Raw genomic sequence first — 72,089 nt, forward strand, 5'->3', positions numbered from 1 at the left:
GCCTTAATTGATTCAGGAAGCATGCTAAATTTTATTAGCGAGAAAGCCTCCCAACTGTTGGGTACACAGCGCCGTCCGGCCACTATTAATGTCGCCGGCCTTTCTCAAACCTCTGCTCACACACGCGGATTTTTAACTCTGGGCGTGGAAACTCTTGCTGGCCACCCAGTTGCCGCCCCGCACTCGTTCCACATATTGCCACAAATCACTGTAGATCTCCCACGAGTGCAAATATCTCAGGAGGTCATGAATAAGGTTAAAAATATTACACTGGCTGATCCAACCTTCCACCTCCCTGGTGGCATTGACGTGCTTATTGGTGGAGCGCTATTTCCACATATGCTTACTCACGAGACCTACTCTCTTGGTCTCAATTTACCTCACGCCCTGGGCACCTGTTTTGGTTTCGTGCTGATGGGGACGGCTCCCTGCACACCACTGACGCAGTCTGTCTCTACTATGGCTGTCTCTCTTCTCTCGACTGCTGAGGTGGACCTCCACGCCTCTCTGCAGCGTTTCTGGACACAAGAGGAACTGCCTGCTCCCAGTAAAAGGTCTGCAGAGGAAACTCAATGCGATGAATATTTTTCTACCACGCACTCCAGGGACCGTGAGGGTCGATATATGGTCCGCCTCCCTTTCAAGAACACCAGTACTCATCTGGGAAATTCCAAAGTTCATGCTGAAAGTAGACTCTATTCACTCGAGCGCAAGCTCCACGCTCCCACTAATGTGGAGTATTATAATTTATATTCTGATTTTATACATGAATATCTCTCTCTAGGCCATATGCAGGGCTGCCCTACTCCTGACTTAAGCACTCCCCACTACTTTCTGCCACACCACGGTGTTTTCAAGCCACAAAGTAGCACCACCAAACTACGCGTCGTTTTTGACGCCAGTGCCAAAACCAGTTCCGGACTCTCTCTCAACGACACTCTGTTGACCGGACCTAAACTGCAAAATAATATTTGTGACATTCTTCTGCGCTTCCGCCTTCAGAACGTAGTGTTCTCTTGTGACATCAGACAGATGTACCGCCAAATCAAGGTGCATCCTGACGATCAACATTTCCAACTGATCTTATGGCGTGATCACCCCACCGACTTGATGTCCACGTTCAAGCTCACGACAGTTACCTACGGCCTGAACTGTTCACCCTACTTGGCCATCAAAACGCTACATCAATTGGCAGAAGACGAAGGTCACCGCTACTGCTGCCCCATGCTGCTGAGAATCTCAAGCACCAGAGCTACGTCGACGACCTGATCTGCGGAGCTGAGACTGAAGAACTCGCCGCTGAACTTCAAGATCAACTCATCAAACTCCTTCGGCTCGGTGGCTTTGAGCTCCGGAAATGGGTCTCGAACTCTCCGAGACTTCTGCAACACCTTCCTGAAGATCATCGGGAAATCCCAGTTTTTCTGCAACCCTCTCAGGAGCCTCATTTCTCTATTTTGGGCCTTAAATGGACCCCTCTGACTGACACGTTTACGTTTAATTTTAATTTTTCTTGTGAAAACCCCACTAAGCGTAAAGTGTTAAGTCTCATTTCTCAAGTCTATGACCCCTGTGGTTTTTTGGCGCCTTGCATAATGCTCGCAAAAAATATCATGCAACTCGTATGGATTTCTGGCATAGATTGGGATGATCCGCTCCCTCCAGAAATATACCAAAAATGGCACGCCTTTTTATTTGAACTTAAGCACGTTGCTACTATTACAATTCCTCGTGCTATCCCCTACTCTGCTGCTACTCACTGGGACTTGCACGGTTTCTCTGACGCCTCAGAACTAGGCTATGCTGCTGTAGTCTACATCCGCTCTACCTCCAATGACACGGTGCACGTAAGCCAAGTTATGGCTAAAACTCGCGTCGCTCCTCTCAAAAGAGTGACGCTGCCCCGACTGGAGCTATGCGCAGCTCATCTCCTGGCCCAACTTGTGAAATATTGTGTTACTCAATTGGCTCCCACCCGCAAGTTTGGTTCTATTGTTTGCTGGTGCGACTCTACTGTGACCCTCGCGTGGATCAAAACACCTTCTTATCGCCTCAAAACCTATGTGGCTAATCGTGTGGCACAAACTCAAGAGCTTGTGGCTGTGGAGTGCTGGCGCTACATACCCAGTGCTTCCAATCCTGCTGACTGCGCCTCCCGTGGGATCCTTCCCTCTCAATTGGTGGATCATCCCCTTTGGTGGCATGGACCCGACTGGTTGTGTCTCCCCTCCTCGGCCTGGCCAAATACTGATTCCAGCCTGGACTTGGTCTCTCTGGAGGAGCTAGGGGAGCTGAAGCATTCCACTCCTGTCATTGCCGTGGCCACAGCACCGCCTACGTGGGACCTCCTCATCCAGTACTCTTCCTGGAGGAAATTGTTGCACGTGATGGCCTACGTATTGCGTTTTATCCACAACTGTCGCTCACCAAACCGCCACGTCGGACCTCTCTCCAAGACAGAACGGGACTCCGCCCAGCTGCGAATTTTCAAGACCGTGCAGGAGGAAGCTTTCACTGAAGATCTGGCTCTACTGCGGGACCGAAAGACGTGTTCTACCAGACTTCAACGCCTCGCCCCATTCCAGGGTCCGGATGGACTTCTCCGCGTCGGCGGCAGACTGCGCCACGCTGACCTCCCGCCGAACGTGTCTCACCCGTGCATCCTGCCCAAGAAGCACCCTGTCGTGGACCTCCTCATTAACCATGTCCATGTCAAACATCTCCACGCTGGCGCGCAGCTTACTCTCTCTCTGCTCTCCCAGCAAGTCTGGATCCTCTCTGCACGCAGCGTGGTGAGATCTCGCATTTTTAGATGCCTCACATGTTTTAAGAATCGGCCTAAAAATAACGCCCCTCTCATGGGCGACCTCCCCAAAGCTCGCATTACTCCAGCCCGAGCTTTTCTCTCCACCGGCATGGACTATGGTGGCCCCTTTTCGCTCAAGGTCCATAATTTACGCTCTGTCCGCATTATTAAGGCCTATATTTGTATTTTTGTTTGTATGGTTACGAAGGCCGTTCACATTGAGGTGGTGACGGACCTGTCCACCGAAGCTTTCCTTGGTGCTCTCACTCGCTTCGTTTCTCGTCGTGGCCTGTGCACAGACCTTTATAGTGACTGTGGCACGAACTTCGTAGTTGCTAAAAATGCCCTACACAAAATCCTCACGGCTGGCCAGCGCAAAGTCCAAGACTTTGCTGCTGACCGTTCAATTCGATTCCACTTCAACCCTCCTGCTGCTCCCCATCAAGGTGGAATTTGGGAAAGTGCCATCAAGAGTGCTAAACACCATCTAAAACGTGTCATGGGACTCCACATACTAACTTTGTCTCAATTCATGACGCTCACAAGTCAGGTTGAAGCGATGCTCAACTCTCGCCCGCTCACCGCTCTTTCCAGTGATCCCAACGACCTTCTCCCACTGACGCCTGGACACTTCTTGATCGGCTCTCCTCTGGTTTCCGTGCCTGAAGAGAACTTGATGGACATACCCACGAACCGCTTTTCTCACTGGCATCTGGTTCAAGCGCTGCACCAACGTATCTGGAAGCGTTGGCAGCGAGAATATCTCCAGACTCTTCAGCAGCGCCTCAAGTGGAGCACTCCTTCCCGCAACCTCCAACCTGGAGACCTCGTCCTGGTGCATCAGGATACTCCCGCTCTCTCATGGCCCCTTGCACGGGTCACTGATGTCACTCCAGGACAAGATGGTACAGTTCGAGTGGTACATCTCAAGACCTCAAGTGGAACTCTCACTCGTCCAGCAGTGAAGGTGTTTCTCTTACCTCACCTCTACAATTAATTAACTGTCTCTCTACCACCGCCTATAAACTTTGTAATTTGAGCCTATATTGCTCTTTCTCTCATTGAATCCCAAGGTGATTCAAGGCGGCCGGTATGTTAAGTATTATTGCATTAAATAACTTGTTTTTTATTGCCTAATATGAAAAGGCTACTTTTATTGAATAATAATTATGTATATATTTTTTGGGCAATTTATACTCTATATTTGAATTTGTTTACTAAACTGTATATACTACATTAATCCTATATCTCTTTCTGCGGCCTAGTGCCTACAATACCATTCCTTACTGGATTAAAATATTCACGTACAGTGACAGACCAATGAACCATTGTTCCCCGAATCAGCTGTTTACTGTACACTGACCAACCAATCACAACGGTTGACTTATCAATTGCCCACCTTGCAAGCGTAGGCACGCTTGCTCATTATACTCTCGATCCCGCCTGGGGCACTTATGTACTCTCTAGCCACTGCTTACCATACTTACTCTCTCCCCCATGTGTTACTCTCTCATTTAAATATTAGTTTATTCTATTTGTTGTACATTTACATTAACATTAAAGTCAGTGCTCTGGATTGGCAATCTCTACCAGAACGTCTCTTCTCCCGGACACCCGCGTCTACCGTGCTCTACAGGACTGGCCACAGTGTTATGAACTATTCGTTTGCGGTCGTATTGTGCGTGAGTGAATCCGTGAAGGACATCTTCCGTCTTCACGCCTGCCTACAAGACAGCAGCCTATTTCCAACACTTACTGATCACAACCTGGCCCTCAACAACAGCAGACTACGGTTAGGTACCTCTCATGAAAATAAAGGTAACTGTTTATTTTATACACTTTATTTGAATATGCACTGTTCATAAACTCATTATGTGTAACCTAGTGAACTCTTGTTAAAATCAGTGTGTTTGGCGTCTTCACTGCCTAGTGTGAAGTGGTCCTTCTTAGTCGAGCCTCTAAAATATTATTTCACGGTTCTGTAACCAAAATCCATTCTTTTCAATGTGTGAAAAAAAACCAATAATTAGGCCTATGTATAATTTTCATTTTAGACTTAGACATTGTATATTTATTCAGTGTTATGAATGAAGAATAAAGTATAAGAACTACGTATTTTTATTCAGTAATAATAAGAAGTACCGGTACATAACATTGAATAAGATAAGTTAAACACTAAACCTAACCTACAAAGGATTCTGTTTTCTTACCTTTGTTTCTTAGCTTTATTTCTTTTCCATTCTTCTTTATTCGGCCTTTTCTTTCTTCCTTTACCCAGTGGAGCTTCCAGAACTTGAAGTGGATTCATATTGTTAAAAACTATTATCAAAAGGTCGAAAATTTCTTCATAAATGCACTTACACACAGTTTACACAAAGCTTCGTTTACGAACAATGTGGGAGAACGACAGCTCTCAAGAAGACTAGACAAAATCAGTGCTGCCAACACGATGTAACCCAAACGCTAAAATGTCTCAGAATGTATTAAAAACTGCGTACAGCGAAGAATTGTGTAAACAGAATCATACATATTCCAGAATGGACATAACGAATTTTGCAACAGTTTAATTATTGGTAATCCAGTTTGTTATGGGACATTACGAGTTTTGGAACAGTTTTATTATGATAGACACAACGAGTCTTGCTGCATTATGAAAATGGACATAACGTGTTTTGCAGCATTTGCTGATTTTCTAATACATTTTTAACAGGTTTATAACGACTTGCGAAACATGACATATTTGTTTTTGGATGCAGGAGAAAAAACTCTACAAAATGGCGGTCTCATCTCAATTTCGAAAAAAATGGACATAACGAGTTTTGCAACTTGTCGACTCAACTGGTAAATGCGGTAAAGGTGTACGTTCTTGTTTTGCAAATTACTTTGTTTGTAAAGACGATGAAGTGCCCTGGCAATTAGGAAAAATCTATATTGTATAAAAGAAACTAAAGAAACTTTGTGAATAATACATGAAGCAAGATTGTATCAAATTTTTTGTATACATATTGCAGTATGTACATGATTGTGCTTTAACCCTCCGAGCGTCCATCATATTTTATGAAATGCACACCTGTTTTATGAGGTTTTGCAGGCTCGTCTTGTAAAATCTATAATAAATCTAAATATTAACTTAAATGTGAAGTGTTATACAGGGTGGAAAAAAAGTATGGAAACGCTTTCACTAATTTTGTATGGCTTCACTTATACAAATTACATTTTGTACATCACCACTTGTATTAAGAACCTAGTTTTTGAGACCAGTGGGGACATTTTATCTTTTCAGGGGGACGGCCCGTGAGGAGTCGGACGAAAATCTTAAGGGGACTGTTACCGCCATCTTAGTCCATATAAACTTAATGCAGGTTTCTAAAATAATGAGTCATGATAGAGCTTTGATTTTTTTTTTCTTTTAAAGCACACCTTTTTATAGTTCGTGACCAACCAAAATTACAATTTATCATCTTTTAGTATTAAAAAACTAATTTAAAAAAATCCACCTTTTTAAAACTAAAAAAATCAGAAAATATATTTTATTTCTAAGATAATACTTTTTATTTTGTAAAACCCTTTGGTCAGGACCTAGATTATAGTACAAAGTACAAGTGGTAAAAATTTGAGAGGTCTAAGTTCATAAATGGCTGAGAAAACTTGCATCTAAATAGAAAAAAACCAACTTACGGGAATCGAAGAAAATGTCTTTAACTACAATAGCCTAGTAGTTTCCTGAGCTGTAGGATGGATTATCTGGGTTTTCACTTTGTGTAAACATGTCTTCAAGGCGTTTTCTTTTCAAAGCTCTCTTGTTCCTTATGTTCTTTTCTAGTTCTTGAACTTTCTTGTCCGCTTCCTTCACTCGCACTATTTCTAGGCGCTGCATCGCTTTTACAAAATTTTTCCCTGGACGTAGGTTTAATGTTTCAAAAACTTGTAATTTACTAGAAAAGCCGTCATTAAAGCTACAAACTGCGGAGTAAACACCAAATTTAAGGGTAGGCAGAGTTACAAAAGTTCTTTTTGGTATTAGGGACCAAATGACACTATTCAATGACTCATTTTGGTTTTGAGTTTTCCCTTTCAAACATCGCTCCAACAGTTTGGTTTCTGAAAGGTCTTTGAATATGGGTTTTATAAAACTCATAACACACTCAGGGATGTGAAAATGTTTATCATGGTCATACATTTCATTGGTCAGTAAACTCAGGTTATATTTACACCATGTCTCACTGTCTTTAGGGCATAGCTGATGAGTAGGTTTATCATTTGATGACATCGTGTGAAAGTACACTGCCCATATTGCATTTCTCATATCTTCAACACTCCGCACATTTCGCCTTATGGCCAGGCTATAATAGGTCTGCAGTTTTTGAATATTAGGCTCACTTAGCCTACCCACCTAATCCCTTACCATCCTCAAGTTTTACTTTACCCGAGACAGATTTTAATTTTAAAAGCCGCTTTCCCATCCTCTTTTGACAGTAGTAACAATAATAGTAACCTAAAATAAAGATGCTAGACAGTATAGCCAACATAAAAAGTTAAATACAGCAAAACAATGAAATATATGAAAGTGTTAGCTAGTGGAACATGACTGATGTTCAGTTAGTGTCGAAAAATGACATGCAAGGGTTTCAATAATATTTTTTTTACCAACTTATATTAATCATAGGAAAAAACAAATTACTGCAATGAAATCAGTACATTCCAAAGAAAAACAAGGAAAAATTAAAAAAAAATATTTTATTTATTTTTTGGGTAACATTCCCCTTAAATGTAAGCATAGGCCGAGTTTGGTATCAAATTAAAGGTCTAGTAAAGAGAAACTCATTACCGCAAACGGCACTTAAAAAGGTTGACCCTATCCAGAGTACGGGCCGTATGAATTTCATGACAAAGAAATTTAGTAATTTTGTCTTGTGAAGTAACTAATTTACTTTCAGTAGTATGTTTTATGTCGGTTATGTAAATTTGAAAAACAATTTCCAATAAAAAATTATTTTTTTTACCTCTACATTTGTTGGATAACAGTAAATAGGGGTTTTCCTGTCTTGTCTTCAAGAAACTGAGAGTATTCAATAATACCACCGTAACTCCTTATCAACATGAGGTCAAGGTCCAGTCCCTCCAGCCCTTTTATCTCAGGCAAACATAAACTGGTTTAGGCAATACAAACAGTACTGTCACAGCAAAACGCCACAGTTCTGTATTTTTAATATCAGCTTGGTTTTTAGTCTACGTTATAATTTCGTCCACGTAAGATAAAGTTGAAAGTCTTCACTAGAAGGTACTGCGATAGTTATAAATTTTTTTACTTACGTGTTTAAATTTTATTCTACTAGTTTTAAAAGCATTGTCACTTAGTGAGTTTGAGAGAATCACGCTGCTTATGATGCGTGGGTATGGATGTCTAGTTCGTCCCTATGAAGAAACAGCGCATTTGTTCAATGAAACTTTTCTTGATAGACCCCCAATTAGTAAGTCAACAGTGTTTAAGACAGTAAAAAAATTTGAAGAAACTAGAACAGTCAAAGATCGCGAAAGAAGTGGCAGGCCTAAATTGGCAACAAATGAACAAAAATCTTTGGATGTACTCCAAACATTTGTTAAAATCCCAGCACCTCGGCCAGAGTGGCTGCAGAAGATCTTGATATGAGCCATACCTCAGTGTGGAATGTTTTACACAAAAACAAGTATCACCCTTTTACAGTAACCCTAACCCAAGAACTTGCAGAGGATGATTTTGATCGAAGGACTGAATTTTGCGAAATAATGATGAGAAAGTGTGACGAAATTAAAAATTTTTAAGTTCGATATTGTTTTCAGATGAAGCTACATTCTTTGTTAATGGACAAGTTAATAGGCATAATTGCCGTTACTGGGCCGACCATAATCCACACTGGATGATAGAAGGCCACACACAAAGGCCTCAGAAAGTGAATATGTGGGCTGGAATAATAAACAATAACATTGTAGGACCGTTTGTGATAGATGGAAATCTAACAGGCGAAATTTATTTCAATACATTGACAAATAACATTTTGCCAGCAGTGCGTGCTCTTCTTGGGGCAATTTTTAATGCAGTATGGTTTCAGCAAGATGGAGCACCGCCCCATTACTATTTGCGGGTGCGCAATCTGTTAGATGAAGTGTTTCCTAACCGTTGGATTGGTCGCAGGGGTACCGTTGAGTGGCCGGCTAGGTCACCGGATCTTAATCCACTAGATTTCTTTTTGTGGGGCTTCTTAAAAGATAATGTGTATAAAACTAAACCAGCCAACATTGAGGAGCTGACAAATCGTTTATTAGAAGAAGCAAGAAGAATTACACCCGAGATGCTTCAAAATGTGACTGCAGTAGGTTTTTATAATAGACTAGCTCATTGCCAACAAGTGTTCGGAGAGCAGTTTAAGCACCTCATTCAAAAGGTATGGTTATTTTTGTAATACATAGATAATTTTTAATTTAATTCTTTTGGATAATTGTGTTTCATAAAGTGTCATTTTCAGTCAGAACAGTTTACTTGAGACTGAGAAATTGCGGATAAATAATAATTAATCAAACGTTACTTATGAAATTCAAACGGCCCTTACTCTGGATAGGGTCAACCTTTTTAAGTGCGGTTTGCGGTAATGAGTTTCTCTTTACTAGACCTTTAATTTGATACCAAACTGGGCCTAGGCTTACATTTAAGATTTTCGTCCGACTCCTCACGGGCCGTCCCCCTGAAAAGATAAAATGTCCCCACTGGTCGCAAAAACTAGGTTCTTAATACAAGTGGTGATGTACAAAATTTAATTTGTACGAGTGAAGCCATACAAAATTAGTGAAAGCGTTTCCATACTTTTTTTCCACCCTGTATACCATTTCTTATGCAAAGAACTGAGCTTTCAGACTGTGTAACTATAAAGTTAGAAAAATAATTATCTTATCTTAGAAGTAAATAAATTAAGATAACAAAAATAAAAAACTTATCAAAAAAGTATGGACATGTATTTGAAATATTACATATATTGAAAATTAAGAATAGCCAAATTATGGGAAATTTTGTCCTGAAGACAGAAATGTATAATGTTAAACAGTTTTATATATATATATATATATATATATATATATATATATATATATAGTTTTTATTTTATACATATTTTAATGAAAAAGCGCACATTTGACAATTTTCCTAATTGCAGTAGTTATATTGATATAACAATGTTCTTAGTATTTTACTATCAAATGTTATATATTTTTCACATACAAATCAGAGAATCCAAGTTTATTACTATCTAATTATTTATATATATATATGAGACAGCTTCTAAAAGTATACTTTGAAGAAAATAAACAGAACATTTTTACAAAAAATATTATAAGATATTGAAATATAGCACAAATATACATTGCTGTAAGATTATTTAGTAATTAATAATATTTATATATTTATTTAAATCGCAAATTTGTGAATATCTTTTACAAAAAACATAAACAATTTTTACATGCAATAATATGAGTTTCTTACCTTTCTTTTGAACAGGCATTGTAGAAATATCAGATGTGTATCCAAGAAACAAGTCACAATACAACACACACAAAAATACTATTTACACCATTTACTATTTACACAAAAAATACTATTTACACTATGTACACGACAACTATTAGTTTTCATTCCGAGTCGTTGGATTCTCCAGCTGGGTGTTGCCTCTTGACTCCTTTCAGAGACCTCCTGCAGTACGTCAGCTGATGGAAGCACTTGGGTTGCACACCACAGTTACATCCAACAACACCATAAAGAGCTTCGTTTGGTACAAATAGGACATACCCTAACCTGGCTTCCTGGTAAGTGCTCGAGTTTGTGTTCTGCACGCGGTTCAGCAGGAGGCGGGAGCTGCTGTGGGAGAATTTCTTCAGTTGGTTGCTTTGTCAATTCTTCAATTAATATCATGACAAATTTTCGCCTGGGCAAGGGTTTATCTGTATTTTTGGAATACAATATATATGCATCAAATATGGCCATGTCGAGAAGATTATAAAAAATCTTTTTCCAGTAACGGGTAGTTGTGCGAGTGCAGGAAATGTGGTAGAGTCACTTGTCCTTCATGTCTACTCCACCCATGTACTGGTTGTACTGCTGTATCATATAAGGTTTGATAGCCTCCTTTTGATCTTTCTTACTACGAACCACTTGGTCTTGGGCGTGGCAGGCGGTTGATAATAAATACACAGGTTTCCGAGATTTTGTTTGTTTGTATCCCACAGCCAAAATGGGACCCCTCCTAAAATATGCACTCTCTTGCTCTCCCAATTCCGTTGCCAATATACTTTTAGACAGATCCTTCGTCCTTTTGTTAACAGTACCTGTGAGATATGTGTCCTTCTCAAACAAAGCCTCAGCCAGTGGTAACTTAGTGTAGTATTTGTCCGTAAATAAGTGGTAGAATTTTTTTAGGAGCCTGGCTTTTGTCATCAGTTCAAGTACTACTTTTTGTGTGAATGGGTCATTACCATCTTCAAGAAAGTCCTTGCCACTATATAGAGCTGTGTGTAAGACATACCCACTTTCGCTGTCGCAAACCTCAAAGCGTCCTGGGTATGACGTTAAACTGCCCACACCCACCTAACCATTTCCTTCATTCCTACCCAATCCCCCTCCAGGGTCTCATTAGTACCCGCTCTGTTCGACCGTTCCGGTACATGGCTCGCTGGGAGTGCTTAAGCCGGCACTAGGTGCCCTATCTGGTGTCGGTGAGAGCTGATGTGAGCTTGTCTCTGCCGAGGCGTAAGTCATGTACTGGTTCAGAAGCCAGCCACTTCGATGTCCTTGCTCAGGAAGTGTGTATTGAGCAGGAGTGTCGGAGCTCCTGCTGCAACGTGCGAACCCAGGCCGTGCGAGCATACCCAGCCTGGTTAAACGAGTCAACACCGGGCCCCGGGGATCTGGGGTTGATTAACCTGGGCTCCCACAGGACCCAGTTTTATCGAGGGCGTGCCCGTTCCCGGTGTATCTCGGCCTGCACCCTTACACACGATGCGCTGGTTAAAATACTTATGGAAACCGAAACCACCCCAAAACTAGGGCAAAGTGTTGTAAAAAGAGATCAAAGTGATCTGGAGAAGAAACGGCAGTTGTCTGACTCAGAATGTGAGCTCGATCTAAACAAGCAAAGAAAAATGGAAAAAGAACAAACCAACGATGAGAGAAATATTCCTACACCTTTATTTCTTGTGCTAAGTCATAAGGAAGATGGAAAAACGTTGACTAAGGTGAGCCCGTTCCTTAACCACAAATCTTTAGTAGCCTGTGGAGGGCAACCTAAATCTATAAGGAAGCTGAGGAATGAAACTATCCTGTTGGAGGCTGCAAATTGCATCCAATCCAAGAAGTTCCTTAAAATGACGAGCTTTTTGTCCGAAAAGGTAGTTTTTGTCTAAAAAAATACAACTTTCGGAAAACGACAGATGAAAATAGGTACGTAAAGTATACAATCAAAATGCTTACTTTAATGCATTCCTGCTCCATATGATGGGTTGTCTGGATCTTCTTCCATCTCATACTGGTCTTCTAGTCTCTTTTTCAGCATTGACCTCTTTTGGCGGCACTTTTTTCGCTTTGTCTGCTTTTTGAACCCGTAACTCATCAATGCGTTTCATTTGTTTTGCACAGTTTGCCCCCGGACGAATACCCAACCTATCAAGCACTTGGCATCTAACAATATTTCCCTCATTATAGGTACCTATAGCATCAAACACTCCTAACTGCAATTCATTTCTCAAGACAAATGTTGACTTAGGCAGACGAGACCATATAACACTGTTCAAAGATTCACTCGCATTTTGGGTACTGCCATGCAAACATTTTAGACAATTGATGAATAATGAGTGTAGTTGTCAAGGTCATAATTTTCATTGTTGGATTTAGCCCTTTGATACTTGCACCAGCTATCTATACCCTTAGGACACAGTTCATGCATCGGTGAGTCATTAGAGGATGAAAGGTGAAAATACTCGGCCCAGACTGCAGCTTTCATGGATTCCAAGCTATGCACATTCCTCCTAATAGCAAGTCCATAGTAATTTTGGATTTCATTGATTGCAGCATGTGTAAGTCGACCACGGCCACCCAAAGATTTTCCATCTTCTAATTTATTTTTACCGAGACTCTGTTTCAATTTGCGAAGGCGTGTACCCATACGCTTTTGTATGTGTCCTACACATTCTAGCTTTTCAATAGTGAAATCCTCTCCATAAGGCTTAGCTTGTACAACTGTGGGATATGCCGAACTGTCTCCGTCATCAAGAAAATACTTATATCTTATATCGTAGGTCGACTCAGATTGTTGGAACATGTCGAGGATGCCCTTTGATTCCATCCCGCCACTGGTACCGGAATAATTGGCAATACAGCTAGTGTCGTGATCATTATTTAATCTCCCAGTACACCTACAGTATTGACTAAAGATCCTCACATCAATTACCTTGCCATTTATGTCACTTATTGCACTAACTATGCCATTCTGTGAATCGTGACCTCGGCGTTACCATGACCCATCAAATATAGCCGTAATATCTCTGCATCCACTTTCATTTAGGCCTACACACTCCTCAACAGCTCTCTTCATACTTTCAGTAGCTATATCCTTAGTTGCTTGTGATAGGATCTTGTTATAGTGTTTGAACTCTGGGGGGTTGGGTAAGTTTATAATTGCACAAAAATTACGGGCTGCCTCCTCCCCTTTTCCGATGCATCGAAAAGCATAGGCTAGGCGTACATTGATTGATGACTTTGTGTTTACTGTTGGACTGTTCTTTTCTGAGATCTGATAATTACAGTCATTACATTTTAAATTTAGTTTGAAACTTAGGCCTGACCTATTTGAAGGGTAGAGTGAAAGTGCGCCTTGGCACACACCGCGATCTGTGACATCAAATTCTGCAATAATTGTACGCTAACCAAATTATAGCAATCATATATTTTCTCACAATCTTCATAAGCACTGTATGCATCAAAATTACTACTTATTTTACTACTAGAAGAACTAATTCTAGTTGGTTCAACATTACATACTTCACTGCCAACACTAGTAGAGCTAGAGCTAGGCCTAGATTGTAATTCTTCTAGGTTATCTACAACTTCACTCACTACTTCACTTTTACTATGTACATGCCAACCAGTAAACACCCTTTTACATTTTATAAACACATTCAAATTTGATTTAGGCATTGTAAATTTACACAATAACTTCAAAGATTCAAGAAACCTACTGCAAATCAAACACCAAAATAAAGCACAAACATAAACAACAAGAAACCACTGTTATGCCAAATATTAGACAGTCTGTTTCAAAAGCAGATGACAAATAACACTATTGCCGACACAACAAAACAAAATAAAGGTATAAGTGGAGTGCAATATGCAATATAACAAAAGTGAAATACTCTGGCACGTTTAACACGAGAAAATAACAAGTACAAGGGTTATTTCAAAAATTCACAAGTCAAAAACTATTGCTCGGATTGAAATAATTTTGTTACCATGTTAAACAGAAAAAGACAATTAATTATAAAAAAATAAAACTGAAAATCCATATTTTTGTCAATTTTGGTCACCTGACTCCCCTCAAAGCACTCTTCCGGATGAAGCCCTGGATGTGAAACACAGGTCTTGCACACAATTGTCTCTTTCCTTAAACCTTTCTTTAAACACACAACACATCTGGATCTTCCACCATTAGGTTTCCTTGCCATGAAATGTTTTCCATGAAGTCTTTGTTCAGGTGGCCCTTGCGCGGGAGTAGTAGTAAAATGTAGCTTCTGGGACAGGACCTTTGACCCCTGTTATCTCTCTGCGGGGGGTCCTTATCAGTGATAACCTTTGACATTTCCGCATATTTTAAGATAAGCACGTGCCAGATAACCTTGACCCCAATTAAAAAGCAATTGACCTCAATTAAATAACAATTAGATAAGCCCGCGAGGTCGCTACTATTGTTTACGTTTCGTTATCGGCACGCGCCGGTTCGTATCGCGAATTCTTCACCTCTAGGTCATTGAAGTTGATATTATTGTTTACTTTCATCCCACTTTTGGAGGAGAAAAAAACATTAAAATGTCAGAAGAACAAAGAAAAGCTTACAATTTAAGAGTTTTGAGAAATAGGTATCAAATATTCTACGAGAGACGTGAAGGTGAACGAATTCAGAGCTCTTTCGTTTCATCTTCGACTTGGACGTGGGGTGATTCAAAATATTACAAAGCACAGGTTTCACGTCCAACGGATACAAACAACTGCGTACAAGACTCTCAAGTTTCAAGTAGTGGCAGCTAGCTCTAAGGATGAAGATTTGAGACCGGTTACAACTTTTCATAAAACTTATAATTGAGAGTAATAAAAATATTTACTAGTAAAAAAATAATTTTATAATTTTGTTTTGATGTCTTAATAAAGTTAGAAGAGAGTTTCAGAAGATGATTGGTACAATTCATTCGTAAACTTCAAATTGCAGAGAAAGAAAAAAAGATTGTTGAAGATTTACTAGTTAAACAATTTTATGTATATATATATATATATATGTTTAATATAAATATAACTTTTTACTGAGGTATTAATTTTTATTTGTGTTAACATCCCAATAAAGATAGAAGTGTGAAAGATTCAACAGCTCAGAAGATGATTGGTATAATATTCATTATACTAAGCTTTGATATCAATTGACCTGACCTCTGATAAATGTTTTATCTAACAACCAATTTAATTTTAAAGTAAGCGGTATTGTTTGATCCACCGCTAACAGTGATTATGCACCGAAACATGCTTGCAACGTCTGCTCTCCTGATAATATTTTGAGAATGTTATTTGCTGCGGATGCGGATGGCAGTCAGACAGCACCAGACTAACTATTAGACATTTAAATTTCGTTCATAAAATCAACAATCCAGATTGTGACCTGAGTAAATTTATAAAGGAGGATTATAACAACTATTGCAAGTACAAAAGGTCTGTTGCTGAAACTGAGAAGGTTATGAAAGAGACTTTTATGATGTGGCCTAAATCATATCCTGCAATAGAAGAAATGGTGAGCACCGGGTTTTACTACATTGGAACTGGTGATTCGACTACCTGCGTTAGCTGCGGTGTTACTTTGGATCAGTGGAGTCCAGAAGACAATCCGCAAGAAGAACACAAGAGAGCATCACCTTTCTGTGAACTTGTCAAATAAAATACTATATCATGATATATTGTTGTTTTTATTTTTCACTACCAGAGTATAACTCATGATGAATACATTAGCTGTTAGAGCTGGTATTGCAAGAGAATTGCATAAACAAGCACGTAGGAATTTTCATACTCGTCATGTTGAACTTAAGGGTATTAATGATCTATATCAAGCAGATTTAGTGGAAATGATTCCATTTCAAAAAGAAAATAAGGGTTTTAAATATATAATGACAATTATTAATTGTTTCAGTAAATTTGCAATTGCTATACCGTTGAAGTCTAAAAGTGGGCTTGAAATTGAGAAAGTTCTAAAACCAATATTATTAAAATATCCTATGAAACATTTTCAGACTGACCAGGGAACTGAATGGTTCAATTCTAGAGTTAAATCGTTACTAAATAAGTACAATATAAATCATTATCATACATTCTCAGATAAAAAAGCGGTAATCGTTGAAAGGTTTAACCGCACACTGAAAAGTAAAATGTGGAGAGCGTTTAGTGAACAAGGTAGTTACCGCTGGCTCGGTTTATTACCAAAGCTTGTAAACGTATATAACAATACTGTTCACAGAACTATAGGAGTCAAACCTGTTGATGTAACAAATCTAAATGAGAGAGATATTTTATTAAGGATTGTTAAAACCCGTAAAACTCCTCAGTTAAAACAAAGATTCAAAGTTGGTGATCCAGTTAGAGTAAGCAAAAAATCTAAAGTGTTTACTAAAGGTTATTTTCCTCAATGGAGCAATGAAATATATACTGTATATAAAGTACAGTTAACGAAACCTATTACATATATATTAAGAGATGATAAAGGAAATGTCATTAAAGGAGGATTCTATCAAGAGGAACTAAGCAAAACCAATTACAAAGACACGTATTTAGTAGAAAAGATTGTTAGGCTACTTGCCGCTGCTTTAGCAGCCCCACTTACGTGCTAACTCGACGGACCTCCCGCCCGTCAGCCAGCCCGCAAAATTTTCAGCTACAGTTACGAAGCTAACGTATTAATATAAATATATAAATTAATAAAATTAATCCAGAATAAATAAAAAAAAAATATACGACGTCATTATACATACGTCATAGATTAGTGACGTCATCACGTCACAGCGTATGACGTCAAAAGACCATGACGTCACCGATTACCATCTATACGTCATATGGTCAATACGTTAGCTTCGTGGGTACCCTTACCCCGTTAGCTTCGTAACTTCCGCTGAAAATGCGCCTCGAGTCGTTCCGTCGAGTTAGCACGTAAGTGGGGCTGCTAAAGCAGCGGCAAGTAGCCAGACGATGCCCTCCACACGGCGCCACTATAATCACGTGGTATAGTGGCGCCGTTGTTGTTTACCTCCGTCTGGGTATTTGTGCACACGGCACTATTGCACACGGCACTAAAATAACACTTGTAGTAAACATGTTTACCATCTGTTATCTGTATATAAGATAGAGCGGTAAAGTCAGTGTTCAGTTGAATTGGTAAATGGTTAGACGTGAGTGTAAGTTACGGAGGAAGTCCCATAGAAATATTGCGGTACCTCAGTGCGACAAGTCGGTTCAATCAACTTTCACACCTTTTAAAGTTAATAATCAGATTTATTGGAGATACAATAAACCTGGTGCAGTATTTAATTGTGAATCTATTGGATATAATATGAATAAGTTCGCTAGTAGTGTGTTTGACAAGGACGTTGTATCTATTGAAGAACAAGTAGTTGAAGAGGTCATTGAATGTGGAGAATCTACGAAGCAGTTGCCAGATCCAGAGACGGACAGCGAAGTAGAGGAAGCGGACACAGTTGTTCCTCAAGCGACTCAGACACAGAGGACAAACCAACAGGAATACATCGCTACTCCGAAGGTCCAATTGAAACAACACACCAAGAGGAAGAAGGAACATCAGATGATGGAGAAACCAGTGAAGCGTCAGAGAAAGCAGAAAACAGTGACAAACACAGTGCAAGTGACAGTAGCAGACATTCTACTGTATCATCTTCCTCTTCTGCCAGTTCTGTCATTTCAGACCTGCAAGGAAACATTGATGACATTGATGAGGACAGACACAATCACTCAGGTAATGCCGGAAATACAATTATATCACCAATCCCTGAAATCACACAAGACTTATACTTTGGCCCTACGCAGTATATTGAGTCTTTGGGCAAAGGCTTTCATAGACAGATTACCATCAGTGAACTCACTACAAGATTATATTATAACACCCAAAGGGAGGGAAGATCCCTCGTGTATACAAGTTATAGAGGAGGAGATAGAGACACCTTTGAGCGAATTATTCAAACTGTTACTTCAGATCACAGAAGGAACTCGATCCCACTCAGACACAGGAATGACAGATTCATTGCGCTCTCCTACCACCCATCGCCAGGCTGGGAACACTTCCACTCCTTACACTTGTGTCAATGGATCGGGTCAAGCTGCCGCTGTGGAGTATTCAATGCCATCAGAGAATTTCGACTTCCAGGAACAGGATGGAGCAGACCTCTCTCATCTATATCACTTGAAGCATTCCAAACAATTGCGGAGTATCACCTCACGCGTGGGAAATCGCCTGTGTACTGCGAGGTGGGAGGGGAACAGTGGAGAATATGTTGTGAAAATGGAGAGATACAAGTGGGAAGATGTGAAGAACCTTCCTGCGAAGGACTGGTGGAGATATGCACTCCATCGATCCCAAGTTATCGGTTCTCCACACGAACAACACATGCAGCTTGCGATCCAACGAGAAGTAATACTCCGTCATCTATGGGTGGACGAGAAGGCAGGGAAGGTGAGACACCCAGGAGTGGAACTGACTTCGGAAATGTACATGGGGAACAAGCAATGACTCAGGACACACTACAGCTCTATGGACGACCAACTGGTGGAAAACGTCGTAAGAAGAATCCTACAGACGCCTTCTTCAGCCTCATGTGCAGCCGTCCACACACTCCCATCGAACGTCTCAATGATACACCGGATATCGAGCAGGACGCCGATACGCGCAACCTTCGGTGTGAGGGGTCTAATTGGGATATCGCCTTACGACGATACTACTTGCGAGTTAACGGAGCTGATTTGTCAAAACTGTTTCAAATGCAATATGCAAAAGATGTTATACCTGTTTATTCTGCTTGGGGTAGTACTAACGTAGATTCATATTATGAGGGTTTGTGTGATAGTGTTTACAATTTATGTTACTTGTTAATGCACCAGTGTAATTATGATATAAGTCTTTTGCAGAAATTTTTAGATATATTGATTAGTGTTCTAGAAAAGAAATCCGGTAAAAAGAATTGCATATTGATTAAAGGACCACCAAATAGTGGTAAAAATTACTTTTTTGATGCACTTTGTGACTTTATGTTAAATCCTGGCAAGATGGAAAACCCACATAGAGGTAATCAATTCCCTTTCCAATCATGTATTAACAGAAGAATAATTAACATTATACATACGTCATAGATTAGTGACGTCATCACGTCACAGCGTATGACGTCAAAAGACCATGACGTCACCGATTACCATCTATACGTCATATGGTCAATACGTTAGCTTCGTGGGTACCCTTACCCCGTTAGCTTCGTAACTTCCGCTGAAAATGCGCCTCGAGTCGTTCCGTCGAGTTAGCACGTAAGTGGGGCTGCTAAAGCAGCGGCAAGTAGCCAGACGATGCCCTCCACACGGCGCCACTATAATCACGTGGTATAGTGGCGCCAGACGCCAGTCTGTGTACAGATTATGCCTAATCAGGTTGTTACTCGGAGTTTCGCGAGTATTAGCGTACCTTGGTCGGTGTATTTGAAGTTATTATTTATCTTAAGTATTCACTCGTTTATAACATCAAAATTAGTTACCCAAGCATTATTGTGGTTCGTATTATTTATAACAAATAAACTATTTGAAAACAAATGTCCGGTAGAAATACAGCAACACCACTTATGTCCTCTGAACAAGATGACGGAGGACAGGGATCTTCTAGAAAAAGACGGGCTGTGAATATGGACCCTGAAGATGAATTAATGGACGGAGATCAACAAACTAATGGAGACCAACAAACTGCTGGAAATATATTATCAGCATCTACAAAATGGCAAAAAGGACGCATGTCATTTACACATCACAGATTATTGACCACATTTGGTTATCAATTTAAAATTTTAAAATCTGCTGCTGATAATGATGTAAAAGACACTTATACATTTAGTCAAGTTACTCCATATGCTTGTGTGCCAGTCCATACTATACCTTTGAGTTACTAACACCAAACCAATGTTATATGGACAAATTCAGTTTTTACTTACCAAGATGTATAAAATTAAAGGATTATACAAGAAGACAGGATTTAAAATACGACAGTGTAATAGAGATAAAGATATATATTTTATTTATAAATAAATGGTTACAATATATTTTCTGTACTATATTTATTTAAAACCTTATACAAACATTCTGATACTAAGCTTAGATTGTAATTATTATTTTTCATACCCCACATCAAGATTGAACCAGCTGCTAGTGGATATGCCTGTTTTTCAATATCTTTTAAGAAAGGTGCTTTTTGCCAATTAAATTCAAAGTATCTACAGTTAAATCTTTCCTGATTTGGAAAAGGATTTGTATTACAAAGTATTACAATGGGTGTTCTGGTAAGTGATTGGTGTCGTTTGAACTTTACATTTACTGCTTTAACTTTACCTTGCATTAAATCAAGAACATCTTCATGAAAGGCAATATCCAAAAACGGTTCGTCCCATTTAATTATTCTTCTGTTAATACATGATTGGAAAGGGAATTGATTACCTCTATGTGGGTTTTCCATCTTGCCAGGATTTAACATAAAGTCACAAAGTGCATCAAAAAAGTAATTTTTACCACTATTTGGTGGTCCTTTAATCAATATGCAATTCTTTTTACCGGATTTCTTTTCTAGAACACTAATCAATATATCTAAAAATTTCTGCAAAAGACTTATATCATAATTACACTGGTGCATTAACAAGTAACATAAATTGTAAACACTATCACACAAACCCTCATAATATGAATCTACGTTAGTACTACCCCAAGCAGAATAAACAGGTATAACATCTTTTGCATATTGCATTTGAAACAGTTTTGACAAATCAGCTCCGTTAACTCGCAAGTAGTATCGTCGTAAGGCGATATCCCAATTAGACCCCTCACACCGAAGGTTGCGCGTATCGGCGTCCTGCTCGATATCCGGTGTATCATTGAGACGTTCGATGGGAGTGTGTGGACGGCTGCACATGAGGCTGAAGAAGGCGTCTGTAGGATTCTTCTTACGACGTTTTCCACCAGTTGGTCGTCCATAGAGCTGTAGTGTGTCCTGAGTCATTGCTTGTTCCCCATGTACATTTCCGAAGTCAGTTCCACTCCTGGGTGTCTCACCTTCCCTGCCTTCTCGTCCACCCATAGATGACGGAGTATTACTTCTCGTTGGATCGCAAGCTGCATGTGTTGTTCGTGTGGAGAACCGATAACTTGGGATCGATGGAGTGCATGTCTCCACCAGTCCTTCGCAGGAAGGTTCTTCACATCTTCCCACTTGTATCTCTCCATTTTCACAACATATTCTCCACTGTTCCCCTCCCACCTCGCAGTACACAGGCGATTTCCCACGCGTGAGGTGATACTCCGCAATTGTTTGGAATGCTTCAAGTGATATAGATGAGAGAGGTCTGCTCCATCCTGTTCCTGGAAGTCGAAATTCTCTGATGGCATTGAATACTCCACAGCGGCAGCTTGACCCGATCCATTGACACAAGTGTAAGGAGTGGAAGTGTTCCCAGCCTGGCGATGGGTGGTAGGAGAGCGCAATGAATCTGTCATTCCTGTGTCTGAGTGGGATCGAATTCCTTCTGTGATCTGAAGTAACAGTTTGAATAATTCGCTCAAAGGTGTCTCTATCTCCTCCTCTATAACTTGTATACACGAGGGATCTTCCCTCCCTTTGGGTGTTATAATATAATCTTGTAGTGAGTTCACTGATGGTAATCTGTCTATGAAAGCCTTTGCCCAAAGACTCAATATACTGCGTAGGGCCAAAGTATAAGTCTTGTGTGATTTCAGGGATTGGTGATATAATTGTATTTCCGGCATTACCTGAGTGATTGTGTCTGTCCTCATCAATGTCATCAATGTTTCCTTGCAGGTCTGAAATGACAGAACTGGCAGAAGAGGAAGATGATACAGTAGAATGTCTGCTACTGTCACTTGCACTGTGTTTGTCACTGTTTTCTGCTTTCTCTGACGCTTCACTGGTTTCTCCATCATCTGATGTTCCTTCTTCCTCTTGGTGTGTTGTTTCAATTGGACCTTCGGAGTAGCGATGTATTCCTGTTGGTTTGTCCTCTGTGTCTGAGTCGCTTGAGGAACAACTGTGTCCGCTTCCTCTACTTCGCTGTCCGTCTCTGGATCTGGCAACTGCTTCGTAGATTCTCCACATTCAATGACCTCTTCAACTACTTGTTCTTCAATAGATACAACGTCCTTGTCAAACACACTACTAGCGAACTTATTCATATTATATCCAATAGATTCACAATTAAATACTGCACCAGGTTTATTGTATCTCCAATAAATCTGATTATTAACTTTAAAAGGTGTGAAAGTTGATTGAACCGACTTGTCGCACTGAGGTACCGCAATATTTCTATGGGACTTCCTCCGTAACTTACACTCACGTCTAACCATTTACCAATTCAACTGAACACTGACTTTACCGCTCTATCTTATATACAGATAACAGATGGTAAACATGTTTACTACAAGTGTTATTTTAGTGCCGTGTGCAATAGTGCCGTGTGCACAAATACCCAGACGGAGGTAAACAACAACGGCGCCACTATACCACGTGATTATAGTGGCGCCGTGTGGAGGGCATCGTCTGGCTACTTGCCGCTGCTTTAGCAGCCCCACTTACGTGCTAACTCGACGGAACGACTCGAGGCGCATTTTCAGCGGAAGTTACGAAGCTAACGGGGTAAGGGTACCCACGAAGCTAACGTATTGACCATATGACGTATAGATGGTAATCGGTGACGTCATGGTCTTTTGACGTCATACGCTGTGACGTGATGACGTCACTAATCTATGACGTATGTATAATGACGTCGTATATTTTTTTTTTATTTATTCTGGATTAATTTTATTAATTTATATATTTATATTAATACGTTAGCTTCGTAACTGTAGCTGAAAATTTTGCGGGCTGGCTGACGGGCGGGAGGTCCGTCGAGTTAGCACGTAAGTGGGGCTGCTAAAGCAGCGGCAAGTAGCCTAACAATCTTTTCTACTAAATACGTGTCTTTGTAATTGGTTTTGCTTAGTTCCTCTTGATAGAATCCTCCTTTAATGACATTTCCTTTATCATCTCTTAATATATATGTAATAGGTTTCGTTAACTGTACTTTATATACAGTATATATTTCATTGCTCCATTGAGGAAAATAACCTTTAGTAAACACTTTAGATTTTTTGCTTACTCTAACTGGATCACCAACTTTGAATCTTTGTTTTAACTGAGGAGTTTTACGGGTTTTAACAATCCTTAATAAAATATCTCTCTCATTTAGATTTGTTACATCAACAGGTTTGACTCCTATAGTTCTGTGAACAGTATTGTTATATACGTTTACAAGCTTTGGTAATAAACCGAGCCAGCGGTAACTACCTTGTTCACTAAACGCTCTCCACATTTTACTTTTCAGTGTGCGGTTAAACCTTTCAACGATTACCGCTTTTTTATCTGAGAATGTATGATAATGATTTATATTGTACTTATTTAGTAACGATTTAACTCTAGAATTGAACCATTCAGTTCCCTGGTCAGTCTGAAAATGTTTCATAGGATATTTTAATAATATTGGTTTTAGAACTTTCTCAATTTCAAGCCCACTTTTAGACTTCAACGGTATAGCAATTGCAAATTTACTGAAACAATTAATAATTGTCATTATATATTTAAAACCCTTATTTTCTTTTTGAAATGGAATCATTTCCACTAAATCTGCTTGATATAGATCATTAATACCCTTAAGTTCAACATGACGAGTATGAAAATTCCTACGTGCTTGTTTATGCAATTCTCTTGCAATACCAGCTCTAACAGCTAATGTATTCATCATGAGTTATACTCTGGTAGTGAAAAATAAAAACAACAATATATCATGATATAGTATTTTATTTGACAAGTTCACAGAAAGGTGATGCTCTCTTGTGTTCTTCTTGCGGATTGTCTTCTGGACTCCACTGATCCAAAGTAACACCGCAGCTAACGCAGGTAGTCGAATCACCAGTTCCAATGTAGTAAAACCCGGTGCTCACCATTTCTTCTATTGCAGGATATGATTTAGGCCACATCATAAAAGTCTCTTTCATAACCTTCTCAGTTTCAGCAACAGACCTTTTGTACTTGCAATAGTTGTTATAATCCTCCTTTATAAATTTACTCAGGTCACAATCTGGATTGTTGATTTTATGAACGAAATTTAAATGTCTAATAGTTAGTCTGGTGCTGTCTGACTGCCATCCGCATCCGCAGCAAATAACATTCTCAAAATATTATCAGGAGAGCAGACGTTGCAAGCATGTTTCGGTGCATAATCACTGTTAGCGGTGGATCAAACAATACCGCTTACTTTAAAATTAAATTGGTTGTTAGATAAAACATTTATCAGAGGTCAGGTCAATTGATATCAAAGCTTAGTATAATGAATATTATACCAATCATCTTCTGAGCTGTTGAATCTTTCACACTTCTATCTTTATTGGGATGTTAACACAAATAAAAATTAATACCTCAGTAAAAAGTTATATTTATATTAAACATATATATATATATATATATACATAAAATTGTTTAACTAGTAAATCTTCAACAATCTTTTTTTCTTTCTCTGCAATTTGAAGTTTACGAATGAATTGTACCAATCATCTTCTGAAACTCTCTTCTAACTTTATTAAGACATCAAAACAAAATTATAAAATTATTTTTTTACTAGTAAATATTTTTATTACTCTCAATTATAAGTTTTATGAAAAGTTGTAACCGGTCTCAAATCTTCATCCTTAGAGCTAGCTGCCACTACTTGAAACTTGAGAGTCTTGTACGCAGTTGTTTGTATCCGTTGGACGTGAAACCTGTGCTTTGTAATATTTTGAATCACCCCACGTCCAAGTCGAAGATGAAACGAAAGAGCTCTGAATTCGTTCACCTTCACGTCTCTCGTAGAATATTTGATACCTATTTCTCAAAACTCTTAAATTGTAAGCTTTTCTTTGTTCTTCTGACATTTTAATGTTTTTTTTCTCCTCCAAAAGTGGGATGAAAGTAAACAATAATATCAACTTCAATGACCTAGAGGTGAAGAATTCGCGATACGAACCGGCGCGTGCCGATAACGAAACGTAAACAATAGTAGCGACCTCGCGGGCTTATCTAATTGTTATTTAATTGAGGTCAATTGCTTTTTAATTGGGGTCAAGGTTATCTGGCACGTGCTTATCTTAAAATATGCGGAAATGTCAAAGGTTATCACTGATAAGGACCCCCCGCAGAGAGATAACAGGGGTCAAAGGTCCTGTCCCAGAAGCTACATTTTACTACTACTCGCGGGTCGTCCCCTCTTGCTTGGTGTAGGTCGCGTTGAAACTTTTTCAGCAACCAGTGCAGCTACTAGACTTTTGCGAAACTTCATTGGGCTCATTGGCTTTTTTTGATGTTGAAGTTGGACGGTTTGATACAAGATGTAAGGATTTATTATGCCGACCTCTAGAAGCGAGAAGAACATTTTTCTATACCATTTACGTGTTCTTCGCATAAATTGATAACTCGAGATAAAATGGTCACTTCTGTCTACTGCCCCCATGTGTTTGGTGTAGTTTATAACCACATATGGTTTTAGAGTTGGTGGTTTATTCGGTCATTTACTAGGAACCTCGGTCATAAACGTCTTACTTCCTTTGCTGAAAGTACTGAGAAGAGTGACTACTCTTTTGTCCTTCCAGCTGACCACTAGCATGTTATGTTTTCTTTTGGACATAATCTGACCTTTTCTCAAAGTTTTAGTACCAGCTTATAGGTTTGCTGGCATGCCTGTTCTAGTTGGGTTGTTTTTAGCAAGGTGGAATTCGGTATTATATGCCCTTTACCGTAGTATGGAATCAAATTACGGTAAAACCCTTTACCGTACCCCCTTTACGGTCACCCTTTATATATATAAAGTCGGGCAACTTACCGAGGTCTTCGTCCGATTTACGGACCTCATAATCGTCCATCAGAGTCGGGTATTCGAGCTTTCGTTAATCGTTTTCGTAATACCCACACTCTTGTTGACAAGCATCGGCAGAGACGTCGCACAGTAAGGACCGAAGAGGCTGTTGATGCTGTTGCTCATAGTGTTGAAGAGGATTCAAGTGTGTCGATTCGTCATCGTGCGCAGCAATTAGCGATCTGCTACTCAACTCTATGGAATATTTTACGGAAGGATCTACGCCTATATCCATACAGGATTCAGTTGGTGCAAGAACTGAAACGATTAGACTATCGCAAGCGTCTTGATTTCGTTGAATGGGCTCAACATAAGATAACACGTGACCCAGCTTTCGCAGGCAAGTTTTTCAGTGATGAGGCTCATTTCTGGTTATGCGGCTTTCTCAACAAACAGAATTGTCGGATTTGGAGTGATGAAAACCCACAAGAATTTGTTGGTATGCCCCTTCATCCACAAAAACTTACCGTTTGGTGCGCCATTTGGGCAGGTGGTGTTATTGGCCCTTATTTTTTTAAAGACAATGCTGGCCAGACTGTTACGGTAAATGGTCAACGCTATCGGGCAATGTTACGGGACTTTTTCTTTCCTCAGCTAAACGAACTTGAAGTGGATTTAGAAAATGTCTGGTTCCAACAAGACGGCGCGACGTGCCACACGGCAAACGACACAATTGGCCTCTTGGCAGAAACATTTGGTGAACGTATCATGTCATTTAGAGGTAGTGTCAACTGGCCCCCACGGTCGTGTGATATCACGCCAACAGACTACTTTCTGTGGGGATATGTTAAGTCTCAAGTATACGCTGACAAGCCACAAACTTTAAATGACTTGGAAGCTAACATTCGTCGAGTTATTGGCGGAATTCAACCACAGCTGCTGGAAAGAGTATTCGAAAATTGGACTTCTCGATTGGGCTTTCTACGCGAACGAAATGGAGCCCATATGCCAGAAATCATTTTCAAACGTTAATGTCATGACACTGTAGTTCAAATATATGCATTTTTATGTCAATGCAGGTTGTTATTCATTTTTTTAATTAGTTTAAAAAACCGCACCAATAAAAAAATCACCCTTTATATATATATATAGCCATTTTCACAGTCTGACAACATAAATACTTTCAAGACAAATTTAGTGGGTTTCATCGGGTTATAACACCTAAAACTAACTTTCCCTTTAAAACTAATTGTGCTTTCATCAATAGCTACATCCTGGAGGTTGTATAAAATTGTTTACTCATTTTTTCATATGACTACCAATTGAGGCGGTGAAAGGGAAAGTGGTGTAAGTCATTGAAACATCATTTTGAGATATAGAAGGGTTTACTAGAAACAAAGAAGCTAGCCCCCTTGCGTTTACACATGATTTCTGGGACTCGTCGAAATAGAAAGCATGTCTTTTTTCGAAACGACTCTCTGACTCGGTATCCATCTGGAACACTTGCACTCGAGTTTGTGAAGCGCTAATCGATGCTAGACTGAGAGTGAAGAAGTCGGTGATAAAGAAACCGGTTGTAGTGGTGTGCGATGACAGTTCTAAACTAATAGGCCTGGAGGCACAACAAGATAATGGCAGTGATTCGATATTTTGTTTGCCCTTTTTGTATGGTTGTTTGGTTTTTAATCTGTTCTCCAAACTCATGGTAAATTGTATATTTTTCTTCTTCAGTCCATTATTATTCCTTGAAATTTTGTTGCGTTGGAATCAATTTTGGTTGGACTTATAGATAAGATACTGCTTTGAGGTCACGTAATATAATCGTGATGAATATTTTTATCTGGAGTTTTACCTACGCCGTTGGGATATTCCTGTATGTTTAGGTTTCTTTCATTTGAAATTCGGTCCTCTTGTGGTTTGATCATTTTTTGAAGGACAGATAATACAATAAGCTTTTGTAGAATACTTGTCAGCATTTCATAATGCAACTTGTGTATGTGCAAGGGATGACCAAGTGCACTCGACAAGTAGTCTTAGTACTAAGGATGTGAGGATGCAGTTTACTATATGTACCTGCATGATGCCGCAGACAGTTTCTACTGACATCCAGTGGTTTCTTCAGCTTTAGATCTTTTGTTAACGTCCTTGTGCTCACACGAATAACATATGTCTAAGTAGACACCAACGTTCTTTTTACTCTCATGAATTTCGTCCATGGCTTCCTTCATTAATTTTTTAAGAGCAATCCTTCCACCCTTTTCCAGGAACATTGAAAATTTGGAATTCGTTACACATTTTCATATCTTTCTCCGACATATTCATATATTTTCTGTTTTATATCTAGCTAGTGAGATCTTCTTGATTTCAATTTTTTTAAATGCATGTTTTATCCTCTTTTAAAATCTACCGGTCTTCTAATCAAGCACATCAAATGAGTTATCAAGAAATCAAGCAACTCATTATCCGCTTTTTCGTATTTTTTTTTTGTAGAATCTGGTAGAGCATCTTCCAAGTTCTTAATTGCATTCCTGAATTTTGAGCAAATTAACTCACATGTTTGTTTAATGTCCTCTTCTGACGGAAGTTTTTTATCTGACTCCGATCTAGACTTTATTTACAGCTTCATCAAAACACGACCGATTTGATTTGACAACTTTTTTCTAATACTGTTTAAAAGTTTTAGGGTTATTCTTCTCTCGGTGTTCTTAGTACTTTTGTCTGATAGTTCTGTCTCAGAGGTATCTTGCTTTGATGTGGCTTCGCAACCGGTTAGCGAGTCCGGTTTTTTCAGTCCCACTTAATTTATCATAACCGCCCTCTTGTAATATAACATTGTGAAGGATATTAAAATGAGCGGGTTGAAAAAATCTTCTAGGCACCGGATTTGATCTCCTTTAACCATTCTCATTAACATACTCGATAAGTCTGTAATTATTCTAGAAATATAATTTGCTTGGAATTTAGCTGGTCTAGATTTGTGATACTCACTTGCATATTTCATTATAAGTGGATCTTTTAGTGCTACATTGACCCTTTCACGGTGCTGCATGGTTTTGATTACTTCTTGTATTAGCTCTTCACTGGCACCTTTTACATCTTATAGAACTGGTAGATAATGCTTAGCTAAAGCAGGATTAGGTCCTTAAATATTAGAAGAATTAAGAAGTTCTAAATATTTGTAGCATTTATGTATAAGGTGTTAAGCAAACTTTTCTCTGCGATAAAACCCTCGGTAATGGACACGTTGCACTGTATTCATATGAGTTGAATCTGTGGATTGTCTCTTCACCGGGAGTACTAATGCGTGTTCACCATTCAAGAAAATCTCATTAATTTAATATTATTCAGATAAGCAATTGCCTCTTTTTCGTAACTTATCAGTTATGTTTGTTTTCAACATCTTTTTAAGTATCTTTTTTAGTAAGTTTGTTTAACCCTTAAAGCGCCAAACAGATTTCAGCCTAACTCTGGATTAGCGCTCATTCATTTAAAATAAAATTAAAATTAGATTTTCTCAAAGGTAATTTTAATTTCTTTTTTTAGGTAACAAAATAAAACAGAAACTGCAAAAAATATCTTTTATCATATTTATTTCCCAAAATACACATGATTTACTATTTAACGTTCCAGCTCCTTTATAAATTTTTACCCAATGCTTAAAGAACTCTGTTACTGATTCCTTTTTTTAATTATCTATATAAATGATGACGTTGCGTGCTTATATGTACTAGAAAATAAGTATATTACATATTTAATACAAGGTTATAAAAAAATAAATTTACATGCCATAAATATGAAAACCAAATATTTTCCAAATTCTAAGTCCTCTAACGGGTGTTATTTTTCTAATTACAAAATGGTTTTCAGATGTTTATAGAAGTAAATAAAAGATTGTAACACTTATTGGAGTAAAAACAAGCCTAAATATAAATAATAAAAATAAATGTAAAATTTTGGAACAAGAGCCAAAATACATAATTATAAATATAAGGAGTAAAAATATTTCTACGAGGAAAAAATACTTTTATACAGTAAATGTAGGTTTAACAAATAAAAAAGTATACATTTGGTATGTAATACTGCGTAATATGCATATCCTAAAAGTTGGGCAGGGTGTGAAAGGTCTCAAGGGGGCCGGGTGTCCCTATCTCCGCTATGTTAATTTTAAGATACTTTTCAAAATAACTATAAGAGATATCAAAATGATTTTTGTTTTGCCTTATTTATGAAGGTTTAGCAATATTTTAAGCTAAGGAAATTTTGAAATCATAAAAAACAAATTTCTAATTATTTTTTAAAAATAATAATTATTTTCAGTTTTTTCTGAATATTTTATTTATTTTCTCATAAACTAAAAGTGATATTAAAAATTCCTTAGCTTAAATCATACAGCTGTTTAAGCTGTACAAAATAAAAAAGAAATCATTAAGAATATTTCAAGCGAATCTCGAGAAAAGGTAGTTTTTTTCTAAAAAAATACAACTTTTGGAAAACGACAGATGAAAATAGGTACGTAAAGTATACAATCAAAATGCTTACTTTAATGCATTCCTGCTCCATATGAGGGGTTGTCTGGATCTTCTTCCATCTCATACTGGTCTTCTAGTCTCTTTTTCAGCATTGACCTCTTTTGGCGGCACTTTTTTTCAATTTCTTGAATCGCTTTGTCTGCCTTTTGAACCCGTAACTCATCAATGCGTTTCATTCGTTTTGCACAGTTTGCCCCCAGCCGAATACCCAACCTATCAAGCACTTGGCATCTAACAATATTTCCCTCATAATAGGTACCTATAGCATCAAACACTCCTAACTCCAATTCATTTCTCAAGACAAATGTTGACTTAGGCAGACGAGACCATATAACACTGTTCAAAGATTCACTCGCATTTTTGGGTACTGCCATGCAAACATTTTAGTCATAACAATTGATGAATAATGAGTGTAGTTGTCAAGGTCATAATTTTCATTGTTGGATTTAGCCCTTTGATACTTGCACCAGCTATCTATACCCTTAGAACACAGTTCATGCATCGGTGAGTCATTAGAGGATGAAAGGTGAAAATACTCGGCCCAGACTGCAGCTTTCATGGATTCCAAGCTACGCACATTCCTCCTAATAGCAAGTACATAGTAATTTTGGATTTCATTGATTGCAGCATGTGCAAGTCGACCACAGCCACCCAAAGATTTTCCATCTTCTAATTTATTTTTACCGTGACTCTCTTTCAATTTGCGAAGGCGTGTTCCCATACGCTTTTGTATGTGTCCTACACATTCTAGCTTTTCAATAGTGAAATCCTCTCCATAAGGCTTAGCTTGTACAAATGTGGGATATGCCGAACTGTCTCCGTCATCAAGAAAATACTTATATCTTATATCGTAGGTCGACTCAGATTTTTGGAACATGTCGAGGATGCCCTTTGATTCCATCCCGCCACTGGTACCGGAATAATTGGCAATACAGCTAGTGTCGTGATTATTATTTAATCTCCCAGTACACCTACAGTACTGACTAAAGATCCTCACATCAATTACCTTGCCATTTATGTCACTTATTGCACTAACTATGCCATTCTGTGAAGCGTGACCTCGGCGTTGCCATGACCCATCAAATATAGCCGTAATATCTCTGCATCCACTTTCATTTAGGCCTACACAATCCTCAACAGCTCTCTTCATACTTTCAGTAGCTATCTCCTTAGTTGCTTGTGATAGGATCTTGTTATAGTGTTTGAACTCTGGGGGGTTGGGTAAGTTCATAATTGCACAAAAATTACGGGCTGCCGATCTTGTTCTCGTGCTGCCTATTTCCCATGTCAATGTTCCGGTTTCTGGTTCTTCAAATTGCATACTTACAAAAATTATACACAAAGTCTCCAACCACATAGTTTTGTTACATACAATTTTTGAATACGTTTTCCAGGACACACTCGATGTGTTGAAAGCGTATAAACGCCATTATTGTCCAAGAACCCGCTGTCTGGAACGTCGAATATATATATGTTACCGGCAATGTGTACAATTCAGGCATTGTATGGAATACCTAGGCATTGTATGGAATACCTAGGCATTGTATACATTGCCGAGTGAATCCAGGCAAAGTATGAAATAAACTCATTTCTTAACAATTGTACAAACTTTGCCTAGGCATTGTGTATAATGCCTAGGCATTATATAGAATGTCGAAAGTCTTGCAGGCAAAGTATAAAATGAACAACATTGTTAAAAATTGTTTATTGCAAATAACAAACATGAAATTTATTAAACATAGGATCTGAAAATCCTCATATTTTACTAGAGTAAAATTTAAAAGTGGAATATTAATTTAAGAAATTACTTGTTACAGCAGGAAAGAGAACTATGGCACTTCGAGTTACATTTTCGATTGTTTTTAACACAAGCAAATTGTTTGGTTTGACATTTAGTTTTGCAAGTGCATCTCACAACTCCTTGGCCGCTTCCTGTTGACTGAGCTGTTGCAACGGTACGAAGTCCTGTTTCTTTATCAGGCACGTCTTCTACTCGAACTAGGCTTTTTTGGCAAACTGTAAACTGTGACCTTGCGTACAGTTGTTTCAAAACTCCGTTGTCGGTCCCTAATTTGTAAAACCCATCTTCTGTCGTATCCATGACCACTGCCAGAATATTTCTCAAGTCACCTCTTCCTTTGTCAACGTCAGGAATTGGAACACGAACAGTGACTCCTTTGGTGACGGGCGGAAACTTTTTATCGGAATTAGCTTTCATTTTCTTAGCTTGTTTTTCAAGACAAGCTTTTGATCTCTTCCTCTCTTTATCAATATTTTCCGAATTAAAACAAGGGACACACAACAGGGTTTTTTCAGTATCATCACACCCCTGAATTGAATGGCCACATGAAATATGTATGTCCGCTAAACATTTTGTGCAGTTTTGTTTCTCATTAGTTTGCTGCAAACGAACGCTACACATTTGTAGAAGGCTAGAACTGACCGAGACTTCAACGGTTGCCTCATTAACTTCTGAAGTGTTATGATCGGTTTGGAGTGGAGGTTCTAGACTTGACATTGTTTGTGTTTCTGTTGTGTGCATGTTATTAACCACTCTATCCAAATCTTCTTCGCTGTTAATCGAATCCAAAATGTCTCGAGGCAGACAAGATGTTGTAAGACCGACCTTTACTTTACAGCCGAAGAGAGCCTCATAGGGCGTTCTTTTGATTCCTGAATGTAAAGCTCTATTTTTCATAAGTTGAACAAATCTCAATCCCTCACTCCAACGGTCAGTTTTTTCATCTTGCATCCAAGTCGATATCATGTTTTCAATGTCTTGGTTTGCACGTTCTACACTACCCTGACTTTGAGAATGACGTGGTTTGCCATGAACGATTTTTAACGTAGGCCAATAATCTTTTAAATTGTAAACTATTTTGTTTGCAAACTCCCTTCCATTGTCTGACTGCAATATACTTGGTGCTCCAATGAGAGTAAAAATATCAACTAGGTGATATGCTACTTCCTCAGCGGTTTTAGTTTTGAGAGGCTTAAGAATCACAAATTTTGTCAAATGATCCTGATAGACCATTATGAACTTAAACTCCCTGTCGGGCTGTGACTGGAAATCAATTAAATCTACTTGACAACGAGAATTAAATTATGATGAAATCAGGGGCTTTAATACCACTCAACATCATGACGTGTAACATTTTTGTACTTAATATCTAGCTCTTTTAACATTCCATCTCTTCCACCATGACCAATAGCTACATGAGCTTCATGGAGAACAGTAAATAAATCTGAATCGTGGACATAAAATTTTACAACACTGTCTCCTTGTTTTAATGGGTGTATTAGTTTTTGCACATTTTCTACGATCATTACATCATACCTGTTGAGTAGCCAGTAGTGACGAGGTTCCTTTCTGGGCTTGGCCTTGGCATCTTCGACCTCCAACACCAGCTTCTTATAGTCGTCTTCAGTCAAAAAAACACTATTTTTAGCACTTGCATTCCGAATTTTTACAAGTTCGGCACTAAAACGAAGTTTCATTAGCGATAAACGATCACTAGAACTACTGATACTACTGTTCACTTGTGACATTTTCAAGCAACAATACAGTGGCACGACAGAACAGAACTGAAGCGTAGGCCTAGCACAATACTGTGGCGTGACGGAACAGAACTGAGAGCAGCGTTATAGCGGGGATGGACGGGTGGAGTAGGTGAGGCAAGCACGTTGTAACTTGAAAACAATGGAACAGACAGATTTTTAACTCTGCCTGAACTCCAGCAGGCATTCTATAGAATGCCTAGGCAAAGTATGAAATGTTTAAAATTTCACACTTTGCCTGCTTACTTTTGGCAATGTATAGAATGCCTAGGTATTCTATACAATGCCTGATTTTACACTTTGCCGGTAACATATACAGTGAGTGGAGTGGTGTAAATCTGTTGACATTTCTTGTAGTCGTGGATGGTTACCTCTCCCTTATTGCAACATAAGAAATAATTCTTTTTAGTATACCAATATTGTTTTATGAGTGATGGCTAGTTGGGTTGTTTTTAGCAATGTGGAATTCAGTATTATATGCCCTTTACCGTAGTATGGAATAAAATTATATATATAGCCATTTTCACAGTCTGACAACACAAATACTTTCAAGTCAAATTTAGTGGGTTTCATTGGGTTATAACACCTAAAACTAACTTTCCCTTTAAAACTAATTGTGCTTTCATCAATAGCTACATCACTGGAGGTTGTATAAAATAGTTTACGCATTTTTTTCATATGACTAACAATTGAGGCGGTGAAAGAAAAAGTGGTGTAAGTCATTGGTACATCATTTTGAGATATAGAAGGGTTTACTAGAAACATTGTAATTAAATCTGCATAATATTTACAAACATGATTGCAGTATATTTTTGTTTACTAAGAACATGTTTAACTCTACCATCATTTTTATCCAAATAAAACTTTGGTAAGGGTAGTTTTTAAAGGGTTAAGTGACAGACCCCTTTTCCTTCAAGAGTTTTAAGGGAATGCAAAGAAAGCAAAACTTGTTTAATGATTGTTCATTAGAAAAAACTAGTTTTAATGTGATTTTTAACCGTTTTCAACAATGCACATGTTTTTCTCAAATAAAAATGTTAAACTGTTCTAAAAATTACTTTTTTATCATGTAATTAGCTTAGCACAATCCTTCTACACCTCAGTCTAGGTCTTAACAAAAATAAAAGTCACTAGTTTATTGGTCATCTTCTTCTACATCAGAAAGAGGTCCAGCTTCATCATTGACTTGTTCAGGTGATATAATATTTGTAAAATATCCATGGTGGACTGGAGGAATGTACGGAAGTAAATCCAACATATCCCGTTTTTTAGCTGGCAAGACTGGTCGAGATGCTTTGTACAGGTATTCCAATTGATCATTTTTAAGCAATGTTAGTCTTCCCTTCTACTTGCTTGGAATGATACTGATTTGAGAAAATGTAATATCTTCATTTAGTGTTTCCTTGTAAAACAGTGAAAATGGCTCATCTTGTTTCTCGAATCCACTGCGTTTTTAACCATGATACTGATTGATTATCTGTATTGGTTTTTCTTTTTGTGATACGCTATAAATGTTGTTAGTTTTGGTAAAGCAAGGGCCTTCTCTAGGTCAAAAGTGAATACGTAGTAAGAATCGTCAGTCTTGGCTTTTTCTCCTGCTAGCAAGCAAACAGCATTTCTCAATGCTACGGATGGTCTTCGAAGATCATCAGTCAAGAAATGTTCGAATTGTGGAGAAGAAGTTACGACATCTAACCTATCCCGCCACCAAAAAACAAAGAAGTGCATCCATACCTCATCCTTTTCCATCGTCAATCACCCATACAGTAAGAGAGTAGCCAGCTCTATAATAATGGCGTTTTCTCCTGCTAGCAAGCAAACAGCATTTCTCAATGCTACGGACGGTCTTCGAAGATCATCAGTCAAGAAATGTCCGAATTGTGGAGCTGAGGTTACTGCATCTAACCTATCCCGCCACCAAAAAACAAAGAAGTGTATGTCAGCGTCAAATCCACCAGCTTATGCTTCTTCCAACGGATTCAATGAAAAACCTCCTTCGATGAAACAAGTATGTTCAAGGTGTGGTGTTGAAGTCAGGAACTCCTCCATGTCCCGCCATAAAAAAACAAAGAAATGCATGTCCACGTTAGACAGACAAACTCCGGATTTTGATATGTCTATGTTGGAAAACTACGCTGATGCTGTGAGTGTCAATTCCAGAACGTGATTGCTGATTTTGATATGTCTATGTTGCCAGAGTCCTATTCAAATCTTAGACCTGAAGAACAAGACGCGATTGCTGATTTTGATTTGTCTATGTTAGACACTCCAGATTTCTATTCCAAAATTAGAGCTATAATTGGTCCATCTACAGCTGACGCTCCAAAGTTTGAACCACCAGTAAAAAGGATACACCCCGATTCATCGAAAATTATATCAATACTTGGTCCACCACCATTTGAAGTTCCGGATAAGTCAGACTATTCACTGCATATACCATATAGTCCTGTATACAATTCACCACTACATATCCCAGAGAGTCCAACATACAACGTGCTTAGTCCGACCGATGTACGTGCTCAAATAAAACCCCAGAAGAAACCATGTCCAAAATGCAGTAAGGAAATAACGGTTTCCAACATGGCTCGGCACCAAAAATCTCAGAAATGTGCCAAAAACCAGCATGGTATGACATATAACGAACGTCTGAAAAAGATGGAAATCAAACCAGCTCCTAAAAGTAAAATGTGTTGGATTTGTGAAACACCAATAGAGTCATCCAACTGGAACCGTCACAAACAATCGAAACGTCATATCCGTTTGTCAGCACTTCATGAAGGTCCTCGATACAGGAGTGAAATATTACCCATTACGAGACTGACACCAAGACTGCCGGCACCTACTCCAGACATCAACATGCTGGTAAAGAAATACCCAAAACGACCAAGGGAAGTCAAACAAGTACCGAAGGTCAATACAAACGATATAGCTCTTGAAGCGATGATCCGAAAACCGACTAGACCGCAAAAGATTACTACAGGTGTGAAAAAGATTATTAGTGAGACACCGACTAGTACAATTAATAGTGAGAATTCGATTAGTCCTACCATGGAAGAGAGACAGCTTCTGTCTGAAACAGAATCACCTTCAACACCTCATCTGGTTCCGGTACGTACTCCAGAGGAGTCACAGACAATACTTGATGAAATATCAGAAGTCCAGTCGGCATTCACGGGAAGATTGAAAACGTATGTGATTATGAACAAACGTGGGATCAAAGATCCAAAAATGTTTCTTGAGATATGCAAACCACTCGTTGTTGACAAACTTCAGGAAGCTGTAAAAGAAAAGAATCTTAAGGTAAACATGGTTTATCATGCTGAATTCAAGAAAATAATAAACGATGTGGAGGTGACTCAAGTCATGAACTTTAAAACAAAAAATGAAATTCTTTACTCGACAACGTCTCTGTCTGACTATTATAACTCAGCAAAACTTAAGATGTTGGTTGAGATGGAGGAGTTTGAGGCAAACGGTTCTCAATGGTCACTAAAAAGTGTGAAAGACTTGGAGATCAGAGTCAACCGATACGTTCCTTTTCACGGATCCAGCTATGTGGTTCTACCAAAACGGATTCAATCCAAAAAGGCTGTTATTAATGTAAAAAACGAAGATCAGAAATGTTTTATGTGGTCTATTCTGGCAGCTTTACATCCAGTTAAGGTTCATCCAGAAAGAATCAGCAATTACGAACCTTTCAAACGAGAGCTGCTTCATGCACTAGCAACTTGCGAATGCCCCATGAAACTTGATATAGCAAAGTTTGAAAAACGTAGTGGAATTTCTGTTAATGTCTATGCTTATGATGACAAGTTCGATATATTCCCGCTGAGAATAACTGATAACGAGATGGAAAAACATGTTAATCTACTGTTTATCAGAGAAAAAACAAACACTCACTACTGCTGGATCAAAGATATGTCCCGTTTGGTTAGTTCACAGATCTCACGAAATGGACATAAGATGTGGATATGCAATAGGTGTTTGCAACACTTTACGAGAGAGGATTTACTCATCAAGCATAGAGAAGACTGTAACACACACGATGCTGTGAAATTGGAACTACCAGAGCCAGGAACTGTAATTAGATTTAAAGATTTCAATTGCTCAATGAGAGTGCCCTTTGTGTATTACGCAGACTTTGAATGCTGTCTAGCACCTATTTCAACATGTCAACCGTGTAAAGTGGATTGTAATGGTAATCACCAGTCGTTCACTATCAAATATCAGAAACATAATGCCATTTCTTTCTGTATGTATGGGGTGTCAGAAGACGGCTTTTCCAAACCACCGATTAAATACTTTGGAGACGATGCTGCACATGTATTTGTAAAATCATTGATTGAGGAGTCGATAAGGATTAATGAACTTTACAAAAGTGAAGCAATAGTCCCCATGCAGTTGATGACAAAAGAGCAACAGGAAATGTTTGAATCTACTACTACGTGTCATATCTGTGGAAATTACCTTGGTGATGATCGTGTTAGAGACCATAACCATTTGACGGGTTTGTTTAGAGGAGCAGCTCACAACAAGTGTAACATCAATTTCAAAAAACCTAGGTTCATTCCTGTTTTCATTCATAATTTAGCAGGTTACGACACTCACCTTTTCATTAAAGAGTTTGGTAAGTTCCAAAATCGCATATCATTGATACCCAACAACGAGGAGCGGTACATTTCCTTTACGGTCAGTGTGGAAGGTGGAATTGATCTACGATTCATCGATTCATTCAAGTTCATGTCACAAAGTCTCGATAGGTTGGCAAAGAATCTGACTAGATCTCAATTCAAACACATCTCAACATATTACAATGGTAAGGACCTCAATTTATTGTTACGAAAAGGAGTGTACCCTTACGACTACATGGACAGTATAGAAAAATATAGTGAAACATCACTACCTAGTCAAGAAGAATTTTACAATAGACTGAATAAACAACACATAACAAATGAAGATTACAAACATGCGTGCGATGTATGGACCGCCTTTAACATTCAGAACATGAAAGAATATACAATGCTATATAACGAAACCGATGTCTTGCTGCTTGCAGATGTTATGGAAAACTTCAGGGATGTATGTCTCAATACATACAAATTAGATCCTGCATGGTATTTCACAGCACCTGGGTTGGCTTGGAACGCAATGCTAAAAATTACAAAAGTTGAACTGTCCCTATTGACTGACATCGATATGGTACTCATGGTTGAAAAGGGTATTCGTGGTGGTATTTCACAGTGTTCTCATCGATATGCGAAGGCAAACAATCCCTACATGAAAGACTACGACAAATCGAAACCAAACAACTACCTCATGTACTTGGATGCAAACAACCTGTATGGGTGGGCAATGTCTGTAAAACTACCATATGCAAACTTTCAGTGGAGCAGTACAGACATCGATGTAATGAAAGTTAGTGACGATTCACCCACAGGCTACATATTAGAAGTTGATTTGGAATATCCTGAAGAACTACACGACGTACACTCTGATCTACCTCTCGCTCCAGAACGTAGAGTCCCACCAGGATCGAAAATGGCAAAGCTTCTGACAACTCTCTATGGCAAAGAAAAGTATGTCGTACACTACAAAAATTTAAAGCTTTATTTGAGTCTGGGTATGAAACTAAAACATGTTCATAGAGTTCTTAGTTTCAGTCAAAGCAATTGGTTGCAACCGTACATTAATCTGAATACCATGGAGCGTACAAAGGCGAAAAATGATTTTGAGAAAGACTTTTTCAAACTTATGAACAACTCAGTTTTTGGAAAAACTATGGAAAATATGAGAAATCGTGTGAAAATTCGTTTGGGTACTAAGTCCAAATTAGTGGAAAGATGGGTTAGCAAACCGAACTTTAAGAGTCGAACCATCTTTACAGAAAACCTAGTTGCTGTACATTTTAGTAAGAAAAAACTTTTGTTAAATAAACCTATTTACGTAGGTATGAGTATTCTAGACATATCAAAGACACTGATGTATGATTTCCACTACAATGTAATGAAAGAGAAGTATGGATCTAATATAAAAATGGTGTACACCGATACCAATTCCCTGATATATGACATCAAAACGAAAAACTTCTATGAAGACATGAAACATTTAATTGGATTATTTGATACAAGTGACTACCCCAACCCCAACCAATATGGGCTTCCCCACGTAAACAAAAAAGTTCTGGGTAAAATGAAAGATGAACTTAATGGTCGAATCATGCGAGAGTTTGTAGGACTACGATCCAAGATGTATGCGAGCAATATAGAAGACAACCATTTCATAAAGAGGTCTAAGGGCGTGAAAAAAGCTGTAGTTGAAAATGAAATTACCTTTAGCAACTATAAAGACTGTTTGTTTAGTAAAATCGAGCACTACAAAACGATGAATACAATTCGGAGTCAAGCACACAATCTCTACAGCGTAGAACACCATAAAGTGGTACTTTCATCAAAGGACGACAAGCGTTTTTTTTTTTTTTTTTTTTTTTTTTTTTTTTTTTTTTTTTTTTATAAGGGGCAAAAAACGCTGAGGTTATCATTGCCCTCAAGAAAGAATTGACACCTACTCGTATCTGGTAGTGTCAATTAGGTGCATACAGATTACATTGTATATAACAAAAATAGGAATTACGACAAGTAGGTGAGTAAATAATTTATACTTAAAACTAGATAACAATAAATATGACAAGGGAAAGACTGTAGAGAGGTCTTAACCTATATAAGGACTAAAAGATAAATAGAACATAAATAAGGACAAGGTACATAACATTAATTAAATAAACTGTAAAAACTTAACACAATTTACTGCCACCAAGTTAGCTGTAAAGGGGCTAATTTGGCAGCTGTCAAGATAATGATATATAAAATAAATAATAAAATTTATAAATATTAACAACAATAGATAATCTGAATAAATAAATTTAAAATTTAAATTATATTTTATTAATCAGCGACGTTGCATTCAGAAAACACAGCAATCTTTGAGTTACCGTCTCGTCGTCACAAAGAATATCGTTCAACGAAGCCGGCAGATTCGAGTTGCGCCTATGTACCGAATAGCGAGGGCAGTCAACAAGCACATGTTTGACAGTAATGACAGTGTCACATGTGTCGCAGACCGGAGGATCATCTCTACTCATGAGGAAGCCATGTGTGAGAAGCGTGTGGCCTAGCCGCAGGCGACACAACACAACCTCCTCACGACGACTCAGGCGGTTCGCTGTTTCCCAGAGTCCAACGCAGTCTTTAATAAGCCGTAACTTGTTGTTGACGACTGCCCGCCAATCGCTATTCCATTTGGCTTTCAGTTTGGCCTTCACTACCGGGGTAATGTCGGAAGAAATCATCCGTGCGGTGTAAGGCTGGAGTTGTAATGCTTCCTTAGCTCCTCTATCTGCCAGCTCGTTTCCGGATACTCCAATGTGTCCAGGTACCCAGACAAGGAAGACAGCAACACCTTCGGACTGAAGGGAAGACAAAGAGTGCCATATTTCGCGGATGATGATGTGTTTTGAAAACATGTCGCTGATGGCTTGTATACCACTAAGGGAGTCGCTGCAGATAACCAATTTTTTAGTCATAGGAAATGTTATATTTAGGGCCTTTTGGATGGCTGTTAATTCGGCCGTGAAAATAGAAGAGTCGTTGGGGAGACGAAATCCGTATCGTCTTACCCCAGTGACGAAAGCACATCCAGTTCTACAACGTTCCTTTGACCCGTCAGTGTAGACAACATCGCAAGGTGCGAGGCTGCCTAGTATTTGACGGAATTCTTGTTGGTAGACTGTTTCTGGAGTGGAGACTTTTTTAAACCTACAGAGATTTAAAATAATTTTTGGCATTGAGACGCTCCAGGGTGGGATATCACATTGATGAACGACTTTAAACTGGTAATCGTTTAGGCCTATTTCATAAGCGTAGGATTTGGCCCTAACGCCTAAGGGTGAAGGAAGATTTGGTCTCGCTAGGAAAGAATAATAGAGTGGATTTCGCAGGACCGGTTCAAACGCAGGGTTTTCTGGCTTCCCTGAAAGAGCGTGAACATAGTTTAGGGACAGTTGTTGTCGTCTATGCGAAAGAGGGGGTTCTCCCGTTTCTGCGAGAAGACTGTTAATAGGAGAAGATCGAAAAGCTCCAGTGGCCAGTCTTAAAGCAGAATTATGGACTGGGTCAAGCATTTTGAGAGCACTGGGTCTTGCGGACCCATATGCCTGACATCCATAATCTAGACAGGAACGGATGGTGGCTTTGTAGAACCTGAGCATGCATGTCCTGTCAGCCCCCCATTTTGTTCCGCTTAAAGCTCTCAGTATGTTCAAGCGCTTCACGCATCGATTTTTCAGATCTTTCAGGTGAGGCACCCAAGTTAGCCGGGTATCAAATGTGAGACCCAGGAATCTGATATTGTCACAGGTAGTGATTGTCTGACCCAGCAAAGAGAGCGTTGGCTGCTCAACGGTACGCATTCTGGAGAAAACGATGGCTTTTGTTTTAGGTGGCGAAAAAGAAAAACCCGTAACTCCGCACCACTGCTCAAGCCTGTTGATGGTAAGCTGTAAAGCTCTCTCCCCCACCGCTAGCCTCTTTGTAGAGATGTAAATAGAGAAATCATCTACAAACAAAGAACAGCGCACAGGAGGGGTAACACAAGACGATATGTTATTGATTGCAATGGCAAACAGAGTACAGCTTAGAACGCTACCTTGTGGAATACCATTTTCCAGCGTGAATGAATCGGAAATGGTTGTCCCAAGTTTGACCTGTATGGTTCTTTCCGACAAGAAGCCCTGTATGAAAGAAACCATGTGGCCCCCTACACCCCAAGATATTAAAGCATTTAATATCCCCCTTCTCCAAGCTTTGTCATAAGCCTTGGAAATGTCGAAGAATACCGCGATCAACTGTTTTCTTTCAATAAAGGAATTCAGGATTGCCGATTCCAAGGCAAGTAGATGGTCACTTGTAGACCGGCCTTGTCGGAATCCGCACTGGGAAGGTGAAAGAAGATTATTTTTCTCCAGAAACCAAACAAGACGTCTGTTGACCATCCTTTCCAGTACTTTGCAGAGACTGCTAGTAAGCGAAATTGGTCTATAGCTTCCTGGAGAAGTTCTATCTTGGCCCGGTTTTTGGAGAGCGATAATGTGAGAGCGACGCCAAGAATTAGGGAATGTGTGTTCTAAATATATTCTATTATATAATTTTAGAAGATCTTGTTTTCCATCCTCCGTCAGGTTCCGCAACATGGCATAATGTATGTTATCGGGACCTGGAGCAGAATTTGATGTCGCCTTTAGTGATGAATCGAGTTCATCAATGGTAAAGGGAAGGTTTAAAGGAGAGTTGTTATTAATATTTAAATTTAGAGCATGTCTTTCTGTATTTGTTTTGAAATTTTGAAACTTCCTATTGTAAGATGACGTTTTTGAAATTTCCGCAAAATGTGAGCCGAGTAAATTAGAAACTGTCAAGGGATCAGTTACCACATCGGTACCATTTTTCAGAGCAATAAGAGCAGGTGGGGAGGTCTTACAGCAAACAGATCGAAGCTTCCTCCAAACATCAGATGCAGGAGTAGTACGTTTTATTTGATCTGTGTAGTCCAGCCAGGACTGCCGCCGTCTTTGTCTAAAAACCTGTCTTGCTTTTGCCCGTGCTCTTCTGTACCTACTTAAATTTTCTTCATTCGGTGATCTGTTGAATTGTCTTAAACATTTTCGACGTTCCTTTAGAGCCGCCGAACATTCTTCAGACCACCAAGAAACCTGGCGTTTGTTTGGTGAACCCGAGGATTTTGGAATGCTTCGCTCTGCGGATGTTATAATATTAGATGTAAATAATTCAGTGGCTGTATTTATGTCGTTTAATTCGATATTAGTAGTTTGAGAAACTATGTTCTTTTTGTACTCGTTCCAGTCAGCCCTCTTAATTTTCCACCTGGGACACTTGCCTGTCAAAGACGGAAAGGATTGAAAAGCCACGGCAATGGGCGCATGGCCACTCCCCGACAGGTCGGGAAGTACGGACCAATGCACTCGAGTTGCCACGACCGGACTGCAGACTGACAGGTCGATTGCCGACCATATGCCAGTCCTAGGGCACATGTAAGTGGCCGACTCGTCATTGAGAATGACCGCTGCCACTTCATCCCACAATCCCGCAACCATGTTACCCCTCCGATCAGAATGGCTGGAACCCCAAGAGCGATGGTGTGCATTGAAATCACCAACCATCAAGAAAGGAGAAGGGAGTTGGCTGTACAGATCACGTAGATCATCAAGAGATAAATCAAAAGGGGAAGGTGGAATATATATGGAGCAAATGGTTAATTTAAACGGAACATCGATTGATACTGCTACTGCCTGGAGGTTTGTGACAATGTTCAAGGCTCTAGCATTAACAGAAGAATCTGCTAGAATAGCCACACCTCCACAGGCAATTTGTTGGTGATGATCTAGGCGAAAGGTGTCATAACCATTTTGTTTGAAACGAGTATGAGGAGACAATTTTGTCTCTTGTAGGCAAATAACTTTAGGTTTTTTTGTCTTTAGAAGTAATTTGAAGTCTTCAAAGTGGCTTCTCAAACCATTAATATTCCATTGTAACAGCATTTTATATTATATTATATATTTTATTTTGTGCTAGTTCATCGTAATTTTTTTTCTTTGTTTAGATACAGGACGGAAGTTACCTTGAACAGTTTGGAACTCTGTCTGTATATCCAAAGGGTCCTCAACCATATCATCATCAAGCGATAATTGTGAGGATCTGGACGAGGATGGATTAGTCTTTTTTACTAGGAATTTAGATCTAGTTTCTGATTTTGTTTGTATGTTATTTTTTAATTTGTCGGCGAGTTTTTTCCTCTCTTCCAAAGACAAGGCGGGTTTCTTATTTTGTTGAACCTTGTCTCTGAAAGTAGAAGTAGCTGTTGGGCGAGCTTGAGTTTGTGTGTTGGACTTAATATGGGGCGTGTGGACTGCTTGGGAAGGATTACTGGATGCCAACGGATGTTGTCCGGTACCGGCTGCAAGCTGCTTAACCAAAGCAGCAACCTGCTCTGTTAAGTTGAGTACCATAACCTCCAAGGTGGTACATGACGGGCACTGTGTGGATTGGACTGGGGCTGAAGCAGCTTCGGAGTACGAGACTCCCTTTTTAGGGGTTGGAGCGATTCTTCTCCTATACTCTTTGCGGGCTTCATTGAAGGAAAGTTTGTCTAGAGTAACAATCTTCAAAACTTCCTTTTCCTCTAAGTAAACTCTGCATTCCTTAGAGGTCGCCGCGTGTTTACCCTTGCAGTTCACGCATCTGACGTCGTTCTTGCATCCGTCTTCTTGGTGGCCTTCATCGCCGCAACGGGAACATGTCTCAGGGCCCGAGCACGTCTTAGTAGAGTGCCCGAATCTCTGACAACGGAAACACCGTTGCGGATTTTTGAAGTAAGGCCGTACAGTCAGGGATAAATATCCAGCCTTAATAGTTTTTGGCGGTTGGGGAAATGCAAAGGTCAGGATTAGACCAGGAGTAGGGACCTTTCTCCCATTCTCCGTCCGAAGCATCCTGACCACGTCGGTTACCATTTCGCATTGTAGCTCGTCCTTGATTTCTTCCTCACTACACTCCATCAGGTCACGGCAGAAGACGATCCCCTTGGAGGTGTTCAGTGAGGAGTGCGGTTGAACGACGACTTCCACCTGACCGAAAAAACTCGTCATCTGAAGGAATTTTTTGGCTTGGATGTGGTTCGCAGCCTCCACCAAGATAGTTCCATTCCTTAATTTGCTCACAGCTTTAGGTTGACCGCCTGAGGAAACAAAAGCTTTGTTAATAAGGAAAGGACTAACCTTCGTTAGAGTTTTGCCCTCATCCTTGTGACTAACGATTAGATATAGTGGAGTTGGAACGTTCATATTTTCAGCTCTTACTTTTTCTTCCACTTTTCTTTGTTTTATATATGATTCATTTTCAGAATCTGACAACTGTCGCTTTTTCTCTGGATCATTAGGATCTCTTTCTCCAAATTCTTGCCCTAAGGGTGGTGTGGTTGTAATATCCATAGATAAGGTCACCAGCGCATCGTGTTCAGTAGTGCGGGCCGATTCACCGGGAGCGGGCATGCCCTCGGGTGTCCCACAGACCGTAGCTTGGGGGACAACCCTACCTCAGTTCCCCGAGGCCCGGTTTCCATCGATTACCAAGTCGGGAATACGCGCACAACTTGGACTCGCACGTGGCAACAGGGGCTCCGACACCCCTGCCTACTGAACACTTCCTGACCAAGGACCGAAGTGGCTGGCTTCTGAACCAGTACATGACTTACGCCTCGGCAGAGACAAGCTCACATCAGCTCTCACCGACACCAGATAGGGCATCTAGTGCCGGCTTAAGCACTCCCAGCGAGCCATGCACTGGAACGGTCAGAGGACGGGTACTTAAAAGACCCTGGAGGGGGATTTGGTAGGAATTAGGAAATGGTTAGGTGGGAAGAGGCAGTTTAACGTCATACCCAGGACGGGGACGACAAGCGTTTCGTACTCGAAGACAATATCCGAACCCTAGCATGGGGTCATTATAGAATATGCGAAAACTGTTAAATTGTAAATGTATGTAAGAGAACATACTATGGAAATTCAAGTGTATTGCAAAGATAAATTCGAAGACCAATTTTTACCTAGACCGTTACGGTGTCTTATTGTAGGACCGTCTGGGAGTGGTAAAACGAACTTGTTATTGAATTTCATTTACAACAAAGATGGAGTTCCGTTCAAGAATCTATACGTGTTCAGTCGTTCAATAGAACAACCTGCATATGTAGATCTGCGTGAACAATACAGTAGATTAGAAAAAAACCTTAGAAGACAAATAGCGTTTTTCTATTCGTCCTGTCAAGATCTCATTTCTATCGATGACTGCAAACCAAACTCACTTGTGGTATTTGATGACTGCCTCCTAGAAGAGCAAACTAAAATCAAAGACTATTTCATTAGAGGACGTCATAAAGGGATTTCTTGTGTCTACCTGAGTCAGAGCTATGGTCGAGTTGTAATGCAGGTCATACGAAACAATGTTAATCTGTTGTGTCTGTTTACAATGAACAAGTACTATACAAAGAGAGTGTTCCAGGACTTTGTAGGTTCTGACATGACTTTCAACCAATTTGAGGCTCTCTGTTTTGAGTGCTGGAAAACACCTCATGGGTTCATATCTATTAATACAACAGCTAAACCACAAAAAAGGAAATACATGTGCAATTTAAAAAGGAAACTAAGTGTTGAATAATACTTCGTTGTAAAACGTACCAGTATAAACGTAATTTGACGTTCATAAACGTAATTTAACGTTCATAAACGTAATTTGACGTTTAAGTATAAACGTAATTTAACGTTCATAAACGTAATTTGACGTTTAAGTATAAACGTAATTTAACGTTCATAAACGTAATTTAACGTTCATAAACGTAATTTAACGTTCATAAACGTAATTTGACGTTTAAGTATAAACGTAATTTAACGTTCATAAACGTAATTTAACGTTCATAAACGTAATTTAACGTTCATAAACGTAATTTGACGTTTAAGTATAAACGTAATTTGACGTTTAAGTATAAACGTAATTTAACGTTCATAAACGTAATTTAACGTTCATAAACGTAATTTGACGTTCATAAACGTAATTTGACGTTTATAAACGTAATTTAACGTTCATAAACGTAATTTGACGTTTAAGTATAAACGTAATTTGACGTTCATAAACGTAATTTGACGTTCTAGTGTAAACGTGACTTGAAAGATTTGAAGAATAACGCTGTATCTATTACTATAAGTATACAACATGGCGAATAAACTAGATGCAAAAGAAGCAAGGCGACTTGAAAAAATTCAGACTGTCTTGGCTGCAAAGTTCAAACGTGCTGAACAGGATGAATTAAAAAACTTCTCAAACAAAAATACTATATCATCAAATGCTAATGAGACGTCTACCAATCGTAACATATCAATAACACATGATCGACCGCTCACTGTTTCTAAAGCTAGAAAGTTGGATGAGTTAAACCGGAAATTACAAAGTGAGTTTGCTCAGACCCATTTTAAAGAGTTAGAAGATGTTCGTGAAAATGAGAAAAAGTACGAACCAATCACCAGAGCCATTAGGGAACAACAACATAGAGAATTGGAAACACAAAAGATACGTAGTCAAAACCGTATGAAACAGTTAGTAAGATTTCAACCTCAAGCATCAGATCGTCGAACGTTTGAGGATGTAGATTACGATGATGAGCCAGAAGTACAACCTCAAGAGCAATCGATGAAACAGTTGATGGATTCTAAAGTAGTAACACTTGGTTCTCTAGGAGCCCGATACCTTCCAAAATCCAACGACAAACAGTTTGGTATTTGGTACGATGAAAATCTAGAGCAGCCGATGATCGGTTCCGAACCGATTACATTTGATTATGATGACATTATATTAGTCAGCTCTCAAAAGAAATACAAAGGGACTGAGGGTCTTTGGAGATTGTTGACGAAAAACAATATAGTAGAGAAGGATCTGTACACCGATGAAGACTGGAACTCTTACAAGGACATGTTGGTGAGGACAAACTCGCTTTTCCAAAGAAACAATCCCAAAAGTAATCGTCCCAAATCAAGTCAAGGACTAAAGTGGAAACATATGATAAAACCTATTTGGGATGAGTTGGTGAATGGAAAAGTGGCAACAATTGGTTCAGGGTTAAAGGTTTACAATGAAAGTCCGGTCGAATATAAGTACATAAAGAACTTCAAAGACCTCATTGACAGGTTACACTACATTCAAGCTCAGGAAGAAGCTGGGAACAACAACTTTCATAATGAAAAACTGTCTGTGGTTGATTTCCTTCACGATGAAATGGAAGACCTAATTGCTACACCTAAAGGGTTGAAGTACCTAGTCAGATGTTTTTCTGTTTTGCCTGAACATGTTATAGAAGGTAAAGGGCTTTTGAACGACATCATTAACAAGTTACCATTCGAGTTACATGCGCCCAAGAACTGGAATCTTGATACGTACAACTACTGTGGGCCCGGCACCCAGCTTGACAAGAGACTTGCTAGGGGAGATAAGGGAATTAATCCCGTAGATGAAGCTTCTAAGAAGCATGATATATGGTATAGGGATCATAAAAACACAGAAGACAGGTGGGAGGCGGACAAAATATTACAAAAGAAAGCTTGGGAGAGGGTTACCTCAGATGATGCTGACTTGAATGAGCGTATGGTCGGCCTAGCAACAACAGGAGGAATGTGGTTGAAACGTAAACTCGGTATGGGGTTAGGAACTTCAGGATGTATCTACCCATCAGATATATAAAGCAATGAAAGCAAATATTTTTTACCCTATATATAAGAGAGGATATAATAGAACAGTGATCAGTGGTAAAACCAGTGATGGAGAAACTGTATATTGAATTTTCGAGCGGTATAGCAAGAAGTGAGTATAGAACTGCAATGCCAGTTTCAGAGCTCAACTTCAATGCACCCAACAACAATACAACATTCAAACTGGATCATGGAGACGCATTTTATGATTCACGCATAATGTACCACATTCAAGGAAAGTATGTGCAAAAATCTGATGGATCTGATTATCAAACTAACTCTACCGTCAAACTGGTAGACAACTTCGCGGCCTTCTTGTTTTCAAGAATAGAGCTGAGGAAACACAATACATTGATCGACACAGTAGAACTCCCCGGCATCACCAGCACTATAAAGGGGGTTGTTAGTTACAGTAACACTGAAAAACAAACACTCTCAAGTAGTGGTTTCTCATCATCGTTTACAGGAGGTGGGAAGTTTGAAGCACTCGGCACACTTGGGCATTTAGGATTAGGGTTCTTTGACCACCTACGTTACCCGATGTACAAGGGAGGTTTTGAAATCACATTTACTAGGAATGAAGATAATGATGCGTTGTTTCACTGGAAAGGGGCAGGGTCCACAGCAACGGATCCTGGTGATGGAAAAATTGTGATAAGAGTCGTTTGTGTTACGAGTCCCCATAGTCGATTATACCAGCACTTCCAAAATCCAGTTAATTGATGGTTTGAAACATCTGAGTGACAAGGATGCTTTAGTCTACAACTTCTTTCAATGGCAATGCATCGACAAAAGAGGGGTGTTCGGTTCATCGTTCAGCTTCGATATTACAAGTGTTTACAGAAATGTGTACAATCCTAGATTTGTTATAATCGCACTTCAGACAAACAGAACAAACACCCAGGCAAAAGATCCTAGTAGATTTGACAGCTGCAACATCAAAAATGTGTCTGTGAAAATTAATGGAGAAAGGTACCCTCAGGAATTGCAGAATTTTGATATTACTAATGGTATATACAGGATCATGTACGATCAGTACCTAGGGTTCCGAAAAATAAACTTCGGAGACAATAACGTGTTAGTAAACCTGAAAGAATTTATTGATAACTCACCTTTGGTTGTAATTGACACACATCTACATCAACCAACAACAGACAGATCTCGAAGTGACATTCAGATTGAATTAGATTTTGTAAAAGCTATTGCATCTCCACAGGGGAGCAGCGGCACCACAGCATATGTTGTCGTTGTATCTGAGGCACATTTCTCATATGACATTACTCGAAACATAATCAAATTCCTGTAAAAACAAATAAAAAAAACAACAAAAAAAAAAGTAAAATAAAAATTTTTTTTCATTAGTAGGGGGCAATTATTGTTTTCATGTCAGTGTTTTGTATATAAGAAAGCGTATAGAATGGAAAGTCAGCATAATTATACAGTTCGGCTATCCGAAGCTCAAAAACGTAAGCTTCGTACAGCGTACAAAAGACGGAAACCTACAGTAATCAGATTATCTAATGAACAGCTGTCTCACGGAAGTGATCGTATACTTCTTTCTGGAGAGCAACACAAAGCCGTTTCTAGAGCCGTTAATAACAAAAAAGGTTTACAATTGCTTCTAAGTTACAACCAACTCGTATCTAATAAACAAGGAGGGTTTTTGAAGGAAATTATGGAAATGGTGGATTCGTCAGTTCCTGGAGGTAAACGTTTCATCTCTCCATTAATAAGAAGAAAGGTGGCTCCTTTACTGAGAGAAAAATTTATACCTTGGTTAAAGAGTTTAGTCGATGAGGAGTTAGACACCATTATTGAAAAAGATCCTACGGGTAGAGGGTTGAAACGACGTATTGGTCGGAAGCTTGATGCATTGTTGTCTGTGAATAAAAAAAAAGAGATCTTCCCGCTGTCTCTTGGTGAAATAGAAAAATTAGCAGGTATATTAAACATTAATGAGTTTAGAGGTGTTTTCATGCGACAGTTACTTCCAGACAAACCTACAAATATCGAACGTGGTATTGTAAATCTTGGTGACCTTTCATCTGGTGGTACTCACTGGACGTGTTATGTGAAACGTGGTGAAAAGAAATTCTATTTTGATTCATATGGCGATGTCAATCCTCCAATAGAAGTAGTCAGGTACTTAGGGCCAAAAGGGTTGGTTTATAACTCAGAGCGTATTCAGGGGTTTGATGATCCTCCTATCTGTGGACATCTGTGCCTGGAGGTTCTACGACGAGATTCAGCTGGTGAGGACTGGGAACATATTCTTCGTAGTATAAGAAACAATAAAAATGCATGGAAACCGTGGTTTTATTTTCAACAGATTTGGAGACGAAATTGAAATTGGATCAATACCAACTCAACCCAATTCAGACCCTTCTCCTGACGAGATAATTGAGCTTGCAAGTGATGTATCAAAAGTCTCACAAGATTTATCTGAAGTCAAGAAATTATTGGAATCGCATTTGGTAAAATCGGACAAAATAATAAATGCGATCGAGATTGTCCCCACTAGTACCGTAAATGGTGAAAAGAAATGGGGCAGCTTCCTATTGAAAAACCACCAGAGAATTGGTCAAGTGAGCAAAGCAGTGGAGCCATATGATGTGGTTGTCAAAGTTCAATTGAGTGAATTAGAAGGCAAGATATACATCATGCAGAAAAAATTCAACAACGAAATAAAAAATATATGGAAAGAGGTTTTGAAGACTTCCATGATGGTAGTAACTTCATCTAAAACTTGTATAGAATTATAAGTATATAAAAAACTACATCCATGCCATTACTCAAACTAACTGGAACTGAGTCTGTACTGACTCTCCATCTAGAACACCCCATCCACTTGGATCCAAACGTAGAGTATTATATGGCTCTTGTTGGATTTTACTCTGAGAACAACATATACAACTTGTTGCAAACATGCAAAAGTCTATTTTTGGGACTTGGAAATACATTTCATTCCGAAACCACTGATACTTCAATGCGGTTACTGAACCATTGAAAAACTTGAAAAGAGTTTCAGAGATTACATACAATCGTTGAATCTTAGTATAAATTCTGACGATTTCAAGATCTTTAAAGATGGTGACAAAATATCAATTAATTCTCCAATTAAATTCTACTTGGATAAAACCGTTAGTGATCTCTTAGGTTTTGAAAAATCGGATGCAAAAAACTTACAAAAAGAATCGTCTTACTTCAACTCAAATGAAAATGTAATTGCATCGAATCCACCGAATCTCAGAGCCGTTGATGTCATCGAGATACACTGCAATATTGTCAACAACAGTCTTGTCAATCATGATGTTCACTCTCACAAACATTTGGAGACAGCAATCCTCTACTCCTTTTCCCCTAATGTACCACACGGCTACAAAATATCTCAATCACCTCAAGAAAAACACTACATACCTCTTCGGAGCGGTTTACGAAAGATTCAACAGATCACAATCACACTTGTAGACCAAAACAACCAACTGCTCCAGAACAACCATGTAAACAACATCGTCTATTTAGATCTGATCAGTAAATCACAAACACATACATACTCACAATTGTGGTAAATAAAAATGCGTGGTGTCGGTGGCGGGACAGCGATGACATGCGTGGTGATTCGCGCGGCGCGGTTCTGACTACCCGTACTCACACTCTTAGTCACTCTCTAAAAAATTCTGTCCCAGATTCGGTCTCACACGGTTTGTCCCAGAACCGGTCTCGGGTGCGTTGTCCCAGGAACGGCCAAAGTATACTACTAATATGTATTAAATATTGGTTTTGTATTTTAATGTAATTTATGTACCTAATTGACACCACCAAATACGAGCAGGTGTCAATTCTTTCTTGAGGGCGATGATAACCGCAGCGTTTTTTGCCCTTTATAAAAAAAAATTGTACATTTTTTGTAAGTTTAGTTCGGCATCAAGATAATGTGATTCTGTATCACGTCTGCAGTAATGTGATATGTACCTAGGGAACGAGTTGATGTGATCAATAACTTTCCAAAATCTTGTTTATTCCCCCACTTTTTGATCCTCTTAGGTCTTCTATCCCCTCCGCTCCAATTTTTTTTAATTCTATATCAATTCTTCTCTGATTAATCTGTAGTGTTTTTGAAAATGTTTGTTTTACATATCTCTTTGCCATCACAATAATACTTACGAGTACTCTTCCGCTTCGAGTTGTCATTTTTTGTATATCATCGTTTCTTTGGAATGTTTTTAACAAACATGTTAATCATTGCGCATCGTCCAGCAAAAGTTCCTATTGACCAGAACTGGAAAAGTTTCTTTCTGTCTTGTACACATACATTTTGAGTGCATTTCCTTTTAGAAGTACAATGAAAATCATCTGGAAACTGTTTTCCTCCGCTCCCAGTTTTTTCAATGCTATATTGATTCTTCTCTGATTAATCTGTAGTGTTTAAAAAAAGTTTTTTTACATATCTCTTTGCCATCACAATAATACTTACGAGTATTCTTCCGCTTCGAGTTGTCATTTTTTGTATATCATCGTTTCTTTGGAATGTTTTTAACACATATGTTGATCATTGCGCATCGTCCAGCAAAAGTTCCTATTGACCAGAACTGGAAAAGTTTCTTTCTGTCTTGTACACATACATTTTGAGTGCATTTCCTTTTAGAAGTACAATGAAAATCATCTGGAAACTGTTTTGGACCAACAGTTTGTACCTTTGGCATATATATATATATAGTTTTTAATTGTATTACATTACCTTTTTCTGTCACATCTTGATTGATTCTCAAACTTCCTTTTACGCCCACGTTTTTTTCTTCCTTTGGTTTCTTCAGTGATTTCGTCCTCCTTATCTTCATTATTTTAGTCATGGTCTGATCTTTATTATTTTCAATATGTGTATCCTCAAGATTTGGCATTTCATCATCAGTTGACGTGTCTGAGCCTGAGGGAAGGTATTCACTGCCAGTCTCAGAAAACAACGGATTCTATGTCCGAGTCTTCTTTATACTTTGACCCTTCAACCGGTGCACCTTGTATTCTTTCTTCTATGAACATGTACTCTCCATCTTCAACAGTAACATCCAGCATTTCGTCATTGAGATCATTGGCAACCACATTCTTCCACATTCCTTTTTTCTATTGCCACTGTAACATTGATGTTAAATTATGTGCCTGAATGTTTTACAGCGTCTAAATTTTCTGCTTAATTAGTATTGCAGACTTCTTCTTCTACGGTCAAATCTTTACAAACATCGTCAATAACTTTATCCATTACGATTTTCACATCTTCATCAGCAAATTTTAAATTTGAATTTACAATACTTACACGGTCCGGTTTATTGATAAATAATGGTACCGTTTCTTTCTTCGTCCGCTTGGTTTTGTTTTGATTCTTAAGCGCCAAGTCAATCAACGTTTTTCCTCTAGACAGCATCTGGAAATAAATAAATAAAAAATAGGCTAAAATTGTTGAAATAAAGGAATTCCTGACATCTGGTAATCTGGTAGGGGTACAAAAGGTAGGTATGTAAGTGTTTGGGTACATAGGGCTAATAGGTTTTTAAGCTCTTACAAGTTTAGCTATAGGCTTTTTACTAAGTAAGCAATAAAGATTTAAGCCTAAAACTTTTGGACTTTTTTGCTTGAAATACACATTAATTATTTAGCAATAACCATTCAACCCACACATATATCTGTTACAGAGCTTATATACCACTTGTATAAAGTTTTATAATAAGCATTTAACCCACAGTGGATAACATAAAAATAAGTAAAATTGTACAATGGCAAATTAGCAATTTAACCCTCAAGATTGGTCCGTTCTTTGTATGAAATCCATATTGGTTATTTGGTAATAAGCGTTCAACCCACTCAACTATCTGTTATAGGCTAAAGTTTAGCAATAGGGATTTAAGTCACAGGCCTACACATAGTGTACGTCTATGAAGGGACCATTATTTTGGGGTTAAAAATAAACATTCCAACTATTAATACATTTATTTTAATAGTAAACTCCTAATAAAGCTGATTAAAACAACTTTTCATCTATTGTTATAGGTTAGGTTTTTAATAACTATCGCTCAAAAAGTAAAATAATGCAAATTGTAACTTACCTTTATAATATTCAATGAAGGTTGTCACTTGCAAGGTCGTTGAATATCACTTAGCTGAATTAATTTTCATAATAATAAAACTATGTAAACAACTTGAACAGACAGCAACCACTCACTTTCCTGATTACTGATGCTCACTGCTCCTGTGGTGATGCTACAGCTGGTTGAGTTTGTTGCAAAATAGCCTACAAACATCTGATTGTGGGCTGAGTGTTTTATAGTGGTTGAATGTTTTTTGCATAATGGTAAATTGAAGATTCAAGGATTGTGGGTTAACACTTTTACTATATTAGTCTTTGAAACACTGATAGGGGTTAATTTTTCCATAGTGTAGAGAGCAACATATTCTACAACAAGAGTTGGATAACTCATTTTTTAATATTTTGTGGGTTAACTCCTTTTTGCATAACACCATCCAGTTTTACCCACCGTCCTGGGTATGACGTTAAACTGCCTCTTCCCACCTAACCATTCCCTAATTCCTACCAAATCCCCCTCCAGGGTGTTATTAGTACCCGTCCTCTGACCGTTCCAGTGCATGGCTCGCTGGGAGTGCTTAAGCCGGCACTAGATGCCCTTTCTGGTGTCGGTGAGAGCTGATGTGAGCTTGTCTCTGCCGAGGCGTAAGTCTTGTACTGGTTCAGAAGCCAGCCACTTCGGTCCTTGGTCAGGAAGTGTTCAGTAGGCAGGGGTGTCGGAGCCCCTGTTGCCACGTGCGAGTCCAAGTTGTGCGCGTATTCCCGACTTGGTAATCGATGGAAACCGGGCCTCGGGGAACTGAGGTAGGGTTGTCCCCCAAGCTACGGTTTGTGGGACACCCGAGGGCATGCCCGCTCCCGGTGAATCGGCCCGCACTACTAAACACGATGCGCTGGTGACCCTATATATGGATATTCAAACCACCCCACCCTTAGGGCAAGAATTCGGAGGAAGAGATCTTAATGATCCAGAGAAAAAACGACAGGTGTCAGATTCTGAAAATGAATCATATATAAAACAAAGGAAAGTGGAAGAAAAAGTAAATGCAGAAAATATGAACGTTCCAACTCCATTATACCTAATCGTGAGTCATAAGGATGAGGGCAAAACTCTAACAAAGGTTAGTCCTTTCCTTATAAACAAAGCTTTTGTTTCCTCAGGCGGTCAGCCTAAATCGGTAAGCAAACTGAGAAATGGAACTATCCTGGTGGAGGCTGCGAATTACATCCAAGCCAGGAAGTTCCTTCAGATGACAAGCTTTTTTGACCAGGTGGAAGTCGTTGTTCAACCGCACTCCTCACTGAATACCTCTAAGGGGATCGTCTTCTGCCGTGATCTGATGGAGTGTAGTGAGGAGGAAATTAAGGAAGAGCTGCAGTGTGAAATGGTAACCGATGTGGTCAGGATGCTTCGGACGGAGAATGGGAAAAAGGTTCCGACTCCTGGTCTAATTCTGACCTTTGCTTTTCCCCAACCTCCAAAAACTATTAAGGCTGGGTACTTGTCCCTGACTGTACGGCCATACTTTAAAAATCCGCAGCGGTGTTACCGTTGTCAGAGATTCGGGCACTCTACTAAGACGTGCTCGGGCCCTGAGACTTGTTCCCGTTGCGGCGATGAAGGCCACCAAGAGGAAGGTTGCAAGAACGACGTCAGATGCGTGAACTGTAAGGGCAAACACGCGGCCACTTCGAAGGAGTGTAGAGTTTACTTAGAGGAAAAGGAAGTATTGAAGATCGTTACTCTTAACAAACTCTCCTTTAACGAAGCCCGCAAAGAGTACAGGAGAAGAATCGCTCCAACCCCTAAAAAGGGAGTCTCGTACTCCGAAGCTGCTTCAGCCCCAGTCCAATCCGCACAGTGCCCGTCATGTACCGCTTTGGAAGGTATGGTACTCAATCTAACAGAGCAGGTTGCCGCTTTGGTTAAGCAGCTTGCAGCCGGTACCGGACAACATCCGTTGACATCCGCCAGTAATCCTTCCCAAGGAGTCCACACGCCCCATACTAAGTCCAACACACAGACTCAAGCACGCCCAACAGCTACTTCTACTTTCAGAGATAAGGCTCAACAAAATACGAAACCCGCCTTATCTTTGGAAGAGAGGAAAAAACTCGCCGACAAATTAAAAAAGAACATAGAAACAAAATCAGAAAATAGATCCAAATTCCTAGTAAAAAAGACTAATCCATCCTCGTCCAGATCCTCACAATTATCACTTGATGATGATATGGTTGAGGACCCTTTGGAGATGCAGACAGAGTTCCAAACTGTTCATGGTAACTTCCGTCCTGTATCTAAACAAAGAAAAAAAATTACGATGAACTAGCACAAAATAAAATATATAATATAAAATGCTGTTACAATGGAATATTAATGGTTTGAGAAGCCACTATGAAGACTTAAAATTACTCATAAATACAAGAAAACCTAAATTTATTTGCCTACAAGAGACAAAATTGTCTCCTCATACTCATTTCAAACAAAATGGTTATGACATCTTTCGCCTAGATCATCACCAACAAATTGCCTGTGGAGGTGTGGCTATTCTAGCAGATTCTTCTGTTAATGCTAGAGCTTTGAACATCGTCACAAACCTCCAGGCAGTAGCAGTATCAATCGATGTTCCTTTTAAATTAACTATCTGCTCCATATATATTCCACCTCCCCCTTTTGATTTATCCCTTGATGATCTACGTGATCTCTACAGCCAACTCCCGTCTCCTTTCTTGATGGTTGGTGATTTCAATGCACACCATCGCTCTTGGGGTTCCAGCCATTCTGATCGGAGGGGTAACATGGTTGCGGGATTGTGGGATGAAGTGGCAGCGGTCATTCTCAATGACGAGTCGGCCACTTACATGTGCCCTAGGACTGGCTTATGGTCGGCAATTGACCTGTCAATCTGCAGTCCGGTCGTGGCAACTCGAGTGCATTGGTCCGTACTTCCCGACCTGTCAGGGAGTGACCATGCGCCCATTGCCGTGGCTTTTGAATCCTTTCCGTCTTCGACAGGCAGGTGTCCCAGGTGGAAAATTAAGAGGGCTGACTGGAACGAGTACAAAAAGAACATAATTTCTCAAACTATTAATATCCAATCAAACGACATAAATACAGCCACTATATTATTTACATCCAATATTATAACATCCGCAGAGCGCAGCATTCCAAAATCCTCGGGTTCACCAAACAAACGCCAGGTATCTTGGTGGTCTGAAGAATGTTCGGCGGCTCTAAAGGAACGTCGAAAATGTTTAAGACAGTTCAACAGATCACCGACTGAAGAAAATTTAAGTAGGTACAGAAGAGCACGGGCCAAAGCAAGACAGGTATTTAGACAGAGACGGCGGCAGTCCTGGCTGGACTACACAGATCGAATAAAACGAACAACTCCTGCATCTGATGTTTGGAGGAAGCTTCGATCTGTTTGCTGTAAGACCTCTCCACCTTCTCTTATTGCTCTGAAAAATGGTACCGATGTGGTAACTGATCCCTTGACAGTTTCCAATCTACTCGGCTCACATTTTGCGGAAATTTCAAAAACGTCATCTTACAATAGGGAGTTTCAAAATTTCAAAACAAATACAGAAAGACATCCTCTAAATTTAAATATTAATAATAACTCTCCTTTAAACCTTCCCTTTACCATTGATGAACTTGATTCATCACTAAAGGCGACATCAAATTCTGCTCCAGGTCCCGATAACATACATTATGCCATGTTGCGGAACCTGACGGAAGATGGAAAACAAGATCTTCTAAAATTATATAATAGAATATATTTAGAAAACACATTCCCTAATTCTTGGCGTCGTTCACACATTATTGCTCTCCAAAAACCGGGCCAAGATAGAACTTCTCCAGGTAGCTATAGACCAATTTCGCTTACTAGCAGTCTCTGCAAAGTACTCGAAAGGATGGTCAACAGACGCCTTGTTTGGTTTCTGGAGAAAAATAATCTTCTTTCACCTTCCCAGTGCGGATTCCGACAAGGCCGGTCTACAAGTGACCATCTACTTGCCTTGGAATCGGCAATCCTGAATTCCTTTATTGAAAGAAAACAGTTGATCGCGGTATTCTTCGACATTTCCAAGGCTTATGACAAGGCTTGGAGAAGGGGGATATTAAATGCTTTAATATCTTGGGGTGTAGGGGGCCACATGGTTTCTTTCATACAGGGCTTCTTGTCGGAAAGAACCATACAGGTCAAACTTGGGACAAAAATTTCCGATTTATTCACGCTGGAAAATGGTATTCCACAAGGTAGCGTTCTAAGCTGTACTCTGTTTGCCATTGCAATCAATAACATATCGTCCTGCGTTACCCCTCCTGTGCGCTCGCTGTTCTTTGTTTGTAGAGGATTTCTCTATTTACATCTCTACAAAGAAGCTAGCGGTGGGGGAGAGAGCTTTACAGCTTACCATCAACAGGCTTGAGCAGTGGTGCGGAGTTACGGGTTTTTCTTTTTCTCCACCTAAAACAAAAGCCATTGTTTTCTCCAGAATGCGTACTGTTGAGCAGCCAACGTTCTCTTTGCTGGGTCAGAGAATCACTACTTGTGACAATATCAGATTCCTGGGTCTCACATTTGATACCCGGTTAACTTGGGTGCCTCATCTGAAAGACCTAAAAGATCGATGCGTGAAGCGCTTGAACATACTGAGAGCTTTAAGCGGAACAAAATGGGGGGCGGACAGGACATGCATGCTCAGATTCTACAAAGCCACCATCCGTTCCTGTCTAGATTATGGATGTCAAGCATATGGGTCCGCAAGACCCAGTGCTCTCAAAATGCTTGACCCAATCCATAATTCTGCTTTAAGACTGGCCACTGGAGCTTTTCGATCTTCTCCTATTAAAAGTCTTCTTGCAGAAACGGGAGAACCTCCTCTTTCGCATAGACGGCAACATCTGTCCCTAAACTATGTTCATGCTCTTTCAGGTAAGCCAGACAACCCTGCATTTGAACCGGTCCTGCGAAATCCACTCCAAAATTCTTTCCTAGCTAAACCAAATCATCCTTCACCCCTAGGCGTTAGGACCAAAACCTACGCTTATGAAATAGGCCTAAACGATTACGAGTTCAAAGTCGTCCATCAATGTGATATTCCACCCTGGAGCGTCTCAATGCCAAAAATCATTTTAAATCTCTCTAGGTTTAAAAAAGACTCCACTCCAGAAACAGTCTACCAACAAGAACTCCGTCAAATACTAGGCAGCCTCGCACCTTGCGATGTTGTCTATACTGACGTGTCAAAGGAACGTTGTAGAACTGGATGTGCTTTCGTCACTGGGATTAGACGATACGGGTTTCGTCTCCCCAATGACTCTTCCATTTTCACGGCCGAATTAACAGCCATCAAAAAGGCCTTAAATATAACGTGTGCCATGACAAATAAATTGGTTATCTGCAGCGACTCCCTTAGTGGTATGCAAGCCATCAGCGATATGTACTCTAAACACATAATCATCCGCGAAATATGGCACTCTTTGTCTTCCCTTCAGTCCGAAGGTGTTGCTGTCTTTCTTGTCTGGGTACCTGGACACATTGGAATATCCGGAAACGAGCTGGCAGATAGAGGAGCCAAAGAAGCATTGGAACTCCAGCCTTACACCGCACGGATGGTTTCTTCCGATATTATCCCGGTGGTGAAGGGCAAACTGAAAGCCAAATGGAATACCGAGTGGCAGGCAGTCGTTAACAACAAGTTACGACGTATTAAAGACTGCGTTGGACTCTGGGAGACAGCAAACCGCCCGAGCCGTCGTGAGGAGGTTGTGCTGTGTCGCCTGCGGTTAGGCCACACGCTTCTCACACATGGCTTCTTCATGGGTAGAGATGATCCTCCGGTCTGCGACACATGTGAGACTGTCATCACAGTTGAACATGTGCTTGTTGACTGCCCTCGCTACTTGATACATAGGCGCAACTCGAATCTGCCGGCTTCGTTGAACGGTATTCTCTGTGATGACGAGACGGCAACTCAAAGACTGTTGTGTTTTCTGAATGCAACGTCGCTGATGAATAAAATATAGTATTATGTTAAACTTATTTATTCCGATTATTGATTGTTGTTTATATTTATAAGTTTGATTATTTATGTGTATTTATCTTTATAATGACAGCTGCCAAATTAGCCCCTTTACAGCTTTCTTGGTAGCAGTAAAATTTGTTAAGTTTGCACAGTTTATTTAATTAATGTTAAGTACCTTGTCCTTATTTATGTTCTATTTATCTTTTAGTCCTTATATAGGTTAAGACCTCTCTACAGTCTTTCCCTTGTTATATTTATTGTTACCTAGTTTTAAGTATTAATTATTTACTCACCTACTTGTCGTAATTCCTATTTTTGTTATATTCAATGTAATCTTTATGTACCTAATTGACACTACCAAATACGAGTAGGTGTCAATTCTTTCTTGAGGGCAATGATAACCTCAGCGTTTTTTCCCAACTGTTTGGTCACAGTTTCGGGAAAACACTGCAGAATATTTTTAAACGCCTGAACTTGGGAACTATCAAGCCTCTCTCCAAAGATTGGGCCTAAACTATCTTCCTCTCCCTTATCGTCCTCTTGATTTTCGGCTATAACTAGTGAAGTGTCAAAGGTAAAAGAAACCTGGCGTTGAGCCGCATTAATTCTCATTTCAGAGGCCTGAATGAAGTTGAATCCAATCAAAACAGGAACTGGTAAGTTGTTAGCAACAAGAAATGGAAAAATCCAAGCAAAACAAGCTAATTTAAAATGAACATGAGCCAAAAATTGAAAAGATACATCTGAACTATTTGTAGCTGTAGCCGTCAACGAAGTTTCTTCAACTTTCTTCAAGACACCCTTGAGTTTAGAGAGAGCATCAAATACGCTTTTAGCCACTATAGACCTGGTAGAACCAGTACCAATCACAGCAGATGACTTAATGTTTGAAAAAGTAATTGTAATTTCTAGGGGTTTGACCTTGGGCAAAGCCGGAGCTAAAGGATTAATGGGCCTAGTTTTCTTGGGGAATACCGGCCCTTTCAGCGAATTCCCCTTTTGGAGTTTAAATTAACCGCTGGACTATAATTATGGTTTTGATTATTCCTGTTATAGGAAAACCTCCGTTCCTGATTAGGCCTACTATCGTTCCCTGGTAGCATATTATCTTGCATTTGATTAGGATTACTAACTTGGTGGCTCGGCCGCTGATTTAGTGCATTATCATAGTCATTTGCCCTTACTTGGCCCTGCCTATAATTATTGGGCTGAGAATAAAAGTTTTGGTAAGGTCTACTGTTATTGTAATGGCCTCCTTGCCTTTGGTTACCTCCAAATGCATGGTTGGGATAAAAGGTGCTATAGGGGGCTCTCTTAGCGGTGCCTCGATGGAAGGTTCTACCCGAACTACGGTAAAATGTTCTGTTTTCATCTCGACTATTTCGAAAAATCTGTCCAGCGTAATGTAAATTTGTATTGTCATAAGTAACATTTTGGTTAGAATCTATTGCAGTTTCCCGAGATTCAGACTTGCCATACCCTAACGGTGCTTGAACACTGTTGACCGTCAAACTCTCAATCATAGATACCATATTTTTCAGTTGTTGTACCGTGGTAGGGACTTGAAGCCCTGCAAAAGCTGCCCTAGTATGAGGATAGAGACCGGTAAAAATAGTGTAAAAAATCTCAGCATCACTTATTTCTGGTCCAAGAATTTGGAAAATGCTAACGATGTCAGTAAGATAGTCTGCATAAGGTTCGGACGGTCGCTGTTGTCTATACATGAGTTTAGACTGAATGTCTCTAATGGCCCTAGATGAGAAAAATGTAAGCCTAATTGTCTGTAGAGCATTCGGCCAGGTATAGTCTGCACTAACGAGACCCATCCACACATGACGAAGTCTTCCTTCAGTGCGGGCCACAGCATTTAATAGGATAGTTTTATTTCAACTTAAATTTAATTCTACTATCTTTCGGATTTTGACGAGAAATTCCGTTAACTTAAATAAATTTGTACCAGAAGTAATAGGTACCTCTCTAAGCATATCTCGCAAAATGTTAGGGAATGAGACATCGTCCCTGTTATTTGGCCTATTTTGGGTTGCTATTTCCTAAGCTACCGTCTTAGCAGTTGCTTCAATAGCATGTAAGGTCATTGTATGTAGACTCTTCACTAAACCACGAAGATCCACCGGCGCTACTGGGGGCAGCACAGTGCAAGTTTCCACTTCGTCCTGTTTCATACTGGGATCATCCACCAAATCATCCGTTACGGGTTTCCTTGGTACATCCGCAGATTCGTTTAAGTCACTCACAACCCCTTCGCTAGAACGAGCCATAAATTCATTAAGTTGCACACGTATATCCTTATCCTTACGCTTATCCTTGGTTTTAATTCCCCATAGTTCGCATTGTTCGCGATCTTCCTCAATACTCAACTTTTTAATCCAAGACACAGGTTTTGGAATATTATTTAAGTCGAACAACTTCATCTCGTAAAAAGTTAATTCACCAATATTAAATAAACACAAATCACAAGAATCAAGTTATACAATAAATAATTCAAAAACACAGCGTTGACAGATTTCACACAAACTAGAGAGCAGCAAAAAATATTCAGAAAAACATAAGTGCAACTTTACTGTGGCGTGTGCAAAAAGTACAAGTTGGAAAAAAACTACTACAATTTTTAGTATTGCTATAAATAAAAAGCATATAGTACATTGCTTTATTATTACCACTAAATAAAAAGCATATATTACATTGCTTTATTATTACCACTAATTCAACTTTCAGTATCACTAACAGGTGAAGGCAGAAAAGAAAATCAACACGAAAGGCTTTCAGAACAAAAATTGTTGGTTGCCATCAAGTGGGGGGTAGACGCAATTTATTTCCTCTCAAGCAGGCAGTGAAAGTTCAAAGTATTCAAAAAACATAACAAAACACCTTTTAAATCCTTAAAGATAAAGAGAGGGAAACAAAGTAAACAATAATTAATTAAAACCAAGAGCAACTCTACTGTAGAAGAGCAAACAAATATGTGGTCCAAGGCGTATAGTAGCGCTACAGGTCACTACAGAAAACTCAACAAGGCCCAAGTGAATAAGACACAAACAAGTCTATATAGTAAACTCTCCCTTTAAACTGGAAGAACTTTAGAACACCCCAAAAAAATCTCTTTTGAGACCATGACTCCAAAAAACCCAGTGAAAGTTAAAATTTAGAAAGCAAAGACCAAAGGAAAAAATAAATTTAACTACTTAAGGCTTAAATAAGGCTAAACTGAAAATAAGGTATGTTAACCCAACTGACAGCATGTAATAAAGTAACACAACAAACATCATACGTTTGAGAGACACCATTACGTATTTTAGGCATAAATAATACACAAATCAAATGTAATTGCCTAATATACTAAGAGAATACATTTTAAACATGTTTCAAAATTTTTTGTCTCCATTAGTAAATTAAAACAGATTGTTTTAAATAGTTACTAAGTGAGACGTATTTTAGGCAAAACTTATAAATATTTGCTATATAAACGTATATGTATATTATCGAATCTCGTTATTATTATATTTAAATGTAAGTATTGATTATAGGATAACCCTTAAGTGTAATAATCACATTAGCTATAAGGTTATAAGTACCTTTAAGGCAAGAGTTCTCTTTGTTGAAGCACTTTCCACAAATCTTTCTGGCACATTCTAGACAAATGCCTGCTCCGCACTGCTGGCAAGGGTATTTTGTTCTCCTTTTTAGTTGCGGGGGACAAGTGGAACATGTTTTTCGAACTTCAAAGAATTCTGGTACATCTATAGGCTCATCTTCAATCTGCAGATTCCTCTTCATTGAAAGTGTCAGCTCACGCGGCAAATTTCTTACGTCAAGCTGTTTGCTAAGCACTTCATGTATTCAAACCGACCCAATCTGCTAACATCTCTGTAGCTTTGGTGAAGAATATAGCTATTTACACCACATCCAACGTCAACAAGAGTAAAAAAAATCACTAAGGGCCAACGCCGGGTTCTTCGGCTCGCCGTGTAATTTGCACATTTTTGGTCTACTCCATCTACACCACCCTTTGTCATGTTATAAATTGCGATTATTTCAGGCTTTCCTGAGCAATCTTCAGTAGCAGGTGCGTGGAGCATAGATGAAATCAAAATCACAGCTTTAGATTTGTTGGGACATATGAGAGTAGGGTCATGTCTTCCGTAAAAGCATACAAGGATGAATTCACTACTCTTGATATGTCAGGCTGAAATTGAGGTGGAATCTCAGCTTTGTTCTTTTTAAGAGTCCCAACACATGTGAGATCTCTTTTGAGAAGTTCATTTACAATTTCTATTGAACTAAACCAATATTCTGTAATATTCCAACGTGACCCTTTAATTGGTTTTGCCAATTTTACGACTGCTTGAGATTGAATAAGCAGTCTTTTTTCTTCCTCAGATAAAGACCTGCCATCACTTCCTTTCCCATCGTAAATGTACCAATTATAAACATAATGGGTCCTAGCGTCAGTCAAGCATAAAATTTTGATACCATATCGAGCCGGTTTTTTCGGCATGTAAATTTTGAAACCACAACCACCACCAAACATTTCATCAACACAAATCATTGGACCTGGAGAGTAAACAAGCTGGGAATTTTCAATAAACATCTTGAATATTTTTGACACAGCTGCTGACGGATCGTTCTTTTTTCTTTCATCACGGTCATCAGAGTTGTCAAACCGCAATGCCAACAGTACAAATAAAAATCTATTCTTTGTCATTGTGCAACGAAATATATCACGGCCCGTTCCATCAGTTGCCAACAGACAGTCAACTGATTCGTTGCTGGACTTAAATATTGTGGTAAAAACGAATAGACCAATTAATGATTTTAACTCCACCACATCCAAATCAGACAAATATGAAAAAGATTTGGAATAAGTACGTCTGAGCGAAGATATCTTTCTATTTGTCCATAACAGAACCTTCTCCAATAAGTCTTGACTGAAAAAAAGACCCCATACCTCCTCAACAGATGGTTTGCTCCCTAATTGTTTTGCTATTTGCTTTAGTTCAGGAAGTTGAACTATAATATTATGTCTTCTAGTTCGTACTTTGACTGGTGGACTTTCTTTTCTCCATTTGAAGGGTTCCCGTTTTCCTACTTTTTTCCAAATAATAAATACTCATTTAAATTCTCCTCCTCAAAATTTGCATTGCCATCACTGTCACCAGCTTCCTGTTCCGACTCAGAGTCATGAGGGCTATCAATTTGATAGTGCGGATCTCGATCGCTGTCATAAGGATCGAGTTCTGAGCTAGGATTGTCCAATACGTTAGATACCATTTATGCTAGATAGCTATCGAATTCTTCACTACTTAGAGTTACTTTACTCACAACTGGTTTTCCATGTGATGGGCCAGGAGTAGGTAAGTCTTCAGAGTTCATTTTTACGGTTAGAATAAGATGACGGGCAAAACTTACAAAAATATTAGGTTGGACACAATCACATAATACAGTCTAAAACAGGAAAATATTGTCACACAATAACCAACATACGTCTGTGAGACGGGAGGTGGACGAAAATAGAGTCACTGAACAAACATCATACGTCTCTGTGACGGAACTCGGCAAACAATCGTCACTGTGATACGCAATAAACGGCCGATAAGAAAACTATCTTAACCATACAAAGGAATCCACTCGACTGGAAGGTAGACGGGCGGAAAGCCCCCGAATATGAATTGGAGGGGATATATGAAGATTTTTAGTTCTGCTTCTATCTCCCAGACGTATGATGCCAGTTAAGGGTTAAACACCTGAAGTTGAATCAAGCAAGCTGACATATCAATCAATTCAAAGAGTCCACTAGAATTTGGTATTTTATAAAGGTTTTATGACTGAAACCTATTTTTTTTAACTAACAGTGAACCCTCAAGGTGGCAAACTAAAGTTTTAAAAGTTTGCAAAAGAAGGATGTTTCTACATTTTGGAAAGAAAAGTTTAGTTTTGTAAGTAATTAAATCACTTATGTGTATGTCAGCATGTCAAATCCAACCCCAAGCTGCTACTTAACAATCATTACAAAACAAACATAGGCCTATGTTATTTTTATTAATTGTTCAAACTAAAGGTGTACTCCATATTAAGTTTAACTGTTTAAATTAAAAGAGCATTAGTCAAAAGAAGCGAAAGGCTTTTAATAATAGGCTATAAAAGAATTATTTTCACAGTAACATTAATGTTTTGAAGAAGGTTAATACAAAATTTTAAACTGTTAGCATAAATCAATCCTTTAAGTTTGAAATGCCCTGAACATTCAAATAGCATAGGCCTACATAAAAGTCTGACATAGTTCAAAGTAGAAAAATAATCAGATAAATTTAACAGTAAAGCTTCACTTACCTTGTGTGTAGACTAACATTAATTAACAACACATTGTAACACTTGAAAATATTCAACACAGTAGACAAAAAACATCATCAAATATGAATAACATTAATAAATTGCATTTGGAACCTAGGGTTAGTGAAGAGGTTAATTTTTAATCTAACAGATGAAAAGGTGAAAGATTGGATTGCAATTTATATAAAAAAAACAAGAAAACTTTTCATTATAAGCCAACTCATAGTAAAAATCTAGTGAAACTGATTGAGGGTTTTAAATAGTAACCAGAAAGCCAAAACTTTAAAAACAAATAGTAGGCTATTCAGAGTCTGCAGTATAATAAGCGGCCACCAACCGCATCTGCCCTTCTATTCAACTTTTCTTCCATACATCTGAGCTAAAGCTAAATTGTAAGTACCAAAAGGTGCTTGCTAAGGTTAAAAAGTACAAATAATTAAGTACAAGGTTTGGTTAAAGCAAGAGGCTAAACTGTAGGTGATGTTAGGTTAAGAGTGAAACTTGGTCAGGAAAAATTTATTAAATTTTGTTTAAAGTAAATTTTAATGTTGAAAAACATCAACCATTTACCTATGCCTAATTATTTAGTGAGAACAAGTTACTAAAGTTTATGAAATACTGCAACTCAACATTTTGAATTATTATAGAACTAGGCTTAGGTAACAGTTCGTTGCAAGAACTGCTTGGCTCAGACCTGCACATTAGAAACATGCTACTTCGAAAAAGTATCTACATTTGAGTAAAAACTGTAAAGAAAATTTAGAAAACTAAAATTCAGAAAAACGTCTACCCCTTAAAAAACTTAAAACTAGGACTTAGCTCTCATAGTTGTGTAGAATTCTTCCGCTCCCACCTGCTACGCCTAGCCTTCCATCTAAAGAACCACGCTCTGGTACCAATATGTGGCGAATTGATATTTGTCACGTACACTGAATTTGGAATGACTGGGCCCTAATTAATTAAATGAGTTCGTGGAACGTTGATGGGAAGGCAGTCTACGATAATAAACACCAAAACACCGTGCCGGTTCGTCGAGGGAGCGGGCGCTCAGCTTTGATTTTGAACTCCGACCACGGAAACTCGTAGACGTCCTCTAGAACGTAGAACGTCCCTACAGAAGCCTGAAGACAAGATGAGCCTAATTCCAGAAATCTAGAAAAAGAGGTTAACTATCTGGAAAAGCAGACGACTCGACCAGTTGTAGGGAAACTGCTGCCGGCCCGTCCATCGGCCAACAAAACAAAAGTGGCAAACGCCACAATCTGAACATACCTTTACTAGTTGATGCAGCTTGTAAACTTATATTAATCATTTTCCATCCTCGAGAACGTTTAGGATCCATATTACACTCTTCTTAAAGTCAATTTCTAGTAAAAAAAAACCAGTTAAACACAAACCAAGAATTGCAACATCAACAGCTGGTTAGAGGTTAGTGGCACTGTCACAAACAATTTCTTCTTCTTCGTAGCTATTCTATAGCATACTTAGAGGTGAACAGCACATGGTGCCTTATCCTTTTGTAATGTTCATATAGTATTTATTTAGAAGAAAAAAGCACTATGTGCCTTACACCTCTAAATAGTTACAGGACATAGTGCCCAATACCTAACCTAACTTTGTTTCTGTTTAGACTAGGAAAAGTTCCTTTTACCTCTGTGTAGAGTAAGTTAAGAAGAATACAATGGTGATGAGATCAGAAAATTTAAGAAAGATTGACATAGTGCCCTTTATCTACCACATACAGATATTTTTTTATGATATGATTTGTATACATATATATTTATTTTATTTCAATTTAATTTCAGTATATATATTTTATATTGATTTAAATCATCGTGATTTTTTTTATATTTTCCCTTGATTGGGGACTGGGAAGAGGGTGGTGAGTGGGCCTTAGTTCTAAGGTCCCTTTTATTTTTAATGTTTGCCTGTAATTTTTGGGCAAGAGCATTCCTTTCATTAGCTGTTAGGTTTGATTTGCTGTCTGTGACGTTTTTCTGTTTGAAAAATGAAACAGCTGTTGGTTTTTTGTTTACGTATGCTTCTTTAGGTTTTGTAGATGGCGATCACAGCGTAGGTGGAAGCTGATTTACTGGGAGCAAATGGAATGGAGGGTGTACTTGCCAAGGGGGAGGATGTCGAACTCAGTTGCTTGACCAGTGCAGCAACTTGTTCTGTTAAAGCCTTCACCATGCATTCAAGGACTGAGCAAGAAGAACATTGAGATGGTTGTACTGGGATAGTTCTATCCTTTGCTTGCCAGTGTTTCAAAAGAATTCTTGTGCTCATAATATTTGTGTTGTGGAGTAGAGGTGACCAGGGTTATAGTGAAAACACCCATAAGGATGGAATACTTACCAGAGGTAACTTATCTAATGTTGTTAGTTATAGCTGTGGCAGCAGGACTGGACGGGGGTACACGGGTTCCCATATCCGTGACTACTAGGGGTTTACTGGAAGGAGTTGAAGCAGGAAATAGTGTATGAGGCAGCGGTACCGTTTAAATATAAAGGTAAGCTGCTAGGAGTGGATATGGCGTACCTGCCACGCCCCGAAACGAATGGTTTTTGTGGAAAACTACTGAATGACGCAAAATGCATATTGTTTTCCTGGATATTACATGTGGTTAAGCAGATTGGTAGGAAGTTGGCCTGGCTTAATTCCAGTCTGGCTGCTGATACTATGATGCAGAGTGATGTACGGCGAAAGAGAAATGTGAATTTTGTAGGTAAATTCGGTCATTGGTGCTGTGGAATAGTAACGAATCATCAATTAAAGCCACTTATCATTAATGAAATATCTATGTCTCAATTTGAACGAGGCCTAAATGATCGGATTATCGAGGCGTTTTCAGAATTAAATAATTTTAGTCTTAATATGAAAAATTACAGTGAACAAGTAGAAGTGACATTTGCACAATTAGTGGACGTGGGAGTCAATATCACTCAAGTTATTAAACGTTTTCAGAAACAGGTTTCCACAGTAAACCAGAACAACGATAATAAGAGTTTTAGTATTTTACAGCTTAGTACACATCATGCAATCCGGCAGTTGCAGATTCTTTAAATTATGTCTAGGTTAGAGATTTTGAGCCAGTGCAGAGAAAAGAAATTACCGACTTTTATGGTGACTTTGGATAAGCTAAATTCTGATTTAAGACAGTTGTCCAGGGCCCTAGCAGAGGACGGCTACGAATTGTCAGTTCCGGTAGAGGAGATCAGCAAATATTTAAAATTAGAAATTGTTGAATGTATAATTTTAGGAGATGATATTTTAATACAATTAATGATACCCATAAGGAAGCTGGGATCCGATTGGAAATTATTTGAACTACTGTCTGCTCCGTTTGCATGGGAAAATGGGAGTATGCTCAATTCAAAGTGAGGCGGAATGTGTAGCTGTGGATCGCGACCAATTAATACCCATCAGAGGTGCTATGCAAGGGGACTGTAAACCGTATGAATATTCTTTGTGCTTTGTACCTAGGTATGGAGATGGTGCTGTGTCGGGTTCTATGTGTCTGAGTCGGATGTTTGAAGGGGAGGGGCCACCATTGATGACCTGAGTTCGGCCTGTGTTTTTAAATGTGTTACCGGAGACAGACCGTTGGTTAATAAAATACATGACTATAAGTATGTACTAACGCACGTTACAGGACCGTTAGATTTAATTTGCAGGTTCAACGCCAACCGGACGCTAAACATAGCGGAACCGAGGAGACTGGGGGCACTCGAGGTTGAGGTCCCGTGTGATTGTAAAATGACCGCAGGATCTGTAGTTTTGGTTTCAGAGGCTTATCCGTGTCCGAGAGTGTCAGTTAAACCGACTTTGACTCATACCATACCAGCAGCGTGGTCTAAACTGAAGACGTTTAAAATTGCAGCCTTACAGTTGCAGGCTACGAGTTCTTTTGATGCTTTTTCAGAGTGTTAGGAT

The 72,089-nt window shown here is 39.0% G+C and overlaps 1 protein-coding gene across 1 annotated transcript; it reads right to left on the bottom strand.

Moving 5' to 3' along the window:
• Window positions 1–20,378: 20,378 nt before the first annotated feature.
• On the bottom strand, window positions 20,379–22,485 carry LOC124358592. Its single transcript, XM_046810897.1, has one exon. The coding sequence runs from the start codon at window positions 22,483–22,485 to the stop codon at window positions 20,419–20,421; it is 2,067 nt and encodes a 688-aa protein (XP_046666853.1). The 3' UTR covers window positions 20,379–20,418.
• Window positions 22,486–72,089: the final 49,604 nt, after the last annotated feature.

The sequence above is a fragment of the Homalodisca vitripennis genome, chromosome 3, assembly GCF_021130785.1.
Source record: "Homalodisca vitripennis isolate AUS2020 chromosome 3, UT_GWSS_2.1, whole genome shotgun sequence".
Lineage (NCBI taxonomy): Eukaryota > Metazoa > Arthropoda > Insecta > Hemiptera > Cicadellidae > Homalodisca > Homalodisca vitripennis.

Coding starts and splice junctions, on each gene's coding strand:
- LOC124358592 (XM_046810897.1), bottom strand. CDS start 22,485: ATGTGGAGAATCTACGAAGCAGTTGCCAGATCCAGAGACGGACAGCGA.